We start from the raw sequence: 72089 nt of genomic DNA, 5'->3' as shown, positions 1-72089 counted from the left end.
AATAAATATTGAGGGATCCCATACTCTACAAGCTTCCTAGTATCATCATTGCTTTCCTTGACTCGAGTACGGATCCTCTACTTCCAGTAGTATGGGCCAATACTACCCTCCACATCTATCGATACTTTCCTCAAGGATCACCCTGAAGCCTCCAAGTCACTCCCCTATCTAAACATACAACCCTCAATAAAATAATGCACCCAACATAGAATCTCTTCCTAGGTTTTCGTAGGGAAATCACCACCCCGCTCTCCGCCCTCAGGTGCAGAAGGAACTCCCACTAATACCCTCTAACTAGCTCACGAATACAATTACATATCACCGACACTGGATAATTCTTCGAATGAAAGGTCTGACACTACAACGGTTGGAATCCAACAAGAACTGTACAGTAGAGTTAAAACCTAACCTTCTAAAATTATTTAGTCTCAATAATATGTAACATAGCACATATGTTTACTAGTTAGTTGAAGTTAATGAGAACTCCTAAAAAGCATAAAGCAAGCACCATTCGAGCATTAAGTAATCAAAATCAAGCATAACCTAAAAAGGCAATCCTATCACTGACAGATTAGTATCGGCATGCAAGTCTACAAGCTCATACAACAGGCATACAAAGTCATCTCTCCCAGCATTCTATCATGCAATTTTGAGCAAATCCTTAGCCCTAATCTAGCATGCAATTTACATATTCACAAATCAAAGCATAACATAAACATGTAGGGGTATTTTGGGAAAACTTACATGAGCTCGGTCGACTGCATGAACCACACCCCTTTCTTTTATTAGAAAACGCTTTGTGTAAAATGTTTCTTTTTGTGAAAAGAATTTACCAAATCCTCAGTTTAAGTTCAGAAACACCCGAGAGTACGTCTGAATCCCTCAAACCAAGGTTGTAACGTCCCGACTCCTAGGTATGAAATTTTAAGGATTTTTGTACAACACACAAGACCTACTCAACGAGTTGGAGGCCCCAACTCGTCGTGTAGAAACTAATAAGGCCGTGTGGTTTTGGAACCAACTCGACGATTTAGAGAACCCCAACTCGACGAGTTAAGGTTTTGCATGAAAACCTTAATTTTTAGGGTTTGCACCCTCTTTAAAGGACCTTAAGTCCCCTAACCAGCCTCCCTTACCACCTTATCGTCCAAAGAAACCCTAGTTTGAGACTTAAAAATTATTGAGTGCATGTGAGAGCTTTGGAGAGTGATTTTGGTGTGGTTGTGAAGGAACTTGGAGCTTGAAGAGGTTGGAGCAAAGGAAGAAGCAGTAGATCCGACATCTACACAGTTTTGGCAACCATCTTGAGGTATAAAGTTGATACCTTGACCTTTTATTGTTTAGATCTCCTCTTATGAAAGTATATGGTCATTTTGGGGGCATAATGGAGTCATTCTTGGATTTGAGCTTGTCAAGAGGATGTGGTTTCAAATCTGGACACCTCTAGGCCTCCATGGACATAACGTTGCCCATTTTATCTAGTCTTGGCCTTCCGCTATGCCCTAAACCTCTTATTAAGCTTAGTTTTAGTGTTTTAATCCCTTTGAAGCCTTGCATGCACGTAAAATTAGCAACTTTACGTGGTATCTCAGTCCTAAGAGGCTAGATCTGTAGTTTGGAGCCTCAGAGTTGCCTGGAAATGGCTGAACACCTTAAGACAGGAAAACTCGACGAGTTGGATAGGGTTTACCAAGACTTCTGGATACCGAGTGGACTCGATGAGTGGGTGAGATGACTTGGCGAGTTGACTAGGGTTTTCTCGGTTTTCTGAACACTAAAGAACTCGACGAGTTACTCGGGTAACTCAGCGAGTTATCTCGAGCGTCTCACGATCTTCTAAGTTATGAAGGAACTCGACGAGTTGGGTCAACATGGACTGTGGACCTTGACCGTTAACTTTGACTTTGACCATGGTTGACCAAGTTTGACTTTTAGGGGTATTTTGGTAAATTGGGATTCTAATTGAATCAGTCATATAGTGGTTACATGCAGTTGGGTTTGGAGTTGAGTTGGGATTCGATTAATCGGTTCAGCACTATTTGTGAGGTGAGTTTACCTCACTATACTAATAGGGTCGAAGGCACCAATGTCGGCCTTTTTTGGATTGTTATCCTGGTTATCGCATGATGATATGCTTAGGCCCTGTTTGATAAACATCTTTCCAGGTCCAAACAGATATTTCTGGCTTAATGGACCGGAAAGAGTGTTTCATTTGCACAAAAAATTGGGTCTTTCCCAATAAGATATGTCTTTCACCAAAAGCCTCAAAACCATATCTTTTTGGCTGAATGGGCTGGAAAGACAATTGTGCCCCAAAACTCGTCTCTTTCTTTCTTTCTTGGATTATTAAATTTTTTAAATTTATTTTTTATTGGATTATTACTTTTTACTAGATTATTATAGATATTAAGAAATACTATATTTTTAAATTTATTTTTTATTGGATTATTACTTTTTACTAGATTATTATAGATATTAAGAAATACTATATTCTTTTAAAAAAACTTTTTTTAATTTCTTTCTTATGGATTAATTCTTTTTTATTGGATTATTATATATATTAATAAATATTATTTATAACATATGATATTTAAACATATTAATAGATATTACTTAATTGGATTATTAATTTCTTTTAGTTACTTTTTTAATTAATTTTTATTGGATTAATTCTTTTTTTGGACAAAACCACCACCATCCTAATTTATTTTAACAAAACTCATCCATTCCACCACTATCGGACATAAACCGGGCCAAAAATCACACGTTGGGTTATAAAAAAAAAAAACTAAAATGGCTAGAAAAAATAACAATGTAACATCAACTTGAAAAACAATAAACTACAAACAACCTAATACATATTCTATTTAGATTTTAATTAATTGATGTTTAATTACTTTTTATGACATTTTATATTTGGATTTTTAAATGATTATTATGTTATTTTGATTTTGTATGACAATTTGTATGTTTTTATAATGATTCAGCAACTTCACTCATCACAGTATAGAACATTAGGGTGATATGGTCATTTTTTACCATTCAACATAGTCAGTTAGATGTACAATCAAACAACATGGTTTCTTTCCTAGTCAGAAAACTTTCCCAGACAACACTTTACTGGACAACACTTTCCCAGACAACAACTATCAAACGTGACCTTAGTGATCTGTTACATATGTATCCTAGTATATAGGATGATGTTATGTTTAGTGACCTGTTAGGTCGGTATCCTGGTATATAGGATGATTCTATGATTAGCGATCTGTTAGATTTGTCTGACTGTTTCTACATGTTACCTACCGTTTGATATCTATGTGATTGATTGTGTGTTTGGGGGTGGGTTGAGGCGGTCCTGCTTTATGCTCTAGGCCAACATACCCAGGGTGGACTAGATAGACTAAAGGCCCAATGGGGCGTACCAGTCCGGCCGAAGACCTAGAGAATGGTCCAGACAGGCTGAAGGCCTGGTAGGGCAGACAAGACATGCTGAAGGTTCTGAGAGTGGGCCAGACAGACTGAAGGCCCAGTGTGGGCGGTCCAGTCATACTGTAGACTCTATATGTATGTTGTTTGTTATGATATTGTTCTAGTTTGTATGGCGCTGGTATTTTGGGGGAACTCACTAAGCTTCGGGCTTACAGTTTTGGATTTTGTTTCAGGTACTTCAGATGATCGCGGGAAGGCGAAAGCTTGATCGTGCACCTCCTCACATTTAATGATTTTGATTTCTGGGACACTCTGATATGAAACTATTTTGAAAACATTTTTTAATAATTAATGGTTTTTGGATGCTTGAAAAAGTTTTAAATTTTTATGAATTTTATGGATGTTACAAGTTGGTATAAGAGTCTTGGTTTGAGCGGATTGGAGGAACACTCGTGTGAATCCAGTCTCAAACTAAGGAAAAGATTTTCAAAATCATTTTCAAATGGTTTTCAAAATATTAAAGGAGGATGCAAAGTGTACGATCTGCCGGAGCCAGTAAGTAGACCCTAAAATACCATTCGGTTATTTGATATTGTGATATGATAGAACAGCATGCTAGAGATAGGCTAGGGATCTTCAATGATTGCATAATATAATTTCCTAATTATATGATACCTGATAGCCTAGGGTTTTCCTCATACGAAATTGACATCATTACTATAGTTTCTTAGTGTATGCATCATAGTTATATATAAATAACATCTTATAGCCTGAGAATATTTAGTTTGGCCTTATTTCATGTTCTTGTTTGATGAAGGGATTGGGTTAGGATCGGATTTTCGAATGTCTATAGGGTCCAGTGTTATGTATGGCTGGCATACACGAGTGTTGTAGGGTTGGTGGAAGTTTCATGGATGAGATGTGCAAGGTCAATCGGCCAGTTGTGAGATATTTAGCCTTCCTCTAGGAGTGAGGATTGAGCGCTCGCCTATGTTTATGTACATTGTTAGGGTGTTGTGATGATCCTTGAGAAAAATATGGGTAGGTGTGGAAGGTAGTATGATCCCGTACTACTGAAATCACAAGACCCATACACGTAGCAAGGCAGTCACAACCCCTAGGGCTTTGTTGGGAGTTGGTTAGCCGATTTATTATATGGAATGTCTGATATCTTCCTGGTATATTTTCAGCATGGTGGTTACAAGGCGATTTGTGATCGGATCGGGATCAGGATCAGGAGATGGCGGTCAGGGTAGACCAACAAAGCTCGAGACTATTGGCTAGATGAGGCTAGATGAGTTAGACGCCAGGATTAGGGAGATCCTGCATGATGAGGTTGCTACACTTTTCTGGGCTCAGTTGTCGGAAATGTTTGGGTCTATTTAGACCGCCATGGTTGAGTACTTTGATGAGCGTTACACAACCATTGTTGAGACGGCTGCTGTCGTAGCCTTCGCAGTCGTAGCAGCTGCAGGTACGGGGACAGGTTGGGCTTTTCAGTACCGGGACTTCGATAACATGAACCCCCCAACTTTCAATAAGATTCAGGACCCGATCATAGCCATGAGGTGGTTATCTGACTTTGATGGATGCTTTTTCACATGCGTATGTCCTACTGACCAGAAGGCTAGGTGTGCTCTAAACCTGCTAAGGTCCGGAGCAAAGGACTGGTGGAGATTGATGAAAAGGTCATATTTCGATGAGCAGAGAGTTGTGGATACATGGGATCAGTTCAGGGAGATGCTTTGCACTCACTACATTCTGCGAGTTAAGCGGGAGAGGATGACACATAAGTTTTTGGAGTTGAGACAGGGTACGGAGTCGGTGACGAAGATCACCCATGAGCATGCTCAGATGACTCGTTATCTGAGCATGCTCAAGACCGATATCAGACAGTTTGTTGCTACCTAGCGTTGTGATACACTATTGGAGTTACAAGAGGCTTCTTGGCGGCATGAGCTTGAGATTGAGTTACAGTTACGAGAGCAGAGGCAGGCCCCAACATAGTCACATCCTGCGCCGAAGCAGTCCAAGACCATTGATTCTATGTATGGGGCTAGCGCGGCCACACTTGTGGGAAGTGCGGGAAGGGTCATTCTGGAGTTTTTCTATCTAGTGGTGTGTTTCGAAAGTGCGGCAAGGAGGCACACTTTGCAAGGGATTTCTGCCAGTTAGCCCCGGTACAGGATATGAGGATTGGTTACCACTGCGATCAAGTTGGTCACATGAAGACCAACTCTCCATTGCTCGCTGCCAGGCCGACGCAGGCTCCAACTTCGGCTACACTGAGGATTACCAACGGAGGTTAGGGTAGATCAGAGCCCCCGAGGGCTCGGGGACGTGCTTTTCATCTTACATCCGAGGAGGCCAGGACAGCACCAGATGTGGTAGCTGGTTTGTTTCTATCTCTTATATTGTTGATTATATTTTTTTTATGCTTATATGTTTGTACCTATTATTAGGTACATTTTTAGTGAACTCCTTGCCTGCTTTGGTATTATTTGACTCGGGGGCGATTCGGTCATTTGTATCTCGATCGTTTAGTAGGTAGTTCAGTCTGCCTTTAGGAGAGCTAGAGTGTTTGTTGCGAGTTTCCATCGCCAACGAACACGGGATTTCTGCTTCTTCAGTCTATCAGGGTTGCGTTTAGGAGATCTTCGGGGTATCTTTCCCGATTAACTTGATTCCGATTCCCATGGGGGCATTTTTGTGATAGTGCGTATGGACTGGCTGAGTCATTTCGGTGCCATGATCAACTGCGAGGGTCAGCATGTAGTAGTTTGAACCCTAGGTGGGGGAGAACTGGTTATCCACGGTGAGGGCATCGGGTTGGGTTCGGGGTTTTACTCAGCTGCTAGGGCTCGACGGTATATTCACCATAGATGTGCGGGTTATTTGGTATATGTGGTGGATACGCAGGTCAGGGATTAGGTCTCAGTTTTGGACCTCCCAGTTGTTAGGGAATTTGCTTATGTGTTTCCGGAGGAGTTACTCGGAGTGCCTCCTGAGAGGCAGGTCGAGTATCGACCTTGTGCCAGGTACGGCGCCTATTGCTAAGGCGTCGTACCGATTGGCACCACCAGAGATGCAGGAGCATTCATCTCAGCTGCAGAAACTGCTAGGCCAGCAGTTCATTCGCCCAAGTAGTTCTCCGTGGGGACCACCGATTCACTTTGTCAATAAGAAGGATGGTTCACATCGGATGTGAATTGATTACCGAGAGTTGAAAAAATTGATGGTGAAGAACCGTTATCCACTTCAGCGAATTGATGATCTCTTTGATCAGCTACAGGGAGCATCTTGGTTCTCCAAGATAGACTTGAGGTCCGGGTACCATCAGGCTAGAGTGAGGGAAGAGGACGTGGAGAAGACCGCGTTCCGAACTCGTTACGGGCATTACGAGTTTGTGGTGATGCCGTTTGGGCTCACCAATACGCCAGCAGTGTTTATGGACCTGATGAATCGGGTATGCAGACTGATACTCAATCGCTCAGTCATTGTGTTTATACATGACATCTTGGTGTATTCCAAGACCCGAGAGCAGCATGAGGAGCATCTCCACGAGCTATTGGGAGTCTTGAGGCGACAACGGATGTATGTCAAGTTCTCTAAATGCGGGTTTTGGTTGCGAGAGGTTCAGTTCCTTGGACACCTCGTTAATCAGGAGGGAATTTTGGTCGATCCGATCAAGATCGAGGCCGTTATGCAATGGGAGGTTCCGAAATATCCCTCAGATATCAGGAGCTTTTTGGGATTGGCAGGGTACTATCGGGGATTTATACATGATTTTTCCAAGATTGCAGTACCCCTCACTCGTTTGACGAGGAAGGGGGTGGATTTTCAGTGGGGCCCTGAGAAGCAGATAACATTTGAGACTCTGCGATAGTGATTCTGCGAGGCTCCAGTGTTGACACTCCCTGAGGGAGTTGAGGAATTCGTGGTGTTCTGTGATGTATCGATAACCGGATTGGGGGAAGTCCTCATGCAGATAGGACGGATGATAGCCTATGCATCGTGACAGATGAAGCCACATGAGGCGAGATACCCTACACACGATCTGGAGTTGGGAGTTATGGTATTTGCTCTCAAGATTTAGAGGCATTATCTCTACAGGTTCCGTTGTACCATACACACGGACCACAAGAGTTTGAGACACATCATGGATCAGCCGAACCTAAACATGAGGCAGCGCAGGTGGCTGGACGTAGTCGAGGATTATGACTGCGAGATCCTTTACCATCCGGGTAAAGCGAACGTGATGGCGGATGCCCTAAGCCGCAAGTCGGTTGGATCTTCTATTTCAGCGACATGTATGAGGATATCAGTGGATTCTCCACTTGTGACCTTAATCAGTGAAGCTCAGGGTGAGGGTGTACGATAGGAAAACTGGAAGTTGTAGAGGATTAAGGGCGATATCACTAGATTCGTGTAGGATAGTCGGGATTGTTGACCCGTTGCGGTCGAGTATGGGTTCCGATGTCTAGTGGGGTCAAACATATTGTATTGGAGGAGGATCATAATTCTGGTTTCTCTATTCACCCAGGGCCACCAAGATATACTGAGCTCTGAGACTAAGGTACTTGTGGTCGTGCATGAAGAGAGAAATCGCATGGTACGTCGAGAGGTGCTTGACCTGCAGGATGGTCAAGGTCTAGCATCAGAGGCCGCTTAGCAAGCTGCAACCTCTGGAGGTTCCCATGTGGAAATGGGAGCAGATCACGATGGACTTTATCACCAAGCTGCCGAGGACGGCAAAGGGATATGATGCTATATGGGTCATTGTGGATCGCTTGACCAAGAGCACCCATTTTCTAGCGATACGGGAGAGTTCGTCGGCCGAGAAGTTGGCCGATATGTATATCCGTGAGATCGTTGCTCGCAACTTCTGGCAGAGGTTCCATGAGGAACTGGGCACGAGGCTACATATTAGCACGACTTATCATCCGCAGACAGCCGGCCAGAGTGAATGGACCATACAGACCCTCGAGTATATGTTGTGGACCTAAGTTATTGACTTTAGTGGAAGCTGGGACTCCTACCTACCCCTTGCAGAGTTCTCCTACAACAACAACTTTCATTCCAGTATTGGTGCTCCACCATTTGAGATGTTGTATGGACGGAGATGTCGTACCCCAGTCTGTTGGGGTGAGGTCGGTCACAGGGTGATGGGTCGGACCGAGGTGGTTCTGCGGACTACTAAGAAGATTCAACAGATCAGACAGCGGTTGCGGACTGCGTAGAGTCGGCATAAGAGTTACGCCGACCGGCGCCGATCTGTGTTGGAGTTTCAGGTTGGTGACATGTTACTACTGAAGTCTCACCCTAGAAGGGTGTGATTTGTTTCAGTAAGAGGGGGAATTTGGTTCCCCGATACATTGGCCCCTTTCGGGTTATTGCCAGGGTTGGTAAGGTGACGTATAGACTGGATCTCCTAGAGGAGCTCAATCAAATTCATAGCTTTTTCACGTCTCGCAACTACGTAAGTGCACATTGGATAAGGATGCAGTGGTGTCATTGGATGGTATTCAGGTCGATTAGCGCCTAAATTACGTGGAGAGGCCAATGGCCATTCTGGAGAGGAAAGTGAAGGTTCTGTGTAACAAGGAGGTACCTATGGTAAAGGTACAATGGGAGCATCGGAGGGGATCCAAGTGGACTTGGGAGCCGGAGGCCGAGATGCGGGAGCATTATCCCGAGCTATTCACTGCAGCCAACTTTGAGGACAAAGTCTAGTTCAAGTGAGGGACAATTGTAACATCCCGACTCCCAGGTATGAAATTTTAAGGATTTTTGTACAACACACAAGACCTACTCGACGAGTTGGAGGACCCAACTCGTCGTGTAGAAACTAATAAGGTCGCGTGGTTTTGGAACCAACTCGACGAGTTGAGGCTATGCATGAAAACCCTAATATTTTGGGTTTTCACCCTATTTAAAGGACCTTAAGTCCCTTCACTAGCCTCCCTTAACACCTTATCGTCCAGAGAAACCCTAATTCGAGCCTTATACCTTCTTTAGTGTGTGTGAGAGCTTTGGAGAGTGATTTTGGTGTGGTTGTGAAGGAACTTGGAGCTTGAAGAGGTTGGAGCAAAGGGAGAAGCAGTAGATCCGACATCTACACGGTTTTGGCAACCATCTTGAGGTATAAAATTGATACCTTGACCTTTTATTGTTTAGATCTCCTCTTATGAAAGTATATGGTCATTTTGGGGAATAATGGAGTCATTCTCGGATTTGAGCTTGTCAAGAGGATGTTGTTTCAGATCCAGACACCTCTAGGCCTCCATGGACATAAAGTTGCCCACTTTACCTAGTCTTGGCCTTCCTCCATGCCTTAAACCTCTTATTAAGCTTAGTTTTAGTGTTTTAATCCCTTTAAATCCTTGCATGCACGTAAAGTTAGAAACTTTACGTGGTATCTCAGCCCTAAGAGGCTAGATCTATAGTTCGGAGCCTGGGAGTCGAGTGGAAAGGGCTAAACACGTTAAGATAGAAAAACTCGACGAGTTGTTTAGCCAACTTGACGAGTTGGATAGGGTTTACCTGCCTTCTGGATACTGAGTGGACTTGGCGAGTGGGTGAGATGACTCGGCAAGTTGACTAGGGTTTTCCCAGTCTTCTGAACACTGAAGAATCTGACGAGTTACTCTGGTAACTCGGCGAGTTCTCTCAAGTGTTTCATGAACTTCTAAGTTAGGAAGGAACTCGACGAGTCAGTAGGTCAACTCGATGAGTTGGGTCAACATGGATTGTTGACTTTGACTTTGACCATGGTTGATCAAGTTTGACTTTTAGGGGTATTTTGGTAAATTGGGATTCTAATGGAATCAGTCATATGGTGGTTACAGGCAGTTGAGTTTGAAGCTGTGAGTTGGGATTCGATTTATTGGTTCAGCACTATTTGTGAGGTCTATTTGTTATCCTGGTTATCGCATGATGATATGATTAGTGATTTGTTAGAATTGTATCCTAGTATAGAGGATGATGTTATGTTTAGTGACATGTTAGGTTGGTATCCTAGTATATAGGATGATGCAATGATTAGCGATCTGTTAGAGCTGTCTGACTGTTTGTACATACTAGCTACCTTTTGATATCTACCTGATTGATTGTGTGTTTGGGGGTGGGTTGAGGCGGTCATGCTTTGTGCACTAGGCCAACATACCTAGGGTGGCCCAGATAGACTGAAGGATCAATGGGGCGTACCAATCAGGTCGAAGGCCAGGAGAACGGTCCAGACAAGCTGAAGGCCCGGTAGGGTTGACCAGACATGTTGAAGGTTCTGAGAGTGGGCAAGATAGATTGAAGGCCCGGTGAGGGTGGTCCATTCATAATGTACACTATATATTCATGTTGTTTGTAATGATATTGTTCCAGTTTGTATGGCATTGGTATTTTGGGGAAACTCACTATGCTTCAGGCTTACAGTTTTGGATTTTGTTTCAGGTACTTCGGATGATCGTGGGAAGGGGAAGGCTTGATCGTGCACCTCCTCGCATTTTATGATTTTGATTTTTGGGATACTCTGATATGAAACTATATTGAAAACATTTTGTAATAAGTAATGGTTTTTGGATGCTTGAAAAAGTTTAAATTTTTATGAATTTTATGGATGTTACAAAGGCTCTGATACCAACTTGTAACGTCCCAAAAATTAAGGCCGAAAATTTCATTTTAATTATACAAAAACCACCATACACTTTTTTTTTCATAAAACCATAATGAAATAAGAGCATGTCAATAAATATCGAAATACATCAGAGTCATATAAAATGCGGAACAATATGGTGTGTGCAATGCGGTCATCCTAAGCTCTTCCCTTTTGAACCATAACTACCTAAAACATAAACTATAAACTGTAAGCACGAAGCTTAGTGAGTTCCCCAAAACACCATATACCATACATATCAAACATACAGTGGGCCCCGCCCTGCATCGAGCCCAGCTCGGAACAGATCTGGCAGTAGCATGCAATGAGCCCCGCCTCATCACATTCATAAGGCCTCGTCTGGCATCCCCCCCCCCCCCCCCATATACATATAGTCATACAAATACATGCAAGAATCATAAAGATAAATAACATGCAATATACTCATTAGGCCCCACTCAGCACCGAGCCCCGGCCAGTATACATATCATATAACATACATGCAAGAGTCACGTAGACAACTAGAATCCTAATCATAATAAACCATAGGCTGGCATTGGTGCCTTCTACCCGCCAAGCATAGTGAGGAAACTCACCTCAAGTTGTTGAATATCTCAGATAAAAGCTCGGGCCGCTGATCCGGAAAATCCCCGCGCTAACCAATCAAATAAAACCCAATTAATAATTTGGGCCGTAAACCAAAGCTATGAATCTCATTTATCTTTCCAACTCCCAGGGTAAAAGACCATTATACCCTTTCATCACTTGACACAGTAACTAAGGCCCAACCCAAAGGCTCCAAAAGCCCAAAAACATAAATGGCACCCAAAGCGCATTATGGGACCAAATTCCTAAATGGAACCCAAAACCCATCATGAGCCTAAATCCAAGAAGGCCCAAAGCCTAGTAATGGCCCAAAAATCAAAAGGTTAATGACCAAATAGGGCCCAAAACTCTTCTAGCCCAAAGTGGCCCAAACCAAGAAAGTTAACCGAAGTCAAGGTTGTTGAGTACGCCTGGCGTACTCAAGCTTACACCCCGCAGTCTACCTCGGTGGCCAGTATGCACAATGTACGAGTTAGGTACGCCCAACGTACGATGCAGTTGACCACCTTCACCATTAAGTTTTTCAACAATTAAGCCATCACATTTAAGTCTCAAATATGGTCCCTAATGATGTCTTAACACATAAAGTTGGCAACTTTACTCCCATGCATGACTTAATGGCAACCTAAAAATTAAAGAGAACCATAACAAGGATCCTAACACATGCTTATACCAATATAGCTTATAAAGATTGCATTTTTTGGACAAAGGACCTCAAAGGTGCTAAGATCAACCATCCATGGCTTCTAGAGTAGAACATACTCTCGAATATGACTTAAAGGACCCAAAAATGCACAAATAAAGCCCTAAATTGGATCTAGCATATATACCTCAAATAGCTTTATACCTCAAATAGCTTGCAAAGTTGATGATGATTATGGATTTACAAGCTCAAGCAACACCAAAGAAACCTCCAAGTGTTCTTCTTCCTTCAAATCACCAAAAACACCACCAAAACTCACTTCCAAGATTAAATCTCACAAATAGCAATTAGGGTTCCACTCTTAGCGTTTAGCGAGGTGGAAGCTGGTCATAAGGAAGTACAAGGGTGTCATATGTTGTTTAAATAGGGCACACACCCTAAACATTAGGGTTTTTTCATGCATTTCGTATGCCCAACATACGTGGGTGCCTCTACGTCCAACCCTCGAGCCAATACGCCCAGTGTACTCATAGAGTACGCCCAACGTACTCGGCTAGGGACCAAATTGCAAAGATTTCTAAAATGAAGGGCTTATAGGGAAAAACCTGAAATGTAGTGTTGCAGCTTCGATAAGTCTCATACTAGACTTCTTAAGCTTATACACCTTAATTGGATAGCATATATATGTGTGTTTGAACCCATCAAGACTGATAGATAGATCTATCAAAAGTTCAAACAATTCTATGCCATTCCTCACAATTAGAAATATGAAAAGGGATATAGCAATCATATTGTGAATTTGAGAATGCAATTAACACAATCAATATCCATATCGATCTTTATCAGATCTTATAATGAGAATAGCGAAAGCATTTCCTCACAATCACTCTCATGAATTAGAGCAAAAACTTTGCCACATAGATTTCACGGTGCATACGTTCCCATCCATGTGAATCTATCATCTCCAACATACAATCATAAGACAGGGTTTAGGAAAAAACAAATTCAAATTTAGCTTTCCTTCATGGATTGAACTTTGTTATTCTATATTTCTTTCCCTTAGATAGCACAAGGGCCAACTAGTGCTTCCATGTTGTTAGCAGCTCACCCATATTGATCAATGTACTTTCACCAATGAGTGCGCTTTTCCTTTTGGAGTTAAATGAAAACATAAAACTCATAAGCATTGCCAACTCAACTAGAAATACACAGAATTAACAATGTGTCAATCAAACACGTCAGGTTATCAACCTCAGGTCGCATGTCGGTGATAACTAAAAGGTTTATTGTTGATTGACTTTTGAAACGCTCAAGATCAATATGACTCCAACTGACTTCTTGACATATGAGTTTTCTCTCAAGGAACATTCCTTGACAAGCTAAAACAAATATTAAAAAGTTTGTGTGGATTCCCGACAAGAAAACACTTCATAGAATAGGTCTCAATTTATTTTATGTTTCTCGATTAATGAATACATCACATCTCCAATTCTATATGTGCTAGAGCAAGAAAACATTTTTACTCCACATCTTTTGAGATGTTTTCAACCTTCTTATTTTGAAAAGAGTTTCAAGATACGATTTGTAGTTACTAGAGTATGACTCTAAAACTTGATTGGAACAAAGTATAACTAATCTATGATCGAACCATTTCCAACAATGTTCTATTCCTCTTCTTAGTCATACGATTGCACTAAGAAGTTCTTGGAGGATTCAATTATGATATAATTTCATAATTACTTAGATGATCATAAAATATGATACTAATATCATTCCCCTTTCTTTTCATATTGGAGAACCTCATATCTTTCTGCCTAATAGATTCCTCTATTCGTTTTGCTACTCTTTGAATCTTTTCAAAGTATTAGAATTATGCTTAATCTCATAAACACAACCATATTTACTGAAGCATCAGCAAATCATTAAGAATAGAGTTATCATCCTTTGTGGTGGATCTGAATAGTCCATAATAACATGGTACTAGATCCATCAGTCACTTGTCTCACATAAACATGTGATCAATGAATTAGTCATAATTTTCTAATGACCAAGATTCTCATGCATCACACAATTCGAAATTTCGAATTGCATGACTCCAAGTTTTCGTCTAATTTGAAACTTGGTGATGAGAATTCTTTTCACTTGGTTAATTATGACAATACCACAAGCGATATCATAAGAATCAAATACACAGTTAATATTGCTAATATTAGAAATGTAATCAACACTTTCATAAATGCCATTGCAAGGAAATATAAAACAAGGCAACCACATAGACCAAAATTTCACTTTTATTGAAAATAAACGAAAAGTTGGAACTTGTCCTTACAACGCATAAAATGAAAACTATGTTTCTAGACATCTCTGAAGAGTAATAGCAATCTATTAAATTATCCCAACTCCTTAGTAGTAGCCCCAAATTCTGATCTTCGAACCATGTGACAAAAGTCCATTTCTCACGATCAGATTTAGCTCACCTTGCTCAATCTTCTTTCTTTCTCTTAACTCCTTTAATACCATCAAAATGTGATCTTCACATCATGTAATAAGAGTCTATGAATAGGAACTTATAAAACAATGGAGTCGTATAATGGATGCACCTGAAGTAGAGTTACACGACTTGACTTTACTATCTCTAAAATCTTTCAGGTATTTTGGGCACCTTCTTTCCAATGTCCCTTCAATTGGTAGTAGAAACAAATGGACTCTTTGAAAATAAACGAAATGTTGGAACTTGTCCTTACAACGCTTAAAATGAAAACTATGTTTCTAGACATCTCTGAAGAGTAATAGCAATCTATTAAATTATCCCAACTCCTTAGTAGTAGCTCCAAATTCTGATCTTCGAACCATGTGACTAAAGTCCATTTCTCACAATCAGATTTAGCTCACCTTGCTCAATCTTCTTTCTTTCTCTTAACTCCTTTAATACCATCAAAATGTGATCTTCACATCATGTAATAAGAGTCTATGAATAGGAACTTATAAAACAATGGAGTCGTATAATGGATGCACCTAAAGTAGAGTTACACGACTTGACTTTACTATCTCTAAAATCTTTCAGGTATTTTGGGCACCTTCTTTCCAATGTCCCTTCAATTGGTAGTAGAAACAAATGGACTCTTTTGGGTTTAACACGTGGAATGATCCCAAAACTAGCTTTTTCTTTTACCACACGATCAAATGATTTGATCTTTGACGACCTCTTTCCATTGGGAAGAGAAATCTTTTCTGGACCATCATTGTCAATCTCCATGGAAACCTTGGAATTAGACCTAATAAGCATCTCTACTTTAGTGGTTGGGATGTCGAGGATCATAAATGAGATGTGAATACCCATGCGAACTCATTTGACAACCTTGATGTCATTTATCATTTCACATTGATGTGCTGATTAACCACACACGCTCCATCAACAATGATGATTTTCAAGATGTCCATTATATCTCTTTATAGTCCCTATTCGTGTGTCGGTTAACCATACACGCTCTACTAACGACATATAAAGGATGATGTGTGCTTTCATGGATTAACATACTTTTCATATTTTTCCTAAAGTAACTAGAGTGAGATTTTTTTAAAGAAGGTTCCAATACTTTTATATAATTATATTTGTAATGAGATTATGTTCTATCAAATCCGTTCGGCTAACGACCCTCCACCATACAAGGTAGCGGTGGGTGAGAGTGGACACCCAATGACGGTCATCTTATGGGCCGCTTCCTTATACCCCCTCATAGTATGACTTCATAAATGAGGCGTGCTAACGATTTGACTCACTTGTCATATATATATATATATATATATATATATATATATATATATATATATATATATATATATATATATATATATATATATAAGGTGTATTTTAAAACTTTTCAAAATATAAGGTTTAAATATTAATTATCTAAATTAAACATTTTTATTAATTAATATTAAACCAATTATGATTTATATTTATCTTTTAATTAACCAATTAATTAAATTAATTAAATTATCAATGGATTAAATAATTATTTAAATTAAATAATTAATAAAAATAATTCAAATTAAATCATAATCCAAACCTTTTTAATTTTCGAAAATAGGGTATGGGTTTTTCCAAATTATACTATGTTAAGGCTATTATAATAATAATTAAGGAAACAAGATAAAACTATGAGTTTTTTCAATTTTAATTATTCTATTTTAATGCTATTAAAATAATAATTAAAGAAATAAGATTAAACCCTAAAGTAACTCTCCATTTCCGAAAATAGAGAAAAGGAGGCTAAGGTTTCAAGCAACCCTAGCAAAATCGAAAATCCAAGGCTAATAGTGTTTAATTTTTATGGACCCTAATTTTGATCTATTCACTATTATACATAATCAAATAGAAATCTATGACAATAATACCACTTATGGGTTTTATAAGTTATAATTAAAACATGTGATGGAAAAACTTAACCCTTAAGTTCACATGCAACTTATTTGTATCTAAGATTTCTCTATTCATAACAATATCCTATGAACATCAAGAACCCTAAGGGAACTTTATACTAATCAAAATTTAAATAGAGTTAGGTTTACATAACTCTTGATTATTGTAACAAATAATCACACTAATATCCTTCTTGAAAACTTTGGAAAACAAGCACCAAAATTTTAATGTTTCTAATGGTTCACACTCAAAAACCCTAGAAATCATAAAATGAAGAGGAGAGAGAGGAGAGATGAATAAATTCCGTTCTTATGCTTCTAAGGAAGGTCATGAACCAAAATTGATAGTCTTGGGGTCCTATTTTTAATTTAGGTAACTTATAAACAAAGAAAAATCTGAATTGATTAAATAATAGATTTAGTCTGTAACGCCCCGACGCTCAGGTGATAATTTTATGGCTTTGATTTTCATAAGTAGCAAGGTCTACTCGACGAGTTGGATGCCCTGACTCGTCGAGTATGAGTGGTTTGGGCTACGTGTTTAAGTGACCTACTCATCAAGTCCAAGATAGGACTCGACAAGTAGGAGCTAAAGGATGACACCCAAATTTTCAGGGTTTTGCATCCTATGTAAAGGATCATAAGCCTCCTTCAGCCCCCTTACAGCCTCTTGAGAGTCCAACAAACCCTAATCTGCGTGTGTGCTTCATTCTTGTGTGTTTTAAGCTTTGGAAGGTGTAACATCCCGGAATAGAAAGAGTAGAGTTGAAGGGCTAAAAGTGTTATTTGGGAAGGAGTGACTCGGCGAGTCCATGGATGGACTCGGCGAGTAGAGTCGCAACTGGGTCGCGTGTTAAGTAGCCGACTCGGCGAGTCAGTGAGATGGACTCGGCGAGTAGGCGCTGAGTGGAGAAAACCCTAATCCTCGGGGTTGAGCCCTATTTAAAGAACATTATACCCTTCCCCCAGCCTCTTTATTCCCCTTTGAAGTCCAGAAACCCTAGAAAGTGAGATTGAAAAAGATTGGAGTGTATTTGGAGCATTTGAGGAGTTTGTTGAAGGAATTTTGTGAGATTGAAGGCTTGGGGCAAGGGGCTTTGCTTGGAATCGAATTCTATAGCAGTTGGGGCGTCCATTGGAGGTAATATCTCGTTCTTGGACTGATTGTATGTTGTTTCTTCATTTTGGGGTTTGTGGGATCTTGTCTATGGATGTAATTGGAAGTCTAGAGGTTAGATCTGAGGTTGCTACCTCAGATCTGGAATGGAGAAGAATCAGAGAGCATGAAAGTCCCTATGTTGGAGTGTTTAGTGAAGCTTGCATGTCCCAAACCCTAGTTATAAGTGAATAAGGCCTAGATCTCTTTGGATTCACGTAAAGTTTGCCACTTTACGTGATGGATGAGTTGTATGAGGCTAGATCTATGTTTTGGATCAATTGCATGGCCTGGAATGCTTCTGAATGGATTCAAATCAGTGGTACTCGGCGAGTCACATAGGTGAACTCGACGAGTTGCTTGAAGATGAGCTGGGACTCGACGAGTTGGAAGAACAACTCGGCGAGTCGGATGAAGATAGCCTGGAACTCGGCGAGTAGGTTGATGATAGCCTTAGACTCGGCGAGTCTGTTCTTGGACTCGGCAAGTCTTGTCGAAGAGTCCCAATATTTTTTGGTCGAGTCGAGAATCAGCGAGTCAAGGGATGACTCGGTGAGTTGTATGCGAGTGGACTCAGAGTTGTTGAACTCGACGAGTCTCGGGGTGACTCGGCGAGTTAGGTCGCGGATTGAGTGAAGTTCTGATTATGGGAACTCGGCGAGTCATAGGGTTGACTCGGCGAGTAGGGTCAGTCAGGAGTTGACTTCGACCTTGTCTTTGACCAAGGGTTGACCAGTGGTTTCCAGGGGCATTTTGGTAATTGTTGATTGTTGTTTTGAGTTCAGTGCATTGGCGGTTGTCCAGTGGTGGAGATCGAATCAGTGATCGGAGCAGTTCGGGTTATCTGTTCAGTCGGCAGTTTTGAGGTGAGTTATCCTCACTATATCAACAGGGTCTAAGGCACCAAGGCCGGCCCTTATCGGATTGAGATCCGGGTAGTTGTTGTTATGTTGTTGCTATGTTATGTTTGCATCCTGAGAGCTAGGATGGTATATAGAGACCTGTTTGAGATCGGTATCCTGAGAGATAGGGTGATGCTATGCTAGTGACCTGTTAGGTCGGTATCCTGGTTAGAGGGGGGATGATATGCTATGTGATCTGTTGATCTGCTTGTTGACTGTGAATTGCTATATGATTGTATGTATATGTGCACATGGTTGTTTGGACTGGAGTTGGGTTGAGGCGGGTCCTGCTGTGTGCGGTAGGCCAAGATACCCAGGGCGGACCGGTTGTCCCGAAGGCCCAGCGAGCGGCCCGGATAGGCTGTAGGCCCCGAAAGGGCGGACCAGACGTGCCGAAGGCTCGGAGAGTGGACCAGATAGACTGAAGGCCCGGTGCGGGCGGACCAGTCATACTGTAGACTCAGAGAGTGGACCAGGTGGATTGAAGGCCCGGGACCGGGCGGACCAATCACAATGTAGACTCGATGGATGTGGATAGACTCAGAGGGTGGACCAGGTGGACTGTAGGCCGGTGCGGTGGACCAGTCACACAATAGACCCGAAGTGCATAGCTGTTCTGCGATCGGATATGTTATGGCATGTTATGCGTGTAATGGTATTTATGGTTGGTATTTTGGGGATATCTCACTAAGCTTTCGGGCTTACAGTTGTGGTTTCATGTTTTTTTTAGGTTCTTCAGGAGACTGTGGCAAGGCGAAGGCGTGATCGTACCGCTCCTCATGATTTTATAGTGATGTGATTCTGGGAACACGTTAAATGATTTGTATTGGAAACCTTTTTGTAAAGATTTTAAATGTAAGCGAGCTGTTTTGAAAAATTTAAAATTGGTTGTATTTTCGGTCGTTACAGAAGGTGGATCTTTGTAAGAAGAGCTTGGAGAGCAAGTGGCTAGAAGCAAGGAACGTGTGCGGCTTTGATATCTACCTCAGTTAGCATCTTTTGGAGGGTATCAAGTCATTACATTGACCTCATTTCATTCTAGATCTCATTTGGTTAAAGATTAGGGCTTTTCTAGCATAATAAGAAGCTATTCTTGGGTATGAGCTAAGATCTGAAGTTGTAACTTCAGATCTGAACTCTCTTTGGTCTCTAAGTCCATAAAGCTCTCAGCTTTAGCAAGTATGAACCTCTCCTTAAGTGTGAAACTCCATTTCAAGCTTGGTTTTGACATTATAAGACTTTAGAGCCTTGCATGCACGTAACGTTTGCAACTTTACGTGATAAACATGCCTTGGGAAGCTGGATCTACAATATGGAACCTTAAATGGCTTAAAAAGCATCTAAATGGATAGTGGACTGAAGGGACTCAGCGAGTTGCATGGTCAATTCGGCGAGTCCAATGAAGATTGTCGTGCAAGGACTTCTGCATGGACTCGGCGAGTCAATTTCGGTTTTCCCGATGTTTGGACACGCTTGAGCTCGGCGAGTTGCAGGAAAATCGACGAGTCAGTGGGGGGTTTTCCCGAATACTCAAGTTCTGGAAGGACTCGACGATTCAGTGACTGCAGTCGACGAGTCGGGTCAACATGGATTGTTGACCTTGATCATTGACTTTGACTTTGGCCAAGGGTTGTCTATTTGACTTCTGGGGCATTTTGGGAAGTTGAAAGTTTATGAGTATGGATCATTGGTGGTTATAGGTGTTGGAGTTCGGGGAAGTGTTTCGGGAGCGCGATTTCGTGGTTCAATTCGGCATTGCAAGGTGAGTTATCCTCACTATATCAATAGGGTCTAAGGCCCCAAGGCCGGCCCTTTATGGATTTGTATCTGGATTATGGCATGATATGTTTATTGATTACATCCTAGTAGTTAGGTTGGTGATATGCTTATGCTTAGTGACATGGTTAGGTCAGTATCCTGGTTATAGGATGATGTTATGTTAGTGACCGGTTAGGTCTGTATCCCGGTTATTGGGATGTTGCTATGATTAGTGATCTGTTAGATCGGTTTGACTGTTATATGATATGAGCTAGCGTATGATATCTATGTGTACATGTTTTGTTTGGGTGGGGGTTGCGTTGAGGTGGTCATGCTTTGTGTTGTAGGCCAACATACCCGACGAGCGGTCCGGATAGGCTGTAGGCCTTGCGAGGCGGTCCAGTCATGTCGAAGGCTCGGGAGTGGTCCAGATAGGTTGTAGGCCTTGCGAGGCAGTTCAGTCAGGATGAAGGCTCATTATGCATACTGTAGACTCAGAGAATGGACCAGCTGGACTGAAGGCTCGGTGTGGGCGGACAAGTCACACTGTAGACTCGAGATGCATAGTTGTTCTGTTTGCTTATATATTATATGTTATGGTTATATCGGTATGGCGTTGGTATTTTAGGGCTAACTCACTAAGCCTTCGAGCTTACAGTTTCAGGTTCAACAAATGACCGCGGGAAGGCGAAGGCGTGACCGTACACTTCCTCGATTGATGATTTTGATTTCTGGGAAATCTGATGTTTAAACTATTTTGAAAACAAATTGTAATAACTGAATGGTTTTAAATAACTTAAAAAGTTTAAATTGGCACGAATTTTATGGATGTTACAAGTTGGTATCAGAGCTGAGGCACGGGTCGATGTGTTCGATGGGGACGTCGAACCCTATAATGGGGGGTGAAGGTGGGTTGCCCTGATCTCACATCGACTTGGAAGGAGAACGAAACATTCCCTTATATGGGGTGTGGATACCTCCCTTGTCACAACGCTTTTTAAAGTCGTGAGGGCAGAAGATCCCATAAGAACTCTGTAGTTAAGCGTGCTCGGGCGGGAGTAGTACCGAGATGGGTGACTCCCTAGGAAGTCCTCGTGCAGAGTGGCCCAAAGCGAACAATATTGTTACAAGTTGGTATCAAAGTCTTGGTTTGAGTGAATTGGAGGAACACTCGTGTGAATCCAATCTCAAATCAAGGAAAGATTTTCAAAATGATTTTTAAATGGTTTTCAAAATGAGTAAAGGAGGATGAAAGTGTACGATCAGTTGGAGCCAATAAGTAGACCCCAAAATACCATACGGTTATTTGATTATGTGATATGATAGAACAACATGCTAGTACTAGGCTAGGGATCTTCAGAAATTCCATGATAGAATTGCCTAATTACATGATGCGTGCTAGCCTAGGGTTTTCTTCATATGAGATTGACATCATTACTGTAGTTACTTGTGTATGTATCGCGGTTGTAAACAATTAAGATCTTATAGCCCGAGAATGTTTGATTTGGCCTTATGTTATGTTCTTATTGATTAGGTCTTAGGGTAGGATCAGATATTCGAAAGTCTATAGGGTCCAGCGTTATATATGGTTAGCATACACTAGTGTTGCAGGGTTGGTGGAAGTTTCATGGATGGGTGGGTAGAGAGAGGTCGGGAGGCCAGTTACGAGATATTTTGAAACAACCCAAAAATACGACCCGAAAATTTCATTTTTAATATAACCAAAATCATGAAACAGAGTATATCATAATAAAACCATGCGTTGCAAATCTCAAAACCATACTAATATACAAATGAGAAAACGGTGTCACGACTGTATCAAAACATATCTAAGATAGCTAATCAACTCCCAGGATAAAAATTGTAGCTGTGGTGTGTGCGATGCCATCATCCCGAGCTCTTCCCTTTGCTTGCGGAAGTACCTGAAACCAGAACTGAAACTGTAAGCACGAAGCTTAGTGAGCTCCCCCAAACTACCACATACCACACCATAACATAAAAAGCACATACTGGGCCCTGCCCACTGCATCGGACCGAAGTCCGGCTAACCGGGGCCTTTCCCCCTACATCAGACCGAAGTCCGAAGCTGACTGGAACATCGGACCGAAGTCCGAAGCTGACTGGGATCTTCGTCCCCTACATCGAACCGAGTCCGAAGCTGACTAGGACATCAGACCAATGTCCGAAGCTGACTGAGACATCGGACCGAAGTCCGAAGCTGACTGGGACCTACGTCCCCTACATCGGACTGGAGTCCGAAGCTGACATCGGACCGAAGTCCGAAGCTGACTGGGACCTTGTCCCCTACATCGGATCGAAGTCCGAAGCTGACTGAACATAGCATAAACATATCATCTAGCATAAACACATAACCCTGTCTGAACCACGAAGGCATCAAACATACTAACTACTACATCGGACCGAGGTCCGAAGCTGACTGCTAGCTAAACGGGCCGGCATTGTGGCCTTAGACCCGTTACTACTGGAAGGAAACTCACCTCGTGAACTGGTTGCTGTGTGAATGGCTCTGGGAACTAACTGCTGCTGCTCCGGTATCTCCTCGGCTACAAGTCCATAAACACACTCAATCAAATACTAAACACTGCACTGGGGTAAAATGACTCTTTTACCCTTGGTCAAAGTCAACTCTCTCGGTCAAAGTCAACCCTCTCGGTCAAATTCAACCCACAGTTGACCTGACTCGCCGAGTTGGGCCGCCAACTCGCCGAGTCTCTAGTTCTCATTTCACAACCCCACTCGTGGCTACTCGTCGAGTATGGCATCGACTCGACGAGTACTCTGTAACGCCCGTAGATCAGGGCTAGTCAATTTAGAAACAATAAGCGTCAAAAATGACTTTTTGATGGAAGATTATCTAGAAGGATTAATCTTAACCAAGTTGTAGTATATGTCACAAGGTTTCCGTGCATATAAAGAACGCCAAAATCCGAGTTATAACGAAGAAGTTATGGCCCGTCGAAGTTTCGCGACAGAACCGGCACGACGCAATGCAACGTAAAAAGTGAATTTACGTTAGAGCGGTATTTAGCCGAAGCAATCTAAATGAGAATCGAAGATCTCATTGTGGGTATCGAAGCGATAAAAAGTTAGGCGAGAACGGACGTCAAACGAAGAAGTTATGAAATTATAACGAAAGTTTATGTCGCGGCCTATTAAAAATAATTAATAAAAATAAAGTCAAAATTAGCCGACGGAGTCTAAACGAAAGTTGTAGATCGTAGTCTCACCTTCGCGTGGATATAAAGAACGTCGAAAACGGAGTTCGTATGAAGAAGATATGAATTTCCGAAGATTATTAAATAATTTGTATTTATTTTTAATCTTTAATTCGGAAGCATTATCCGAAGGAGTCACCGGTCTGATCCGAGGTACGCGCCGCGTACTCGAGTACGCCCCACGTACTCCGAAAGTGTCGACATCGCAGCAAGTGGCTTCGGATGACGAACGCAGTGACGATTTCGGACGCGTACGCGCTGCGTACGCCTGTACGCCCCGCGTACTCCGAGGCTCCAGCCTCTATAAAAGGAATCCGAAGGCAGCCGAGTCATTTGCTAATTTCCTCTCGTTTTTGTGCCGAAGCTCTGCGCGTAAACCCCCGAAGCTACCCCGAAGCCCCGGTATTATACTCTAGCCCCGAGGCGAGTCCCGAGATCCCGAAGATCCCGAGAAGTGCGGTTCCCGAGCCGAAGCTCTGCCCGCGAGAAGTTCGATTTTTGAAGAGATCTTCCAGATCTGCTGAGGAATACTACTTCTGCAAGTCGTAGTGCTGTCCGATCATCTTCTGATCAAGTGAGTGTATACTACCTTTCATAAACACAATAATAATACGAGTTTGGTTTGAGTGTATTAAGAGTATTGTTGTTTATAAGTGTGAGTGTGTGGTTACTTTCTTCTAACGCATAATTATGAAGTATTTTATACGAAATACGTGTTATGTGTATAGTTTTGTTGTTATGTGTGTGAATGTATATTCACTTTCTTCTATCTCATAGATCTGATTTATTCTCTATGAAATACGTGTTATGTGGGTGTGCCTCATCTGTTATGTGGAATAGGTATTGAATGAGAATGTTATACAGGTTTCAAACTATGGATAAAAATATATATTTTTATCTACTAATATGTTGGGTAGAACATGGGGAGACAGTTGATGAGGGATAAACAGATGAGAGGCCCCGATGTTGTTGTTGTTGATCTAGTTATTCAGCGAGTATGGATTAGATCAAGAGGTTAGTTTAGATCCGTGAGTAGGGATCAAATCAAGAGGTCAGTTTAGATCCGTGAGTAGGGATCAGATTTAGAGGTTAGTTTTAGATCCGTGAGTATGGGTCAGGTAAAGAGATAAACTTGCTATTAGTCCGGGAGTATGGATTAAGACTAAGTTAATTGTCCCTAGTCCGGGAGTATGGATTGGGCACAGTTATAGATCTGGGAGTATGGATCAGATATGGATTAAGATTAAGATAATTGTCCCTAGTCCGGGAGTATGGATTGGGCACAGTTATAGATCCGGGAGTATGGATCAGATCAGGATTAAGGTATAGTTAATTGTCCCTATTCCGGGAGTATGGATTGGGTACAATTATTGATCCGGGAGTATGGATCAGATCAGGAGGTAGTTTTAGATCCGTGAGTATGGATCAGGTAGTTTTAGATCCGTGAGTATGGATCAGGTAGTTTTAGATCCGTGAGTATGGATCAGGTAGTTTTAGATCCGTGGGTATGGATCGGGTAGTTTTAGATCCATGAGTAGGGATCAGGTAAAGAGGAAAAATATTAGATGCGAGAGTTTAGATCGTGTCATTGTGAGGATCAATGGGGTGGGTTAAGAGTTGTCTTTATGTGGTGAAATTGTGCAGGTTTGAATGTTCTATATTTATAAATATATGATGTAACATTGTGGGATGAAAACCCTATATGCTCACCAGGCTCCCAAGCCTGACCCACTCAGTTTTCTTTTCATTACAGGTAATGACACAAGAGTATAAGTCGGCGGACTTGACGAGAGATTTTGGATTATAGATCAGTAGTTGAATAACTATTGTAAGGTCTATATTATGTTGTTTATGCTTTTGGTCTGTAACGAACATGACATCCCGAGGTTTTATTATTTAATAAAAATACATTCTTTTCGAGAAATGTTTTTGATAATATGGTTATCATATTTTATTTTGGGAACAAATTCCGCAACCGTTTTCTTTAAACGATTACTCTGATTTATAAAACAAAGCATAAACAAATCGGTCTTTTCTGGCCGTGAAATTGGGGATGTCACAGTTGGTATCAGAGCATTAGTTTAAGCGAACTAGGAATTTGTAGGAAATTTCTAGACTTAAACTTAGAATGCTAAGTAATGATTGTGAGGAGTGTGTCTAAAATATGTTAGGTAGTACACCTAAATTGACACAAGCACTAGTTCATTTTAGGAATGATGCCTAAAATGCTTTTATGTGCTAAATGTTTTGTGTGATAGCTATATTGACGCTATTATTTGTTCGGATCTATGGTCTATTGCCGACCAGATCTGGAAACCTTATGTGTTTAGGATTCTAAGCGTACGTCTACGATATTAGAACTAGCATGTAAACGTTTCGGAGTGATAAGGATGATTTGAATATCTATCGTGAATAAGGATCTAATTTCACCTTATTGGGTGTGTAGATCAAAAATGGTGAGAACAAGAAGTGGGGTTGGAAATGCTGATGAAAACAGGAATCAACCACCTGTGGTTGAGCAAGCACCTGTTGTAGCAGCAGCACCAGAGCCGATGACAATGGCTGGGGTGCAAGCGATGATACAGATGATGTTGGATCGCCAAATGGAGGAGACAAGGCGATTACTCCAACAGAATCGTGAGGAAGTGTCACTTCAAGTGGAAGAGCTTGAAGTGAATGGAGGGCATTCAGAGGGAGGTAACTACAGTGGGACGGTTGGACGAGCAGAACCCCCAGTAGTTGAAAGGAATGACCCAGAGAGGGAAAGAAACAGGGATGGGCGTATGTATAAAAATTTCTTGGGCGCCAAACCGCCAAGTCTTTCTGGAAGCCCAAAGCCTGTTGAGATTATGGACTGGATCTCCGAAATGGAGATGGTGTTTGAGAGTTGCGACTGTAGCAACAAACAGAAGACTGTCTTTGCAGTTAGACAACTAAAGACCGGAGTCTTGAGCTGGTGGAAGTTACTGGCAGATATGATGCCTCGAGGGGAAGCCCTGAAGATGTCTTGGGAATCATTCCTGGAGCAGTTAAAGATGCAGTACTGCTCAGAGATAGATCTGATTGATCTGAACAATGAATTCCAGAACATGAAGAAAGGTAAATTGAGCATTGATGATTATGCTACTACATTTACCGAAAAGATGAAGTTATTTCCATACTTAGTGCCATCTGAACTCTCAAAAATTGAGAGGTTCGCAAATGGACTGCCTGCCGACTTTGGCCCAACGGTCAAGATGGCAACTACTTTGAAGACAGCAGTCCGAGCAGCTAAAAATGTGGAGACCCAGTTAAAGGAAAGGGGTCTGGAGAGAAACGAGGTGGGTGAGAAAAGAAAGATGGAGGGATCTTCAAGGTCCGATGAGAAGAGAAAATTTTCGAAGTATGATTCGAAGAAGCTCGAGGGAGGAGCACAATGGTGTGACAAGTGCAAAAGGAAGCACATTGGTGAATGCTCTAAAGAAATGACCTGCTTTAAATGCGGGAAGACTGGTCATTACGCCAGCAAATGCCCAACCAAAAGAGAAGTCTGCTTTAAGTGTGGCGAAGAAGGCCACTTCAAGCAAAACTGCCCAAGAAGAGAAGAGGCTATAAGGCCAAATGCACCACCGAAACCAAAAGCATTCCACATGATCCTTGATGAAGCAGATGGCAATGCAAGGAATCAGGAATGAGGATTTTATATCCAAAGATCAAGATATAAAGTAGCGATATGAAAAGTAACATGTGGTGTAGCCTATTAGAGGCATAGTATAGGGTGAACTTGAACTTTTGTGTAACCGTTTCAAGGAAATAATATAAACCCTAGTTTTGCTATCTGATGTGTTGATTGATTATGTGATTTTCTTGTATGGTGACTTGGTCGACTGCGGGACAATACTTGGGACAAGTATGAGTAGGTGTGAAAGGTAGTAGATGCATATACTACCGGAAGCACAGGACTCGCACTTGGATCAGGGAGAGTCACAAGGTTACCAAGAAACTAGTGATTGATTCCATTTTATTCTGGTATGTCATTACCATTGTTTCGGTGATGACTAGTAAGATGGTTCTTGTTCCGACCCTAGTGGTCATGTTTAATTTGAGTTCGACGGCGAGGAGTATGTACGTGGTCTAGAGGACCGAGTTAGATGTAACATCTGACTTAAGTCAGAAGGTTGAAGTTAATGCGATTGATAGTGTCGCTCTCGTTGTTAAAAGAAGTTTGTAGGCAAAAATGCTACATGCTGAAATGTGATTATATCGCATTAGAATATGAAGGAAGGTATATTCCATTCTGGAATTTAACTTTATTAAAGACCGAGTCTAAGCGTCGCATCGTGCGATGAGAGGTCAATAGAGCACGACCCATCGGTTTGTTACATTGGATAAAGGAATATATTTATCCTAAGAAGAAGAAAGAGTTCGCAATAAGGACTTATTTTGTAACTCGAAGGTTATGATTGAAAGTCCAAGATAGTACGAAGAGCAGATGCAGGATTGAGCATCAAGGTTATTACTTAGAATGGAAAGATAACTTATGGAGTCAGTATGCGAATCCTATTTCGTTGATGATTCCGGGACGTAATCATCCTAAGGGGGAGATAATTGTAACGCCCGTAGATCAGGGCTAGTCAATTTAGAAACAATAAGCGTCAAAAATGACTTTTTGATGGAAGATTATCTAGAAGGATTAATCTTAACCAAGTTGTAGTATATGTCACAAGGTTTCCGTGCATATAAAGAACGCCAAAATCCGAGTTATAACGAAGAAGTTATGGCCCGTCGAAGTTTCGCGACAGAACCGGCACGACGCAATGCAACGTAAAAAGTGAATTTACGTTAGAGCGGTATTTAGCCGAAGCAATCTAAATGAGAATCGAAGATCTCATTGTGGGTATCGAAGCGATAAAAAGTTAGGCGAGAACGGACGTCAAACGAAGAAGTTATGAAATTATAACGAAAGTTTATGTCGCGGCCTATTAAAAATAATTAATAAAAATAAAGTCAAAATTAGCCGACGGAGTCTAAACGAAAGTTGTAGATCGTAGTCTCACCTTCGCGTGGATATAAAGAACGTCGAAAACGGAGTTCGTATGAAGAAGATATGAATTTCCGAAGATTATTAAATAATTTGTATTTATTTTTAATCTTTAATTCGGAAGCATTATCCGAAGGAGTCACCGGTCTGATCCGAGGTACGCGCCGCGTACTCGAGTACGCCCCACGTACTCCGAAAGTGTCGACATCGCAGCAAGTGGCTTCGGATGACGAACGCAGTGACGATTTCGGACGCGTACGCGCTGCGTACGCCTGTACGCCCCGCGTACTCCGAGGCTCCAGCCTCTATAAAAGGAATCCGAAGGCAGCCGAGTCATTTGCTAATTTCCTCTCGTTTTTGTGCCGAAGCTCTGCGCGTAAACCCCCGAAGCTACCCCGAAGCCCCGGTATTATACTCTAGCCCCGAGGCGAGTCCCGAGATCCCGAAGATCCCGAGAAGTGCGGTTCCCGAGCCGAAGCTCTGCCCGCGAGAAGTTCGATTTTTGAAGAGATCTTCCAGATCTGCTGAGGAATACTACTTCTGCAAGTCGTAGTGCTGTCCGATCATCTTCTGATCAAGTGAGTGTATACTACCTTTCATAAACACAATAATAATACGAGTTTGGTTTGAGTGTATTAAGAGTATTGTTGTTTATAAGTGTGAGTGTGTGGTTACTTTCTTCTAACGCATAATTATGAAGTATTTTATACGAAATACGTGTTATGTGTATAGTTTTGTTGTTATGTGTGTGAATGTATATTCACTTTCTTCTATCTCATAGATCTGATTTATTCTCTATGAAATACGTGTTATGTGGGTGTGCCTCATCTGTTATGTGGAATAGGTATTGAATGAGAATGTTATACAGGTTTCAAACTATGGATAAAAATATATATTTTTATCTACTAATATGTTGGGTAGAACATGGGGAGACAGTTGATGAGGGATAAACAGATGAGAGGCCCCGATGTTGTTGTTGTTGATCTAGTTATTCAGCGAGTATGGATTAGATCAAGAGGTTAGTTTAGATCCGTGAGTAGGGATCAAATCAAGAGGTCAGTTTAGATCCGTGAGTAGGGATCAGATTTAGAGGTTAGTTTTAGATCCGTGAGTATGGGTCAGGTAAAGAGATAAACTTGCTATTAGTCCGGGAGTATGGATTAAGACTAAGTTAATTGTCCCTAGTCCGGGAGTATGGATTGGGCACAGTTATAGATCTGGGAGTATGGATCAGATATGGATTAAGATTAAGATAATTGTCCCTAGTCCGGGAGTATGGATTGGGCACAGTTATAGATCCGGGAGTATGGATCAGATCAGGATTAAGGTATAGTTAATTGTCCCTATTCCGGGAGTATGGATTGGGTACAATTATTGATCCGGGAGTATGGATCAGATCAGGAGGTAGTTTTAGATCCGTGAGTATGGATCAGGTAGTTTTAGATCCGTGAGTATGGATCAGGTAGTTTTAGATCCGTGAGTATGGATCAGGTAGTTTTAGATCCGTGGGTATGGATCGGGTAGTTTTAGATCCATGAGTAGGGATCAGGTAAAGAGGAAAAATATTAGATGCGAGAGTTTAGATCGTGTCATTGTGAGGATCAATGGGGTGGGTTAAGAGTTGTCTTTATGTGGTGAAATTGTGCAGGTTTGAATGTTCTATATTTATAAATATATGATGTAACATTGTGGGATGAAAACCCTATATGCTCACCAGGCTCCCAAGCCTGACCCACTCAGTTTTCTTTTCATTACAGGTAATGACACAAGAGTATAAGTCGGCGGACTTGACGAGAGATTTTGGATTATAGATCAGTAGTTGAATAACTATTGTAAGGTCTATATTATGTTGTTTATGCTTTTGGTCTGTAACGAACATGACATCCCGAGGTTTTATTATTTAATAAAAATACATTCTTTTCGAGAAATGTTTTTGATAATATGGTTATCATATTTTATTTTGGGAACAAATTCCGCAACCGTTTTCTTTAAACGATTACTCTGATTTATAAAACAAAGCATAAACAAATCGGTCTTTTCTGGCCGTGAAATTGGGGATGTCACAGTTGGTATCAGAGCATTAGTTTAAGCGAACTAGGAATTTGTAGGAAATTTCTAGACTTAAACTTAGAATGCTAAGTAATGATTGTGAGGAGTGTGTCTAAAATATGTTAGGTAGTACACCTAAATTGACACAAGCACTAGTTCATTTTAGGAATGATGCCTAAAATGCTTTTATGTGCTAAATGTTTTGTGTGATAGCTATATTGACGCTATTATTTGTTCGGATCTATGGTCTATTGCCGACCAGATCTGGAAACCTTATGTGTTTAGGATTCTAAGCGTACGTCTACGATATTAGAACTAGCATGTAAACGTTTCGGAGTGATAAGGATGATTTGAATATCTATCGTGAATAAGGATCTAATTTCACCTTATTGGGTGTGTAGATCAAAAATGGTGAGAACAAGAAGTGGGGTTGGAAATGCTGATGAAAACAGGAATCAACCACCTGTGGTTGAGCAAGCACCTGTTGTAGCAGCAGCACCAGAGCCGATGACAATGGCTGGGGTGCAAGCGATGATACAGATGATGTTGGATCGCCAAATGGAGGAGACAAGGCGATTACTCCAACAGAATCGTGAGGAAGTGTCACTTCAAGTGGAAGAGCTTGAAGTGAATGGAGGGCATTCAGAGGGAGGTAACTACAGTGGGACGGTTGGACGAGCAGAACCCCCAGTAGTTGAAAGGAATGACCCAGAGAGGGAAAGAAACAGGGATGGGCGTATGTATAAAAATTTCTTGGGCGCCAAACCGCCAAGTCTTTCTGGAAGCCCAAAGCCTGTTGAGATTATGGACTGGATCTCCGAAATGGAGATGGTGTTTGAGAGTTGCGACTGTAGCAACAAACAGAAGACTGTCTTTGCAGTTAGACAACTAAAGACCGGAGTCTTGAGCTGGTGGAAGTTACTGGCAGATATGATGCCTCGAGGGGAAGCCCTGAAGATGTCTTGGGAATCATTCCTGGAGCAGTTAAAGATGCAGTACTGCTCAGAGATAGATCTGATTGATCTGAACAATGAATTCCAGAACATGAAGAAAGGTAAATTGAGCATTGATGATTATGCTACTACATTTACCGAAAAGATGAAGTTATTTCCATACTTAGTGCCATCTGAACTCTCAAAAATTGAGAGGTTCGCAAATGGACTGCCTGCCGACTTTGGCCCAACGGTCAAGATGGCAACTACTTTGAAGACAGCAGTCCGAGCAGCTAAAAATGTGGAGACCCAGTTAAAGGAAAGGGGTCTGGAGAGAAACGAGGTGGGTGAGAAAAGAAAGATGGAGGGATCTTCAAGGTCCGATGAGAAGAGAAAATTTTCGAAGTATGATTCGAAGAAGCTCGAGGGAGGAGCACAATGGTGTGACAAGTGCAAAAGGAAGCACATTGGTGAATGCTCTAAAGAAATGACCTGCTTTAAATGCGGGAAGACTGGTCATTACGCCAGCAAATGCCCAACCAAAAGAGAAGTCTGCTTTAAGTGTGGCGAAGAAGGCCACTTCAAGCAAAACTGCCCAAGAAGAGAAGAGGCTATAAGGCCAAATGCACCACCGAAACCAAAAGCATTCCACATGATCCTTGATGAAGCAGATGGCAATGCAAGGAATCAGGAATGAGGATTTTATATCCAAAGATCAAGATATAAAGTAGCGATATGAAAAGTAACATGTGGTGTAGCCTATTAGAGGCATAGTATAGGGTGAACTTGAACTTTTGTGTAACCGTTTCAAGGAAATAATATAAACCCTAGTTTTGCTATCTGATGTGTTGATTGATTATGTGATTTTCTTGTATGGTGACTTGGTCGACTGCGGGACAATACTTGGGACAAGTATGAGTAGGTGTGAAAGGTAGTAGATGCATATACTACCGGAAGCACAGGACTCGCACTTGGATCAGGGAGAGTCACAAGGTTACCAAGAAACTAGTGATTGATTCCATTTTATTCTGGTATGTCATTACGCCTGTTCGTAATATTGTGGGTAGACCATAGCATAATCAGTATCAAGAAAACGGTAGGCCGTTGGAGACCGGACATGATGTAAGACTACAGTATTCTGGTAACGCTCACTTTTCATATCTGATTCGATGGAGACAGGTTGTCAGGCTATTATGATCGAATGGATCAGAAGGGTTAATGGAGCCATGAGTGGTGATATAGTTAGGGTGGTTATTGCTAGTCGAAGTTTCCTTTAGGAGTCGCATGAGGCGACTATGAGAATATTATTGGCTCAGCAACCGGACAGGACTTCGGTATTCTAGATAAGTTGGGACCGAGGAGGTCTCAGTGGACTTCGGAAGCAACCAGAAGGTAGCCTACTGTTACAGACAGTTTCTGTGTTTAGGGCGGTATTGACGACTTGGGTTTTCAGGTGTACGAAAAGTATATGTATGTGTTTGTAATGTGTGGGTATTGGGCATGCTGCTATGCTATAGCAATCAGTAGGTCTGTCCCCACGTATTGAACATGCTGATGGAGTATGCTGAAGACATTTTGTGGGTTTTGTTAGTTATATGATCAGGTCATGAGTATATATGTGTTATAGGGTAGCAAATTGTTCTACAAGTGGATAGTGTGGGGTGAGGTTTCAGTACTATGACACTTGTTGGTGTTGTGAAGGACATTGTTTAGGCCCTCTTAGGAAATGGAGGAGGTGAGAATCTCCAGGATGGAGCGTTGGGACAACTGAAGTGACGACAATAGTGTCGATAGGTTATCGGGAGCATTCCATTCATGAGCTAAGGGTTGGAGTGGGCATACCAAACTCGTGTTGTGGGCTCAGAGGCAATCCAAATCTATGCTGAGGACCATGTAAGGGTACTACAGTCATAGGCACGGAGGCTCAAGAGGAGCGGTAGGGTTGAGGAGGCGGTAGGCCAACAAACCCTAAGAATTCCAACTTGATGATTGAACTGATTCGACATGTTGGTATCCCAATCTAGGGTATTCCATCCCGAGGATGAACGGACCCTATGATCAAGTGGATTTGGCATATTGGTATTCCAACCCGAAGGGTGATATAAGCTAGATATGAGTGTTGTATTGGTTGATCGGTAGCGGTAGGTATGTTGTTGGTGGTAATCGCTTGTGGGGCTGTATTCTATGGATGTGGTGGGCGGCAAGGAGCGACATGGTAGATTATTGTTGGTGTTATGTGGATATCTTATCTTGATGTTCTATTAGATGACATGTTGTGCTTGATCGGGCTGAGGCGGTCCTGCTCTATGCAGTAGGCCAAGATATCCGGTGCGGGCCGACGGTAAGTCGTAGACACACAGGTTCAGTAGAAGAGTAAGACTGGGGAAGGATGTTAACGGAACAGAGCGGTCCAGATTGATCGAGGGCCTAGCAGGGCAGACCAGTCGGGTCAAACGCTCGCCGAGTGGTCCGAGGAGACTGTAGGCCCCAAGTAGGCGGTCCAGTCAAACCGAATGCTTGGTGTAAGTTAGTTTGTTAAGCTATGAAGGTGCATATTGGATGAGTAAACGGTTGTATAGTTGGGTGATGTTTAGGTCAGAGAGCACTTGAACTATGTAGGGAAACTAGTAGCAGCATTGGAAAGGATCCGAGTAGATGTGGGAGCCGGAGGCGGAAATGCAGGAGCACTATCCAGGGTTGTTCACCGCAGCAGACTTCGAGGACGAAGTCTAGTTCAAGTGGGGGAGAATTGTAACGCCCCGACTCTCTGGTGATAATTTTATGGCTTTGATTTTCATGAGTTGCAAGGTCTACTCGACGACTTGGGCCACGTGTTTAAGTGACCTACTCGTCGAGTCCAAGATAGGACTCGACGATTAGGAGCTGAAGGATGAAACCCTAATTTTCGGGGTTTTGCACCCTATTTAAAGGATCATAAGCCTCCTTCATCCCCCTTACAGCCTCTTGAGAGTCCAACAAACCCTAATCTATGTATGTGCTTCATTCTTGTGTGTTTTAAGCTTTGGAAGGTGGATCTTTGTAAGAAGAGCTTAGAGAGCAAGTGGCTAGAAGAAAGGAACGTGTGGTGATCTGAAATCTACCTCAGTTAGCATCTTTTGGAAGGTATCAAGTCGTTACCTTGACCTTATTTCATTCTAGATCTCATTTGGTTAAAGATTATGGGTTTTCTAGCATAATAAGAAGCTATTTTTGGGTATGAGCTAAGATCTGAAGTTGTAACTTCAGATCTGAACTCTCTTTGGTCTCTAAGTCCATAAAGCTCTCAGCTTTAGCAAGTATGAACCTCTCCTTAAGTGTGAAACTCCATTTCAAGCTTGGTTTTGACATTATAAGACTTTAGAGCCTTGCATGCATGTAAAGTTTGCAACTTTACGTGATAAACATGCCTTGGGAAGTTGGATATGCAATATGGAACCTTAAATGCTTAAAAAGCATCTGAATGGATAGTGGACTGAACGGAATCGACGAGTTGCATGGTCAACTCGGCGAATCCGATGAAGATTGTCGTGCAAGGACTTATGCATGGACTCGGCGAGTCAGTGGGGTGACTTGACGAGTCAACTTTGGTTTTCCCGAAGTTTGGACACGCTTGAACTCGGCGAGTTGCAGGAAACTCGACAAGTCAATGGGGGGTTTTCCCGACTACTCGAGTTCTGGAAAGACTCGACGAGTCAGTGGCTGCGCTCGACGAGTCGGGTCAACATGGATTGTTGACCTTAATCGTTGACTTTGACTTTGGCCAAGGGTTGTCTAGTTGACTTCTGGGGCATTTTGGGAAGTTGGAAATTTATGAGTATAGATCATTCGTGGTTATACGTGTTAGAGTTTAGGGTAGTGTTTTGGGAGCGCGATTTTGTGGTTCAGTTGAGCATTGCAAGGTGAGTTATCCTCACTATATCAATAGGGTCTAAGGAACCAAGGCCGGACCTTTATGGATTTGTATTCGGATTATGGCATGATATGTTTATTAATTACATCCTAGTAGTTAGGATGGTGATATGCTTGTGCTTAGTGACCTGGTTAGGTCGGTGTCCTGGTTATAGGATGATGCTATGTTAGTGACCGGTTAGGTCTGTATCCCGGTTACTGGAATGTTGCTATGATTGGTGATCTGTTAGATCGGTTTAAATGTTATATGATACGAGCTAGCGTATGATATCTATGTTCACATGTTTTGTTTGGTTAGGGGTTGGGTTGAGGCAGTCTTGCTTTGTGCTGTAGGCCAACATACCTGGCGAGCGGTCTGGATAGGATGTAGGCCCTGCAAGGCGATTAGTCATGTCGAAGGCTCGGGAGTGGTCCAGATAGGTTGTAGGCCCTGCGAGGAGGTCCAGTCAGGCTGAATGCTCATTATGCATACTGTAGACTTAGAGAGTGGACCAGGTGGATTGAAGGCCCTGTGCGGGCGGACCAGTCACACTGTAGACTCGAGATGCATGGTTGTTCTGTTTACTTATATATTATATGTTATGGTTATATCGCTATGGTGTTGGTATTTTGGGGGTAACTCACTAAGACTTCGAGCTTACAGTTTCAGTTTATTGTTTCAGGTTCAGCGGATGACCGCGGGAAGGCGAAGGCGTGACCGTACACTTCCTCGATTGATGATTTTGATTTCTGGGAATTCTGATGTTTAAACTATTTTGAAAACAAATTGTAATAAATGATTGGTTTTAAATAACTTAAAAAGTTTAAATTGGCTCGAATTTTATGTATGTTACATAGTCCTAAAATCCTTTCATTTTATGCAACCAGGAGGTTTCAAGAAACCGTAGAGGTGCCTCCAAAACCGTCCATACTATGGAGGTTTCTAGAATTGTTTCTTTTGTTCAACCATTGAAAAATTACAATTCACCATTGCATATTTAATTAATTCCAGTTAATCCCAAACTAATTCCAAATTAATTCCGATTAATAATTAATTAATTCTAATTGATTTCTTATTAGTTTATTAACGGTATAAATTAACAAATTAATTATTTAAGTATTGATCTTATGTTAATTTATTAATCACATAAGAAGTTAACATTCAATTAACTATTCCCAGTTAATATATTAATCACATAATATATTAACAAAACATTTCTCTCTTTTTTCTAATATCATTTCTAGTTATTTCTGGTTATGAGGGCAGCCCAAAAGGATTTTACTTCTATTTTAAAGTTTACATCAATTTAGTTTTGAGCTTAGACACCTTAATCCAACAAACTCTGCATTCAATAAAAGCACACTAAAAATATATTACAAATACATTAAAAGCATGAGATACAAATACATAATGAGATATCTTACAAATACATTAAAAGCATAATGAAAATAAAACATACACTAAAATGTAATTAGTTTCCATAAAACTTCGACATTAGAAAGTGTTCCATGTTTTCTTCGTCAGGGCCATGGGGGCTCTTTTTGTAGGAGTGTGTTCAAATGCATAAGTTGCATCTTCATTAGCTCCCTTTCATTTGTTTTTTTTCTCCCTTTCTTTCTTTTTTTGCACCTCTTGTTGATCCAAGTCAAGTCTTTTTTCCATGATTTCTACCTCACTATCTCTACTAAGCCTCATTGCACGGAGTTCTTCAACAATTTCCTTAGAGGACTTACATTTTTCTTTTCTTTTAATTGCATCTTTATCTGTTGGACGTTTAATTGTTGAACCACCACTATTTGACACTTTTGTGTTGGATTGGAAAAAATAGTCCCCTTCTTCCGTACTCCTTGATCGTTTTGTGCAACAACCACTTTCGTCATCACCCACTTCATATTATAGACGTGGTCGTGTTGTGTCATGATCTAGCTATAAATCCCATTTTCAATGATTACACATATAACCTCATTAAAAACAATTGTGTCATTAAACTTGTTTCCACTTGTCTCATACAATTTTTGAGCTTCATTCTTAACATCTTTCATACTCATTCTACTTATTCTTTTTCTATATGCTTTTCGGTAAATATCAACCCATTTGCAGGCATTTTCATTAAGTCATTGATAACGACCTTTCATTTAAGCTATGTTTTTGTTACCAAGTTTTCCTAAGTTTTCCGTCAGATTTGCATCATATAACTCCTTCACTTGTGCTCATTTTGATGTTTTCTTTTGGTTTTTTCCACGACACTTATCTTTACTAACGATACAATATGTTGACATTAAAGTGACATCTCCATTAGCATCCATTTATCGCCTCTTGCATTTCTTCCAACATTTTGTGAGGTTTCAATATTTGGGAATTGATTGAGATTTGAGAAAAATTGAGAACTTTCATAACCTTGAAAGTTTTGATAATATTAAGAATTGTCAATATTTAAAACGAAATTTGAAACCATGATATCAACTAAATCAAAGGGTTTAGAAATGAAGAGTTAAGATGAGATATTAACTCTCAATATTATACTCTATTTATGAAGAAAAAAAAATCATAAATTTTAATATTTTTAAAATATCTTTTTTACCGATATATGTTTGGAATTTTAGTGATAATAATTCTTATTCAAAAAATATATAACGAGCCATTCAATATTAAACAAGTGGCAAGAGAAATTTTAGTAATTCCTTGTGAGCTTAGATCCGTGGGGTGACTTATGTCGTTAATAATATCACAATGTTTTTTTTTTAAATGGAAAAATGCTGAGCAGCCCATCATATATTATCGATGGGGTAGCCTAAGATTGAAGATAAGATAAACCAATTAGTCATATTATATAGGGGAAACATGAAACGTTAGATATATGTGTGTAAAACAATACAGGTTAAATAGAAAAAAAAAATCATAGTTAAAAATAAATTATTTATCTTGAACCATATTGATTTGAATAACATTTTTTATAAGATTTTTATAAATATAGATATAGATAAAAAAGATAAAGATAATGATAATGATAAAAATAAATATATAAATATAGATAGATAAGTAGATAGATATAAATTCTATCTAATTCGGTCTTTTATTATTTCATCTAACAACCCTAACATTTTATCTAACTTAGACTTTTATTATTTCATTAGTTGTGAACTCGTATATTATACGGATTGATTAAAACAAAATGTTAAATAGAAAAGATTAAATGAGAAATTTATCTGAATTAAAATTATGAAATAACTGAAAATGGAAGAAAAAAATGCAAAAAAATAAATAAATTATAATTATGTGTTTAGTTATTAGATCCATATACTAAACGGGTAAATTATAAAAAAATGTTAAACACAAAAGTGTAAACTATAAATTTATTTGAAATTGAAATTCAAATTCAAAATTTAAAATTTGAAATTAATAGTCATTATGATAGGTTTAATTTATGGAAACTAAATTAATGATATACTGGAAATAAAAAATGAAGTAAATGACAAGTGGAAAATAAATATTTTTCAAAATTATGACAAAATGACATGTGACTAACTGAATGAGAGAATGACATGTGACAAAAACATTCTTATTTATTAGGGTAGATATAACATCCGGTAACATTCACCCAATATTTTATCTAATTCGGTCTTTTATCATCTTACCTAACACTCTATCTAGCTAGGCTTTTTATTATCTCACCTAGCACCCAACTAACACTCATCTAGTATTATATATAATTCACTCTTTTATTATATGATTAACACTCTATCTAACTCGGATCTAATACTTTATCATATCTTTATTATCTTACTCTACTTATCTCAGTTTTTATTATCTTACATAACACTTATCCAACACTTTATCAGATTTTTATTACCAATCATCTAACAATGTTTCACATATATACTATAATCTCTATAACACTCATCTAACACTTTATCACAATCACATATCTAATATAATCTCCTCTATGTAAACATGTTAAAATCTTAAACTAATTCACTCAAAAAACTTAATTATCTCCTTGACTCTCAAAATCTATTCTAACTTGTCGAAAATCAATAATTTTCGGTCACTCTCAAATTTATTGTGACCGGTAGTTAGTCTAAGTTCGTTTTCAAGTTTATTTAAAAGTTATTCATGTCACATGTGATAATTATCATCATATACCTAATAAATATTTCAATATTTTCTAAAACAGAAAACTTCAAACCACTAAACTAATTTTTAGAACTCTCTTTTTTATATCTCTATTTAGTATTTATATTATCATTCCATATTTTTATGTTCCTATCATATTTTACCGAAAACATGTTACATATTAGCATTTGTTGGGTCCTATATATCGTTAATTCCTCATGTCATAATATCTATTTAGTATTTATGCTACCAAACACTCCCCTTAATACACACGTTACAACACTCGTCACGTTTTATAACACTGTGATATATATGCATCATGCCTGCTAAGTTCTCGCTGATCTGACAGATTCGCCATGAACACATCACACCTCTCTGTAGATCTTCCATCATATGATCATAATCTATATTGTTAATTTCATTTCTACCAGCTCTGTTTTGATTAGATCAACAACACATGGGCTCCGGGATTGATTACCCCGATCATTCTACGACCCCCACCATCACCACCACCAGCGGCAGCGCTGGCGGGAGTGGCGGTAGAACTTCTACTGCTGCAACCTTCATCACCCCCAAAACTGAGCCTAAACTCGAAACACCGGAAGTTCCACCTGAACCCGATAAATCTCAAAACCCTATCTATAGTTTTGGTCTGGGTGCCCCAGTAACAGACTCTGATGTTACATTTTCAGTACCCCGATCCGGTGTGAACAGTATTCAGTCTGAATTCAATGGCAGTTGGGGGATGTCTCAGACCGAATCGGTGATTAACGTTGAGGAAAATGACGATGCTCCTATGGATCCTGATGCACTAGCGCTTGTGCTGGTTCCTGAAGAAGACGAGCTTTCAATCGTTGATTTTCCATCTCGCCGGAAGTCTCAGCGGTCGGCTGAGTTAGTCAGGGTAACGAACCTTGAAATCGCGGACGAGAGGTACTTTCGAGAGGTTGTGAGGAAAACAAGGATGCTGTTTGATTCTCTGTATTTTTTCATTATGTTGGAAGACGAGAAGCGTCGTTCTAATGTCGAAGGACGCGTCGTCCGTGTCCGGGGCGATCTGAAAGCTGCTGCACTGATGAAAACCAACGATCTCTGGTTGAATCGGGAGAAACGTATCGTCGGTGCAATTCCAGGGATTTACGTTGGTGATGTATTCAATTTTAGAACAGAGTTATGCGTTTTGGGCATCCATGGTCAAATTCAAGCCGGAATTGATTACTTAAGCTCAAGCCACAGCTCAAATGGGGAACCAATCGCCACCAGTGTGATTGTCTCCGGTGGGTACGAAGATGATGAAGACAGTGGCGATGTTATCGTGTACACAGGTCACGGTGGACAAGATAAGCACTCAAAGCAAGTTGTTCATCAAAGATTAATCGGTGGAAACCTTGCTATGGAAAGAAGTATGCATTACGGAATTGAGGTAAGAGTTGTTCGTGGTTTGAAATACAAAGGTGGAGCAAGCGATAAAGTTTATGTTTACGATGGGCTCTATAAAATCACTGAATCCTGGTTTGAAATGGGTAAATCTGGTTTTGGAGTATACAAATTCAAACTTGTTAGAATGGAAGATCAACCCGAAATGGGGAGTTCATTACTCAAGTTTGCAGAAACCATCAAAACCAATCCAAAGGAAGCTCGACCTTTAGGGTATTACAGTTTGGACATTTCATCAAAAAAAGAAAACACCCCAGTTTTCCTATTCAATGACATTGATGATAACTCTGAGCCAATGAACTACGAATATCTGGTAAGAACTGTTTTCCCTCCTTTCATTTATCAGATTTCAGGGAAAGGCGAAGGGTGTGGTTGTGTATCTGGATGTAAACCTGGTTGTGTTTGTGCTAAAAAGAACGGAGGTGAATTTGCTTATGATTTAAATGGGATTTTGTTAAGAGGAAAACCAATAATATTCGAATGTGGGCCCTTCTGTTCATGCCCTCCTACTTGTTGGAATCGTGTAACCCAAAAAGGTGTAAAGAATAGATTTGAAGTGTTTAGGTCAATGGAAACGGGTTGGGGAGTTAGGTCATTGGATTTGATCCAAGCTGGATCTTTTATCTGTGAATACACTGGGGTTGTTCTCACCAGAGAACAAGCCCAGGTATTCACAATGAACGGAGAGGATAGTTTAGTCTATCCTTTCCGTTTCGGTGACAGATGGGCAGAATGGGGAGATTTGTCACAAGTTTTTCAAGATTATGTGCGTCCTTCATGCCCATCTGCACCACAATTGGAATTTGCAATTGATGTTTCTAGAATGAGAAATGTTGCTTGTTACATGAGCCATAGTTCGTGTCCGAATGTTTTTGTGCAATTGGTGTTGTTTGATCATGCAAATTTAGGGTTTCCTCATCTTATGTTGTTTGCTATGGAAGATATTCCTCCATTGAGGGAGCTTAGCCTTGATTATGGTGCAGCTGGTGAATGGACAGAAAAATTGCCCATTTGTAACTAAGAAATATGTCTCAAGTTGTTCTTTTGCTTTTTTGTGTATATCTCAGATCAGATCCAGTGGCTTTCATCGTTTATGAGGTAATGATTATTTCTTATCTTTGTAACTAAGTTAAATATTTATGGGTTTTTTAATGGATTGTTTCTTTTTTACCTTTGATAGAATGAGCTAAGCCAAAAAAAACCTTGCTTTATGATCAAGATACTTTACCCTTTTACCTATTTGCCCTTCTTTTTTCCTCCCAACTCACATCTCGTTAAAATTAGTAAATGTAAGGGTAAAGTGGTCATTTGGTTTCGGTTGGTTTATCAGAAAGGAAAGAAAACGACCTTATATTAACTTAGAGAGACATCATCACATGTCAGCCATTTTACTCATGCAAGACTTGATGAGAAAAAAACAGGCCCTAAATGACCATTTTACCCTTGCTTTCCAAAAAACGGAGTTCACAATACTAACAATATTTATCGGTTTTAATGTGAGAGGAGTTGGGAGAAGCAAAGAAGAAGGGAAAATAGTTGAATAGGTGAAAAGTTAGGATGTGGAAAACAGTTTACAGATTTCTTGAAAAAGTTTTCAAAAAAAGGAATGGAATTTTCAATTTTGGTTTTCAGTAGAAAATTTAGAAAATGCGTTTGGTTAAAACTTTTGGGTTTTCATTTTCAGATTTTAGAAAGTTAGAAAACGTGTTTGACTGTGTATTTTCTATCAACTTTCATTTTCTAATTTTTGTTATTTTTAAATAGGGGGTGGTTGGTGGGAGTGGGTATCATTGGGGGGTGAGGTGAGGTGGTTAGGGGTGGGTGTGGGTGTAGGTTAGGTGTAAGTGGGTAAGGGTGGGGTGGAGTGGGGTAGATGGGTCTGGGTGGGGATGGGTGTGTGTGTTTATATTTTAAAAAAGCTTTTTGAAAACAATAATTATCATTTTTCCAAGTTACTTGTAATTTTGAAAAATGGAAAATTCTCTTTTCTTGGAAAATTTTTAGAAAAAATATAAAACCAGACTCGCTTCCAAAAATTTCACTTTTCTTAGAAATTTTTTCTAGAAAACTAGAGAATTTTCCTCAACCAAAGGCACTTTTATGGTATGTTTGGTTGTGAAAAACTGTTTTTATTTTCCAAGAAAATGTTTTCAGAAAATATAATTGAATTTTCATTTTCAGTTTTCAATGAAAATTTTAGAAAATGGGTTTGGTTGGAACCGGTGGAGTTTTCATGTTCCATCTTAGAAACTTAGAAAATTTTGGAAAACTGTAAAACTCATTTTTCTAATTTACATACAATTTGGAAAACAAAAAATTTTCATTTTCTTGGAAATTTTTTTGAAAACCGAATCAACCATACGCTTTTTCAAAATTTTCACGAAAAACTAGAAAATTTTCCGCAACCAAACGCATTCTTAGTGTCTTAATACATTAAGTCAGGTTTTTTGACTAACCCAATAAGTCATACATGTATAGGCGTCCAGATTAAGTGTTTCACCCATTAAGCAAAACAAGAAACAACTTCTAATTTAAATATTCACAATTTCTTTTAATTTAATCAATTGTTTGCTTAATCCATTTGAATCTTGTGTTTTGTAGATGGTATAAAGAAGATGATAAGTTGGCTAAAATTTTGCATCTCGGTTTCCAAATATATCACATCTCATCTTCTTCCACTATATAAGGAAAGGTATCTATTTCCAAATTAGGTTGCCTATATTAAAACTATAGCTCCTTTCTCTTTTGGCTTTTGGTTTTTGAAATGCATAACACACAAGGGTCATCAAGATGGGAAATGATGCATGCAATTTCAAACTTGAAAGTTGAAGTTGCCATTAAAGAAACAAATTTTGTGTACCTATGAAGTTTATATATATACATATCAAGTGTAGATGACTTAAAAAACTACATCTTATACCCTTTTTGATGTTGTTTTGGCTTTTGTTTTTGTACAAATTAATATAAAAAAATTCTGTAGATTCTGTATAGAGATGGAATCAATGAACGCTTAAATGGTCCTTTGGGTTTTTGATATAAGTTGGTAGTATGCATGTAATAAACTTGGTAAATTCCACAAAGTCAACTTACTCAACTTTACTAATAAAGATAAAAGCAAATGGTTTAGTTGTGGACTATAAAAAATGTTGAGAAAGAACATTATAAGTTGATATCATACATATAAAAAAAGTAGGGCTGTCAAATCGGACAGTCGTGTCGTGTTTTTGCCTGACACGACACGACAATTTTTTGTATAACACGAATACGGCATGCCACGATGTCGTGTTTTTTTTTTCATTAACACGAAAACGAACCAATTAAAATACAACACGACACAACAAAGATAATATTACATAACTATTAGTGTATTTCGTTCATACTTAAAGATATATAACACGACAAACACGACAACCGCATGCTTAATCGTGTCAATTTCGTGTCGATTTATGAACACGACACGATATCATATTTTTTAATTTTGACACGAAAACGATACGAACACGAATTCGAATTTTGATTTCGTCTTGATTTCGTTTCGTTTCGTGTATTTTTGTCGTGTGGTATCATAAATTGACATCCCTATAAAAAGGATTGAGTTTTACGAAGCAAAAGTTGTGGGCAACGCTAATGTCAAGTTGGAAATAAGTTTTTTTATCCTTTTCTTTTTGGTAAATATATTAGAGGCTTAAGGCTTTTTATTTAGACCATCTTTCCAATATAATTCCAAAAAGCAACTTTACTAAATTAAAAAATGATTAAAGGTAAATGAAAATAATTTTGTCATTTGTCCCCATCTTATACAATATATCATATGATATTTTCAGTTTAATTCCATTTGGCAATTTCTTGTCCCCATCTTATACAATATATCATATGATATTTTCAGTTTAATTCCGTTTGGCAATTTCTGATTTATTTTTTTGCTTTTCTCTTACACTAAAAAAATAAAAGTTTACTAAATTTTAAACAAAATTGACTACCTCCTTTAATGCTCATGTAAATTGTCTTTAATGCTTATGTAAATTGTAATGGAATGTATTAAATTCAAATAATGTTTTTCAAACATAATTTTCGTTCATTTCTTTTTAAATTCACCTAATTTGGAGATAAAAATGGAAAATTTTCTTTCATTCACAACTAACACTATAGAATTTCAAATCAGATATTGATATCCTTTTCAAAATCATTTTTGTAAGTTATGTATAAGTTTATAAAGTTATTATCACATTTTCTTGAAAGCATGTAATGCTTATGTTGAAAAAAACCATATAATATATGAGTCTCAAACATAATAAATAAATAAGATATTGTTATTTGGTTTATTTGGTTTACTTTCTTTTATTTTAATAACCAAAATCAATATGAAATTTAAGATATTAATTCGGTTTTTGCATAAAGAATTCAAAATCCAAATATCATGACCATGTAACCATATAGTTTCATCCAAATTGTTTAAATTGAACAATTTTTTTATTGGTTTTATCCAAAAAGTGAAGTTTCACTCTATAAACACTGATGAAAGGTATTTAGGCTGAAGGGAGTGATGCCACAGGAACCGCACTCTCTCCTTTGATACATAGGAGCCACATTATTTTTACCACACAAAGTGTGGTTCTTTACCACACCCAGGGAGTGGAAAACTATGGTAGAGGAAGAGAGAGGTGAGAGAAAAGAGAAGAGAGAGAAAGACACATAAATAAAGAGAGAGAAGAAAGAGGGTGCGGCCATTTCTAGCCGCACTACGGCCAAAACCGCAGGAAACTGCACCCAGGGGGGCGGTGTTTGCGGTCCAGGTGGCAAGGGTGCGGCTTGGAACTGCAGTCCACTCCTTCAAGCCTTATAGGGTTGGAATAGTCTAGAATCTAAGAGTTGTTTTTGATTGAGATCAGTTTTAATTTCTATATTGCCACATGCATTCTGCAAAAAGCAAGAGGGTATATTTCTCGACAAGGGTTTGTGCAATATCCATGTTATCATGTGGTCACATCATTTTGCCCAAAAACAAGAGCGGAATATTTACCTGAATAAGAAAAGGAAATGCTTTGGTTTTCAAAAGTTTCAGGAGCAGCCCAACGAAGACAGCCGATGATATTCAATTAATTTTTTTCAGTTGGTTGAAATATAGAGTGGGGTTTAGTTCTTTAAATTGGTTAGACCGGTGTAATTCTTCTATTTCATTTCTTTGTATGTTGTAATTATTCTAACATCTTGCTAGTTTCGTTTTAATGTGATTCTACTGTTAAAAAAAACATTTATAGAATATTCATCCTCGGGTTTACAAGCTGTGACACTCCTTAAATGTTAGGATACAAACAAATTAATCAACCCAAATATTGTGGAAGCCCCAACAAATATGAGGTCTAAAACATCACTGGATAGAGATGTATATTTGCAATACCAGACCGGTCTCGGGTTAGTTTTGAAAGTCTGGTCTTTTTGGAATCGGTCTCAAAACAGTCTGGTCCAACTTTTAGTCGGACCGGTCTTTTCTCAAATCTGGTCTCGTTCTCAAAGTCGTTTCGTGTATCTTTTTCGATTTCAAATTTTCCCGTTAACAAATATATAATTAATATTTATTTAAAATGATTCACTAAAATTTAATAAACGAGAAAAAAGAAAAAAGTTAGATAATGTGTGATTTAAAATTGTATAATTAACACAAAATAATATATTTATAAACTTTGGTTTCCTTTTTTTTAGTACGGCTTCGGACCAGACTTATTGGGACAGGCCTTGGAACGGTCTGTTTTTTTACTAGTCCCAAACGGTCTCAGGCCGTTACTTTTTCGGTCCAGTCTCGTTTTAGACCAGTTCGGTCTTGATCTAAGACCAGTCTTTTTGTTCATGTCTATCAGTGGATGCCACTAGAATTGACATCAAGACTAGTATTATTATCAACCAAAATTCATTCAATGATCATGGTACTAGAAAATGGTTCTACCAACTCCATGTTGCAATCCGAAAGTTTCACATCATTTGTCTTAAAAACAAGTTTGTTGTATAGGTTGAAAAAAAGGTGACACACCATTGCATAAACAACTATTACCTCTTTATAAACATATATTCAATCATACAAAAAACTCACACATGTTACAAAACCATTACACAAATTCGTATAATCAACTTCAAGCAAAGCTCGCTATGCAAAAAACTATACTAAAAAAAGTTATATGTTTCCATGAAGAGCTTAAAAACTCTTTTGGAACAAAGAGTTCATTCTTGAGAATTGGTAGTTCCATTTTTACCAAGGCCACGTTGTCTTGCTCTTTCCATCTTTCGTTTACGCCATTCCTCTAGAGCTGAAAAAGATATAAAGTGAACAGAAGTTCATAAATCAAAGTGTATATCTTTCTTGAAAACATAACTTAAAATTTTACTAAATTTATTTTGTGAAATCAAGAAAGTAAAGTAATTACCTTTTTGGTTATCAGCATCTGAATAGGAGCGATGATTGTTCAGCCTAGATATCAAATCAAGTGCAGCAGATTGTTTCGCATCTTTTTCTTGAACAGTTTCAACTTCTTCATGACCTTCTCTCTCAATTTCTCTAACCTATTTTCCATTTTCCAATCAAAATAAATTCACATTAAGGAAAATAAATCTCAATCTTTCGTTTTTATTCAAGATCATCTAATATCAACACACCCATTAGATGGAGTCATGATTTGAGGATAATCGTAGGGATATTTGCAGGAAATTACAACGAAGTATCAATTTTTTAGCAACAATGAAAGCAGTAGAAAACGTCAAGTTTGATGCTATGATTATGAAAAGATTTGATTATTTCCTGCAATTATCTCTATAATCTAATTCAACTGAAACTTATTCACATAGAAACTCAAAACTTACTCTTTTTATAAGTTCTACAGGTTCCATGGCACGACGTAGTTCTTCAGATTCCTTCACATACTTAAGCAGAACTAAATTTCAAAAGGCAATTTTATCAGATGCTTTGAAGATACGTTCTCAACAAAGAATTAGTAACATCATATGACCTAAACCCCAAAATCTAAAACGTAGAAAGTGACAATTATGCCAACAAAATAGGGGGTTTTGAGCAATCAATAGGAATGAAGTAATGGGAACAAAAAAAAAGGATTAATTTATTACTAATACAATGTAATCTAAGTATAAATGGAACCCTATATTAAAGAGAGGTGAAGTAAGTGAAATGCACCTGAATCGGATCCATTAGAGGTGGGAGAAGATAGAAAGCAGTGAATCAAAAACAGAGCGGTGATCAAATTTAAGAAACAGACGACGATGGTGGCATTTCTAAAGGAGAATCTCGACATCGCTCTTCCACCCCATTGCTGCAACCTCTCCGTCATCCTCATTTCATGTTATCAAAAAGATGAATCGGGAGTTGAATTATTGAAACTTGAAGCAATATGTTTATAAAAACCCCTCGCAACTTTTTGAGTTCGCACTTCTTCCCCTCGCACTTTGAGTAAAAAAAAAAGAACCCCTCGCAACTTTTTGAGTACGCACTTCTTCCCCTCGCACTTTGAGTAAAAAAAAACCCCTCGCAACCTTTTGAGTTCGCACTTCTTCCCCTCGCAACTTTTTGAGTTAAAAAATAAAATCGTGGTCGGCAGGATTCGAACCTGCGCGGGCAAAGCCCACATGATTTCTAGTCATGCCCGATAACCACTCCGGCACGACCACTTTGATGTGTCTTTCGAACACTCATACAATATGTAATCAACATTTGACATTATCATCTTTCGATTCTTTCCTACGTTGTCACTAGTCACAGCCGTTCCACAAAACTTATCAAAACCTCACTCGTAAACTGACGGTTGAATCTCTTTGGAGGATTTTGGTATTCGGGGATGTGAAAGATAGCTCTAATACAATCATTGTCGGGATGTTCATTGCATCGACAGAGTTCGTTTGAGTTCTAATCAGGTAAAGTAAACACCTTTGATGCTTTACATATCATCTTGAATCTTCCCAAACAAATTCATCAAAAAAATCTTGAATGTTCATGCTATTACGAGCAAGATTTCCAAATGCAATAAGGGTTTTAATTTCAACATAAATCCCCTTTTGCGTAAGCTTCAAATTTAGCATCTAATTCAAGTTATTGCTAATTCGCTATCGCATCTTCGAAAACACGACTCAAATGGTATAATTCCACCTCAAGTTTTGTGGATTTTGTGTAGTTTTACACTAATTGTTCTTCAGTGTGATTGATTATGTCTTAATTTGATACTCTGCAGATACGTTGTCTTGTTTCAAGCCAATTGAATTACTTAAAGAACAGTTTAATGGCTCTTACACTATTAAAAGGCATTCAATCTCGCCCATTATTACCACGTCCCTCCACCTTCATAACAAGAAAACACGTTTTCTTCTGCTCAATGCAAAACACACAAACCGAAACAACCACTACCACAACAAAAACAAAACAACAAACTCACTCCAACTTCACAGAAACACCTCGAGCAAAAGCTGTTGAAAAAGTTCTTAAAGATTATGAAGCAATCATCGGTATAGAAACACACGTACAGCTGGCAACAATGACAAAAGCCTTTTGTAGCTGTGCTTACAGTTACGGGTCACAACCAAATTCATGTATTTGCCCCGTTTGTATGGGTTTACCCGGTGCTTTACCCGTTTTGAATTCCAAAGTGATAGAGTATGCAGTGATGCTTGGTGTTGCACTCAATTGCAAGTTGTCTTTGAATTCAAAGTTTGATAGGAAACAATACTTTTATCCTGATCTTCCTAAAGGGTATCAAATTTCACAATTTGATATTCCAATTGCTACAAATGGGTTCATTGATTTGGATCTTCCACTTGAATTTGGTGGAGGGCATAGAAGATTTGGGATTACTAGGGTTCATATGGAGGAGGATGCAGGGAAGCTTCTTCACACGGGATCCGGGAGTTATTCTCAGGTGATTATTTAAAAACCAGGGATAGTTTGGTAATTTTTTTAGTATTAAACATTTGTTTGTTGGAAACAGGTTGATTTGAACAGAGCAGGGGTACCTTTACTAGAAATAGTTTCTGAACCTGATATGAGAACTGGAATTGAGGCTGCAGAATATGCTGCAGAATTACAAAGGGTAGTGAGATATTTGGGGGTTAGTAATGGAAATATGCAAGAAGGATCACTTCGTTGTGATGTCAATGTTTCCATTCGTCCAATTGGCCAATTAGAATTTGGCACCAAGGTATAAATTATAAAATACTTCCCTTTTTCTTCTTCATTATGTTAAATATCAAGGTAAAATGAAGATCATCTAGAAAAGATCGTGGGCCCCGTTGCAGCTTTTTACAAAAACAAAACAAAAACTCAAATAAAGAATCTTGTATGTGCAAAAGACGTAAATGCCCTCATCATGGTTTTTGAATGATAGGTGGAGATAAAGAATCTGAATTCATTTTCAGCAATGAGTAGAGCTATTGATTTTGAGATTGCAAGACAAGCAGCATTATATAACCAAGGGCAAGCTGAGGAAATTGTACAAGAAACACGTCTATGGGAAGAAGGAGCTCAGGTATTGTCTTTGTAACATGTTTTCTTGCTCACTAGGGGCATTTTGGTCATTTTAGAATGCTTATCTTTTTTCTTTGCTCTTATTGTTAGAAAACAGTTACAATGAGGAAAAAGGAAGGACTTGCAGATTATCGATATTTTCCCGAACCTGACCTTCCGGAAGTTATATTCACAGAAGAATATGTCAATGGAATCCGTGATTCCTTACCTGAGCTTCCGGAATTGAAAAGAAGAAGATATGAGGAAATGGGTTTAAGCATGCAAGATGTCCTTTTTCTTGCCAATGATGTTAATGTATGTCATAAGGATAAGAAGGGCATTAACGTCTTTTTACATAGACAAGATATTAAGACCAAGTCCATGTCTCGCCTTTTTAGGTGGGACTAGATTTGCAATCTTTGTCTCATTGACATCAGTCGGTCATTTTCTATCAACTGTCAACTGTCAACTGTCTATTGTCTGAATTATGTATTTGGGTATTTCAGGTTGCGGATTTTTTTGATGCCACAATTGCTAAAGTACCCGATGTAAAATTAGCAGCTAATTGGATCATGGGAGATATTGCTGCATACATGAAGAATGAAAAGTTGTCTATAAATGAAATAAAACTTAGCCCTCAAGAATTAAGTGAGTTGATAGCTTCTATAAAAAGTGCAACTATTAGTGGAAAGATAGGGAAAGAGGTGCGTCTTTTTATTCGATTATTGCTTAATATCTTATAAATGTTCATAAAAATTAAAACTTTATTGATATTGGTCAAGATTTGTGTGTAAATTTGTGCAGATACTCCTTGAACTTATGGAAAAGGGTGGAACTGTTAAGGGACTTATCAAAGAGAAAGATCTTGTACAGGCAAGCTCTTTGTTCTATATTGTTTTTAAACAAGAGGGTAAAATGGTCATTTACTCACATTCATATAGTCGAAAAAAGAAACAGATTTTATGTATACAACAAGCTATATATGGGTGTTTCTTTTTGACTTAAAAAGAACAAGTTAAAAGATAAAGTTTGAAAAAAGGAGTCTTTCCCCATAAGTTCTAAAACTTTTTACAATGTGCCCTTATTTATTAAAAAAGTTACTTTTTTTTTATTATTATTACAGATAGTTGACCCTGTTGAGATTGAGAAAATAGTTGATAAAGTAATTACTAATAACCCAAAGCAATTGGAACAATATCGTGGGGGTAAAACCAAGTTGCAAGGCTTTTTTGCAGGGCAGGTTGGTCTTTTTATCTCTAAACTGAGCTTCTCATAAATTCATGTTAGGGTTTTTTTTATAAATGTTATAATTTAAGCATTTTAAACCAAATTATCAGGTGATGAAAGAATCAAAGGGCAAAGCAAATCCAGGGCTTGTGAACAAGATTCTTCTTGAAAAATTAAACGCCAAAAACGGATAAGGTATCTATAAGGATCTTTTTTTTGTTAATCTTCTCTTATATTTTTTGAATAATTTTATCTTATCAACTTGATTTTTGTTGTAAACATGCAGATTGTGTAGCCATTTCTTTTTCGGATGAAACCCCACTCAAGAGTTGTTACCTATGAAAACAAGGCAAAGGGCTTTTTTGTATTTTTACAAACCACAAGAAATTGGAGATGTATTGTTTTAGATTATATGTTGCAATTGTATTCGACATTCATCTTGAATACTGTTTCTTACCATTTATTGCAGCTAATGCTAAAGAAGCTAGTTGTTTATCCTCTTGTGTTGTGGTTGAAATGCAAAGTTAGAGCTATGAAAATGAAATTCTGTTTCTTTACAAATAATAGCAACTTACATATCTTTATTGATAACAACAATATCATGTAACCTAATGTTTGTAATTTTGTAAGTTTCAAATTACATATTGTTACTATTAGGCCGGAGGGATATACTGTGTCGGGAGGGTGAAAGGAGCTGAAACCGCACCCGGGAACACCACCCCTTTGGGTGCGGTTTATGGTACTCACACTCTACCACTCACTTTTTCAGTGTCAAGTCAGCTTTCTACTCACCAAAAGACAGGAAATGGTTTCTTTTCATTGTTTTTTTTTTTTTTTTACTTTTTTCTAAAATAAAAATAATATAATTTTAAAGTTTAAAATTCAATAAATAAATAAAATTAATTAAAAATTATTAATAAACACAAAAATCAATTAAAATAGAAATATTTTATTACTTAAAAATAAAAATTACAGAATAAAACCTAGAAAAAACATAATTAACAGTTACATAATAAAAATAATAAACCATTATTAATAAACTATGTCACTCCGAATTGTCGTCCTTGTCATCCGGATCCTCACCTGAGTCGTCGATGAACATATCCAAATCTTCTTCTTATTCATCAAACAAATCACCGTGTTAATACTCTGCATTAGGTTGTATGTGGCCCAGTAAATGTGTTCCACCAAATCCGTACGAAGGGAGTGATGAATGTCGTGATCATGTACTTCTCTTCTATGTGCCATATACTCTTGCGTGCGTACCAACAACTACTTCTTCGGCGTTTGACAAAACTTCGTTTGCGTCATATCAGCATATCGCTCTTTCTTCATCTTCTAGAATCATATTATGTAATATGATGCACACGTACATTACGTGTTGCAACTTTTTCACTTCATATGATCATGTGCGACTTGCAGTACTTGTCCTGCTTATATGATCGTGCGACTTTCCAAGGTAGATGTCGTTGAATACTAGCGACTAATCGAGAACATTGATGTCGTTTGCACCAGCTTGACTAAAGAATGCATGTTATATCCAAAGATCATGTGATGTGATTACTTCTAGAACAATTGTTGGCTCTCTATGATCGCCTTTCATGTATTGACCCCGCCATATGTTGGGGCTCAATGCCCACGACCGGTGCATACAATCGATGCTACCAAGCATTCCCGGAAACCCATGCTTATTTTCATCCACCGTACATAATTGGTGGACATCATTGATCGTCGGTTTGTGCAAATATCGTTCCCCGTAAACCAAAGTAATAGCTTTCGCAAACTTGTACATAGTTTCCCGTGTGGTACGCTCAGATATCCTCAAATACTCGTCCCATTTATCTGCTCCTATGTCGTATGCTAACTAACGAAATGCAGTTGTGCATTTTTGAATTAGAGAAAAACATTTTTCTGTCTCTCGCATCCCACTTCAATTGGAAATATGGAAATCGGCCTTCCAAATCGCCAGCAATACATAAAAGTAACTCTTTACTCATCCGGAACCGTCGTTGAAACTTTTCAGTGTACCCGACGTTATCTGCAAAATAGTCTTCTATAAGACAATTGTGTCTGGCATCACAATCTCTCTTCAGTGGAGGTCTTCTTGTTTGAGGTTGTGAACATGAACGGACCTTGTCGGCTTTGGAAATACGTCACTATTTTTGTCATGACAGAACCAACAAATAATGTATCTTTTTGCACCATTGGATCAGAGGATGAAGATGACGATCACGACATTGTCGTTGAGTGAGTTTTTTAGAGAATATGTAGAAATAAGTGTGAAAATTATGTTAGATTTGTTTAGTATTTATAGAGTGTTAAATGTGTTAAAAAATTTAATTTTTAAATATTTATTGTTTATAGGCGTTTATATTGAAATAAAAAAGAAAAATGTTTTTTTTTTCTTTTTTGCCAAGTAGCCGTTGCATTCAAGAGAAAGAAAAAAAAAATCAGCCAATCACACGGAGAAAGAGGGCAAGGTAGCCTCCCCTCACTCCTATCCCGCACCAGCCAAACCGCACCCTCAATGTAGGGTAGCTGGGTGTGGTTCTGGCTCCCACACCACACCTCTTAGCCTAAGGATGTTATCTTTATATATTGTTCTTATTGGTAAAACAATGCAAGTGTGTTGCTATTATTGATTATAAAATATATAAATATTCATTACTATTTTGAAGCCAACAAGCTTTTCCATTTGTAGTTGTAAAAACAGTTAAAGAAACTTGCCAAGAATAACTTCATAGAGTCGATAATCAACATATCAATTTCAAAATCAAAAAATTATAACAAAAAAAAAAAAATAATAATAATAACAATCTATACATAACCAAACTAAAAGAAATTAGTGTGTTTGACCCCAAAAAGCCAACATCTCATATCATAAACAAAAGAGTAACAAAAATATATGCAACTTAAATATTCAAAGTTCATCATGCATCATCGGTTGTTCCAAGTTAAAGTCAACATTCGGGCCCACATGTTCATTGACCCGACCCATGTGGTTCATAGCACCACCTACATCTGCCCTCTCAACAATTTCCGCTTTATTAGCCATAGCAGCTTTTATCGAAGCAAGAGCTATGTTTTTCAACTTTAGTATTCCAACTCTCTTTGAAACAACATAAAGAACAACTAACAAGAAAATCACTAATCCCACAATACCTATAACCCTGCAAACATAATATTCAACCTTAAAAACATTATTTTTAAAGATGAATCTTGAAAAGGAAATGATATAAGATTGATTTTGTTTAACCTATCAATAACATCTTGGCGTTTCATTGTTGAAAGCAAGTTACGTGTTCTTGTTAGTAGTGATCGATGACCTTTGTATTCACTTTCTGCTTTCTTTAACACTCCTGTTGATTCCTCTGTACTAAACAAAAATATATTTTTATTTAAAATTATCAACACCATTATAATTTTAAAATAAGGGGTTGTTTCTTTTTTTGAACCTTGGGGTAAAATGGCTAAATGGGTAATGATGTTTGTTGTGTGGATAAAGTGATGTATACATAAGGTTTGTTTCTTTTATAGACTTGAAGAAACCTTTTGAATGATTGATACTAAATGACCATTTTACCCTTATATTCTAACAAAACAATTTTCGATAGTAGGAAATGGAAAGATTAAGATGAAAGGAAAGGACGAACCAAAAGCCATGAGTGTGTTTCCACTTCTCTCAACCTCCTGTAAATACATTAACAAGTAAGAAAAAGAGATATCATGTATCATCAAGGATGAGAAGGGCATTCATGTCTTTTGCTTAGATAAGACATCCATAGTAAGTCTCTATCTATCCCACATTCTTGGGTGGGACAGAGACAAAAAGTTACAATTTTTATCTCATTGCCAGTAATGTGGGCCCAATACAAACACAGTACAATTTGTTATGTCATATCATGAGTAACAAATGGGGAAAGGAATTAGGGTTTAAGAGAAACAAACCTGAACCATAAGCTGTCGAGTCCTTCGAAGGCTTTCTGTAATGCTTTCTGCTGCTGATGTCATTCCAGCTTTTGTCCTGATTGTAAAATATACTATTTTTAGTGTATCTTAAGTATATGTATACTGATTTTAACAATATTAACATAAGGAATATAGAGAAAGAAATTGGAGTATTATAAACATTGATGAAATTTATGGTAATACATACTGTAAATTACGCCTTCTAACTGTTGACTCTTCTCCACCACCCAAGAGAAGCTCCCTCTGATACCAAATATGATAAATATAAGATCACATTTATAAGCCTTTAAGTTGATCTACAGGTTATTGAGCTAGTGTATGTATAGCTTTGGGCTTTTATGCATTTAGTTACCCCAAATGATGCGATTACTTAATTACCATTTATTGAAGAAAAGGAAAGATATATGGATGGAATGGAATTGTAATGTACCTCCTCTTTCGCAGCTTTCCTCATGTTAGATTTTGCTTGCAGATTAGCATGTCTCAAACTTGATCGCAGACTAAATAAGAAAAAACAAGAATTGGGTATTTCGATTTGGATTGAAAATTATCTAGACTTTGATATGGATTAAGAATTGGGTGTTCGTACCTTTGAATTTGTTTGCTCCATGAGAGAAGCAACATTCGGGCATTTTGAATATGATCATCTGTAGGGAGTTGAGGGACCAAAAGATCAAGATTGAATTGTGCCGTAGTCAGCAAAGAGAGTCCGTCTTGAGCAAGGCCGTTCAATCTGGGCAAAGAATCTTTCTTGGCAACGTCACCGGTGGCTGTGGATCTTGATTTCCCGTAGTTTTCGATGGCGTGAATGTGGTCTAGGGTTTGAACATACCCATCGTCCCAGTCTTTCTTTGTCTTGTTGAATTCCTCGATAACAATATCTGTGGGAGATGATGCTTTTACCTCCATGATTTCCCAGGAATCGCGTGATTTATGAAGGTTGGTTCTTTGAAGAACATGAAATCATTCGGTTAACCCTCCAGGCTACAGGATAACTCAAGGTTGAACCCGTGGTATGTAAACAGGTTTTCAGCCGGATCATTCTTAAAAGCCGAGCTTTATTATTTGATCAAATCAAATTGGGCATATTTTGGTTTTGTTTAACTCGATCATAATAATATAAAACTGTTTATTAGTTTAAAAAAAAGTCTTAGAAATAAATATTTGAATTATAATTAACTTAGGATCGTTTGATAGTTACCAATTAAATTAGTGCCGACTGAGTTAAAACTGTTTACAAAATACACATCTTACTGAAACCATGTATTTGATTATCTTTGACCGACTATGTTGAATGATACATAATAACCATATTAACTTTATGTAGCAAAATTTGTTTTCATCATATATTCATAGGCTTTAACACCAAAATGACATCTTATACGATAGCAATGAATATCATTTCATTTTTAATAAAAAAAATTAATTATATTTATAATCATATTTTTCATTAAAAGTACAATCTCTCTTTTCTTTCTTTTTAAAAGTATAGTCTCTCTTTTCTTTCTCTTTAAAAAATGGCACACCTCCTCGAAGGAAGCAAATAGTTTTTAAAACTCGATTTTGACATTTAAGAGCTCTTTTTCTTCCTTACATTAGCAACATCTTCTAACAATATTTACTTTCTATTTTCTTCTTCATTTGCTTCAATGATACGATTATTGACACTTGAATCTTTCAAGAGTGAAGTTCTAATTGTGATAGAGTCAACCAATCAAGAATTCCCAAATTAGAAATCACAATTCCTAAGTTTCGATTTTCCTCACCTTTACTTTATGTTTTAATAAATAAATTGTCATTTCTATAGATAAAACATTCAAACCCAAAAATTATAGACGACGGCCTTAATGAAGTTGTTCTTGGGATGAACTAGGATGAAATCGCTCTTGGGAGGCGCTAGAGTTAAAGTCTCGTTGAAGGGCAAATACGTGAAATGATGCGAAGGACCGAATCAGCGTTATTTTTTTCCAAGACAGTTAGACCATTCACTACTCATCAACTGACCAAGTAAGAGTATAAACCTTGGTATCAAACGGAATAACTCGGTCCGAGTCAGGTAAAAGCTCCAATCGGATCCAATTAGAATGAAATCAAACACCCCTTAGCTATTTTATAGTTATTTTAGTGATATATATATATATATATATATATATATATATATATATATATATATATATATATATATAGAGAGAGAGAGAGAGAGAGAAACATAACTAATTATCGTAGAAGAAAACTCTTATATTATTTTTAAGTTCAGAAAAACTATTATACTATAATTAACGTTTCAAATAAAACTAAATTGCAAATTTTAAAGAAAAATGACCGGCTAAAAATATGATCTGACATATATTCTTTATATTTTATTGATTGTATGCGAAAACATACCAAAACATACATTTATTTCGATTGTTTTTGTTCGATTGTGTTTTCTATGTGGAGCTCTAGGATTGATTTTTCCCTCCTTAACTAATTGTTTTGTATCATAATTAACATCAATGTCGTACTAAAAAACAAAAATGTAAGCAACATCAGATTTATAGTTGTCAATTTCTCTTAAAAAACTGTATTTTGGTCTTTTTCCAATGATAACTATTAATATAAGAGTTTTTCTGAACATAAAAATAATATAAGAGTTTTTTGTATATACATACATAATTGGTTGTACTTTTATGCATATATTCCGATATTTTAGGTGAATAAGTCATAAGTATTTTTAAAATTGAAGGAAAGAAAGTTATGGTGCTTCGAAGACTTTAGAAGACAACCGACTGCCACACTTAGGAATTTGAACATAATAATTATGCATGGTGAAAGGGGGAGAGTCTTGGATTAATGTGTCTAAGCTCATAACTAAATTGGTATATACTTGTAATTAAAAACAAACTTCTTTTTATGTTGCCCTCATAACTAGAACCTAGATAGAATGACATTTATAGAAAGATGATGAATTATTAATTTATTATATGATTAATAAATTGTAATAAATGATTTGTTAATATATTATGTGATTAATATATTAATTTGAAATAGTAATAATTAATTAAGATTAATCGGTAATTAATTAGAATTAGTTTTCGGATTAATTATAAGTAATTAAGAGTGCAAGGGCTAAGTTGTAATTGTTTAAGAGTTGAACAAGGGAAGGGTTCCAAACCTTCCATCATGGAAAATTTTAGGATGCCCTTTTAAGGTATTCTCCAAGCCTCTTGATGATAAGGAAAACTAGATAACCACCCAAATTTGAAATAATAATATTATATGTCAAAATTAGGGTTCCTAGGGTTTCCTAAGGAATTGTGATGGTCCCAGCCCCTAGCACTTGTGTATGAAACTAATGGAAATGCAAAATAATAACACAAGTATATGAATAATAAATCTAAGAAAAACACAAAAATATCACAAATATATATTTCACTAAGAAAGAAAGTTTTTACCAAGAGAACAAGGTCACAAAGACGATCACCAAGATGCAATTAGGGTTTTATCCTAATACATGAATATATACTAATCTATTCTTGTGAATCCCATAAATCAAGGGATTGTATCTAATCTAAATATAAACTTAACATGTATATAAGGAATGGAACAAATCAGATTTTATCCAAATTCGGATATCAGCACCAGCACATCAGATGTTGATCAGAGCATCAACTTCAGGGAGTCATGTTGATCAGGACATCAACATCAGTGTCAGGGCGACACGTTGATCAGCTTCAACTTCAACTTCAACGTCAGCTTCAGCTTCATCACATAGTACCATCAGCTTATGAGTGTGCAGTGTATCACCTGATCAGTGTGTCATCAATGTATAACCATCATCGTATGGACACACTGATTAGTCTTCAGTAGATGGTCTCTTCATGCCTTTAGTGTTGATAGTGTCTTTCGGGTCTTTTACTCATTAGGGGATGTTCTTCACTCTTCGACATATAAACTTTCATCAGCATATCTTCATATTAACTAACTAACTGTAACTATAGTGTATATATTTTGCATCATTAAATATATACCATTGAGTGACCTAACAATCTCTCCTTATTTGATGATGTCAAAACCAAACTAATAAAGAATGAAATAATGATTGAATAAATACATCTAAAGTAGAATGTTGATGTCTATTCCCCTTTAGATTTTGCTCCCCCTCAGATGAAAAACATCAGAGTTTTGCTCCCCCTCATATGCATAATGTTCTTCTTTCAAGAGTGTCTCTTATTCAATTAATGATCAAGTGACAACATAGTAGAACTAAACATCCCCCCCCCTTGACAACATCAATAAGAATTGTCTTCTTTTTTTGATTTTTTTTTTTGCTTTTTTTGTTTTTAAGAAGACAACATACATGTAACCTGAAGTTTGATCTCACTTCAATCTAAAGAGGAAATCATTGGAAATCTATTTAGATTTTAAAACCACACATCATGTTTAATCTATGTCGTTGGTTATAAATGTATATGTGACCATTAATAGGTTTAGTTACGTAAATTGTAACGAAGACCGCTTTGATCATATACTGTTATGATTAGTGGATGAGATTGTTTAAGGGTACCAATATTATGATAACATTCATTAAAGCGCTTATACGATTATATATACATTTATATATTTATGGTCCAATTGTAGATTGTTAGATAATTATGGGACCACTTCATATATATGTAATGTAATCATTAAATCTGATGATTATGGTATAAATATAAATTGTTGATGGACCAATTTATAGAATATTACTTACCTTGTGGGTTGAGTTCCCGGTTTGACTCAAGATCCTCAAGATCCCTTCCATCTCTCACATTAGGGTATATCTCCATCTATATATACATGTGATGAGGAGCAGATGCAACAATCGTAAAAATTAGGTCGAGGTCCACCGTATAACGACCATAACTAATTGTGATGGAGGACTTAATGTACGATGTTCTTATAAAAATAAGTATATATTTATAACAATAAGAATCGTTTAATATATATTATTATTGGAATGCGACTGGTTATATGCTAAAAAAATCAATAAGATACATCCAAATATGTATATGTAGTGAAATACGTTTTATCTAGAAAAATATCCAAGTCCTATTAAGTATTATACGTAATAATAAACTACAAGTAAACCTTATCATAATATATGACAAGGGTGTAACAAATTAAAATAAAGTATAGGATACATGTTTGTGTATGAATGGGTATAGTCTTGAAATTTAGACATCATGAATACACAAATCCTACCTTTTGATATACAATAATCCATTTAAAGACTAGTGCCTATAATACTACTAGAACTAGGGACTAAAGCCAAAGTCAACACCTATGTGTATCATTCCTCACTCCTTGTTCGATATGGGTTGTCCATGCATTAATTTCCCCCACAAAAATCATGCTTCATAGTACAAATATAGGTAAGGTGGAGTAAAGTAACTTTTATCAGTAAACAAAGAAGTACCATTAATTATGGAGGGAATGGTAAGAGAGTACTTTGAGAAGGCCGCACACTCCTTCTACAATCAAACTCACGTGCTCTCTCTCTCTCTCTCACACACACAACTCTCTCATCCATGCAAACCCATGCCTTTATTTAAGAATAGAATTACTTCTAAAAATGACCAAAGGTACACCCTGGAGGATAGAAGATAGCTTTTAAGAGAGTATAAAAGGGGAACTATTATAGACCTTTAACCCATAAAAGATCAACCTCAAACCTCTTTCCTCTCTACCTCCTCTCTCTTGTTCGAAGTTCATCAAGAACACCTCCATTAGAGGTATTTTCTACTGTGATTTCGGGAAGCAAAAAGGAGAAGCCACCACCGAGTTCAGCCACCTGTTACAACCATTAAATGTGTCGATTATACCCCTGAAGTTGTTTGTTTTCCTGCTCAATTATCTCCCTCAAGTGCTGCTGCGAAACAGGAACGAAAAGGGGAGAGAAAGTTGTCGGAAACATCCCCCGACAACCCGTTTCTGTCGACAGCCCCTGTAGTTGTTTTGGGTGAGTTTATTTCACCTTAAAAATCTGAAATACTTGCTGTTTTGAACACCTTAGTGAAGCTCAATAATCTAAAACTAGATTCATTTATTGTTAGTGAAGGTATCGGGTCTTGAACGAAGCACAAACCCCACCGAATCCTCCCGTCTAAACTCGAGAATCACGCTCCAAATGTGAGTCTTTATGGCCCCGTTTTTACATTTTTACTTATTTGGGGGGAGACACATACTTGAGTATTTTGATATAATAAAATGGCAAAAAGTTTATATGTTACATGCATACACAGTTAGTACTAGATGCAAAAATTGTTAGAGTCAATGATTATTACATATACTATTTTTTTTTACAAATGACGTATGTAATAAAGGTGGTGGTTAGTAATGGTTATACACAAGAATTTTATAAAATGTTAGACTTATTTACAACCACTTGTGTAAACAAAAAGTTAGATAAGAGTAATCTAGTGTTATATTATTTGTCGGGACAAATAAAAGTATCGTTAAGAACTTATGTCAAAATTTTGATAAATTAAACATGTTTAACTTGTCATGATAGGTATAACCATATGACTTGTGTATATTAGGGCATTAAGCTTATTTTTCATCAAGTATTGATAGTAAAGAATTAAACGAGATGATAAAATAAAAATATGCAAATGAATTATAAAATGATATCAAGAGTATGAGAATAAACCACAAGTAGTTATATATTATGGTATAATACGAAATCTTGTTGATAAATAATGTGATTGTATTTTTAAGACTAAAGTTTACTTACAAACGAAAACAATACGTTTCAACATTAAGTAAATATTAAAAATACAAATAATTTTTTAAAGCGACAACCGGTCAACCGACGTAACAACGACACGTATGAAGTACTCGACTACGCTAAAGGAACGTCTTTCCTATCGGCTGTGTAACGACCCAAATTTTTTTTTTTTTTTTTTTGATATTACTTTAGAAAACATTAATAAATAAAAACATTGTCTAAATAAAAAGAAACATTGTTTGTTCACACCATAACACATTGCAACCATGTTCTCAAAAGCCAAACCGTACATCCCATCAAATATCAGAGTACAATCCCAGTAAATCTCATAAATGCGGAAACCGAAGAGTGTGTGTATGACGTGCCGCTACCGCGCCGGCTCCTTCCCCTTCGATGCAGAGGTACCTGAAAACAAAACTGTAAACGTAAGCACAAAGCTTAGTGAGTTCCCCCAACGTACCGCATACCATACAAACACATAACATATATACTGCCAGGCTATTCTGGGGTGCCTGACTACCCGGTACGGCCATTCTGGGGTGCCGACCTACCCATACGGCCATTCTGGGGTGCCGTCTTACCCGTGTCAAGCCATTCTGGGGTGCTGACTACCCATCGGTCCTAACAACCGATCCTCGGGGACTATTTCACCCCTACTACTACGATCACATATAACATAACAAGCCAGCATGCATACATATCGTCACATACTGTCAGACGTATCTGGGGTGTCTGACTACCCTTCGGTCCGAACAACCAAACTCTACTACTATCACATACAGCATATCATGCTAGCATATAACATGTCAGGTACTAGCGAACTTAGATGATATCACAAAGACAATCATCTATCATACAACTCCTACTGGTGGGTCGGCATTGTGGCCTTAGACCCACCGCTACTGGAAGGTAACTCACCTCAAAGTAGCTGCTGAACTGATCGGGAACTAACTGACTGCTGCTGCTCCGGGAGTCCTCCGGCTGCAATTTCCACGACATACTCAATCAAACACTGCTAACTGTCCTTTAGGTAAAATGACCATTTTACCCCTGGATTAACTCTAAGCCAAAGCTGGAGTCAACTTTCAGTTGACCCGACTCGCCGAGTGGATCACCACTCGCCGAGTCCCTAGCAAACCAATGTCCTGGGTCCCTGGTTCTACTCGTCGAGTCGGGCTATGACTCGACGAGTTCGCCTTCTAACTGCCATTCAATACCTTCATCCTACTCGCCGAGTTGTATGAACAACTCGTCGAGTTCATCTTCATCCGATGAACACTTTATGCTAAGACTCGCCGAGTTGTATGAACAACTCGCCGAGTCTGTTCTTGAGCTATGAAGATTGCCTTGGACTCGCCGAGTCAGGGCATTGACTCGCCGAGTCCTAACATGGGTGAGTTCAGCTCCCAACTCACCGAGTCACCCCCTGTGACTCAAGGCTCAACTCGACACATGAAGAAGGGACCAATTCGGTGACTTGCGACCAGACTCGCCGAGTCACCTATGCGACTCGCCGAGTCGTCGCCATGCACTCCTTAAATATACCGATTTGCTCGGTTCCAGACCATGCCATTCATAGATCTGGACTTCTAGGACACGAATCACACGTAAAGTTTCCAACTTTACGTGTGGATATTCACCAATATGGATTATAAGGCTCAAAATGGTAGATCTAGGGCTAACAAGCCTCATGAGGCCAAAAAGCTAACAGATCTGAGCTCCTGGAGCTCAATCTTACATAGATCCAAAGGCCAAACGCCTTATTACAACATATAATGAACATGCAAACTTGGGGAATTGACCAAGAAGGACCCAAATGAAGTTTTAAGCATAGAATCAAGGGGAAAACGGGTTATACCTCAAAGGAAATGTTGAAATGACACAAGGATGGCTGATCTCCTTCTCCTCTTCTTGATCTACTCCTCTTACTCTTCAAAACCTTCAAGAACACACCAAGAACACCTCAAACTCTCAAGAAAACAAGGGAAAACGATGTAGGGGGAGTTCTGGGGGTGAATGGGGACGAGTTGGGGCGGAATGAGAGTTTAAATAGGGTGCAAACCCTTGAAACTTAGGGTTTCATCCCGCAGCGGTGACTCGCCGAGTCCAGGATATGGACTCGTCGAGTCGCCTACTTAAAACGCGTCCTGAGTCTCGTCCCTACTCGGCGAGTCGGACCCTATGACTCGCCGAGTCTAAGGCTAAATTAGGGCAATGCTCAAATAAAATTCACATACCGGAAACCAGGTGCTACAAATCTCCCCCACTTATTTTAGACTTCGTCCTCGAAGTCTGCTGCCTGATCCTGAAACAGCTCGGGGTAGTGCTCCATCATCTCGTCTACCGGCTCCCAAGTCCACTCTGAACCCTTGCGGTGCTGCCATTGCACCTTCACTAGCTCCACCCTCTTGTTCCTTAAATCCTTCGACTTCCTGTCGAGGATTGCGACTGGGCGCTCGATGTAGTTCAGGCTGTTATCAACCTGAATATCCTCCAAAGGTACTACTGCAGAATCGTCCACTAGGCACTTCCGCAACTGCGAAACATGGAAAGTGTTGTGGATCTGGCTAAGCTCGGCTGGCAGATCCAGCCTATATGCTACCTTGCCCACCCGGGCTAAGACCCTGAACGGTCCGATGAATCGCGGGCCCAACTTGCCCCGCTTCCTGAATCGGATGACGCCTTTCCACGGTGACACCTTCAGGAGGACCATATCCCCGACCTGGAACTCTAAATCGGATCGATGCTTGTCGGCATAACTTTTCTGTCGACTCTGAGCAGTCTGAAGCCTGCTCCGGACCTGCTGTATCCTCTCAGTCGTCTTGAGCACCACTTCGGTGCTTCCCATAACTCTCTGGCCAACCTCACCCCAGCATATCGGGGTCCTACACCTCCGTCCGTACAACATCTCGAAGGGAGGGCGGTCGATACTCGCGTGATAGCTGTTGTTGTAGGAGAACTCAGCCAAAGGAAGATAGGTATCCCAGCTACCACCGAAATCCAGAACACACGCCCGCAACATGTCCTCCAAAGTCTGGATGGTCCGCTCACTCTGTCCATCTGTCTGCGGGTGAAAGGCGGTGCTGAAATGCAGACGAGTGCCCAACTCGTCATGGAATCTCTTCCAAAACCTGGAAGTAAAACGCACATCCCTGTCCGAGATCACCGATACTGGCACCCCATGCCGTGCCACAATCTCCCTGATATAGATGTCGGCCAATTTCTCGGCCGATATGCTCTCCGGAATCGGAATAAAGTGAGCACTCTTGGTCAATCTATCCACGATGACCCAAATCGAATCCACTCCACGCGCGGTCCTGGGAAGCTTCGTGATAAAATCCATCGTGATATCTTCCCACTTCCACAGTGGAATGTCCAACGGCTGCATCTTGCCATGCGGCCTCTGATGTTCGGCCTTGACCTTCCCGCAGGTCAAGCACCGCTCGACGTACCATGCCACATCCCGCTTCATGCAGGGCCACCAATAGTCTAGACGAAGATCCCTATACATCTTCGTCGCCCCGGGATGAATAGAGAATCGGGACTTGTGCGCCTCCTCCATCAAAATCTGGCGCACGCCCCCGTGATACGGCACCCACACCCTATGGTGTAGTGTCAATAACCCTCGGCTATCATAATCGAAGGAGGAAACCTGACCTACTACGCGCTCGTTCTTCCGATGCTCCTCCTTGATAGCCTCCTGTTGAGCTTCCCGAATCTGCTCCAACAGGGGAGTCACCACAGTCATCCTCAAACAGGCGTCCCTGATCGGCGCCGTCTTGCGGCTAAGCGCATCGGCCACCACATTGGCCTTTCCCGGGTGGTAAAGGATCTCGCAATCATAATCCTTCACCACATCCAACCACCGACGCTGCCTCATGTTCAGATTCGGCTGGTCCATGAGGTACCTCAAGCTCTTGTGGTCCGTGTAGATGGTACACCGAACCCCATAGAGGTAATGTCGCCAAATCTTGAGGGCAAATACCACCGCCCCCAACTCCAAATCGTGCGTCGGGTAGTTCGCCTCGTGAGGCTTGAGCTGCCTCGAGGCGTAAGCAATGACATGCCCCCTTTGCATCAGCACCGCGCCCAACCCAGAAATGGACGCATCGCAATAAACCACGAAATCCTCTACGCCCTCTGGCAGGGCTAAGATCGGCGCCTCACACAATCTCTGTCTCAGCGTCTCAAATGCAGCCTGCTGCTCGGGTCCCCACCGAAAGACCACGGCTTTCTTCGTCAACCGCGTCAGGGGCACGGCTATCTTGGAGAAATCCTGGATAAATCTCCGATAGTAGCCTGCCAATCCTAGGAAGCTCCGAATCTCAGATGGGGACTTCGGAACTTCCCATCTCATCACGGCCTCGACCTTGGCCGGATCGACCAGAATCCCGTTCTGGTTGACGAGGTGCCCCAGAAATTGCACCTCGCGCAACCAAAACTCACACTTGGAGAACTTGGCATACAAGCTCTCCCTCCTCAGGGTCTCTAACACCTCTCTCAAATGCTCCTCATGTTCCTCCCGGGTCTTGGAATAAACCAAGATATCATCGATAAAGACTATCACAGACCGGTCCAGCATCGGTCTGCATACACGGTTCATGAGGTCCATGAACGCGGCAGGAGCATTGGTGAGCCCAAACGGCATCACCACAAACTCGTAATGGCCATAGCGCGTCCGAAACGCGGTCTTCTGCATATCCTCCTCCCTGACCCTCATCTGATGATAACCCGAACGCAAATCAATCTTGGAGAACCAAGATGCGCCCTGAAGCTGGTCAAAGAGGTCATCAATCCTCGGAAGCGGGTAACGGTTCTTCACCGTTACCTTGTTCAGCTCCCGATAATCTATACACATCCGATGCGACCCATCCTTCTTCTTCACAAACAGAATCGGGGCTCCCCAGGGCGAACTGCTCGGCCAAATAAATCCCTTGTCCAGCAGCTCCTGCAACTGCGTAGACAACTCCTGCATCTCGGGAGGAGCCAACCGATACGGTGCTTTGGCTATCGGAGCCGCACCGGGAACGAGGTCAATCCTGAACTCCACCTGTCGCTCCGGAGGTATCCCAGGTAGTTCCTCCGGAAAAACATCAGCAAAATCTCGAACCACCGGGACCTCGCTCACGGTCGCCTTACCCGCCTCCCGGGTGTCCATCACGTACGCGACATAACCCGCGCATCCCTGCTGAAGGTAGCGCCTAGCCCTCGCTGCTGAACATACAGTGGGTCCACACTGCGGCCGCTCTCCATGAATCACTAACTCTCCCCCGCTTGGGGTCTTGACTTGCACTAGCTGCTGTGCGCAATCTATCACTGCCCCATTAGGGCTCAACCAATCCATACCAATAATCACCTTGTTCCCACGCAATGGAATGGGAACCAAGTCTACCAGGTAACACTCCTCAAACAGTCGCAGGACACAATCTCGAAACACCATCGATGCTCGCACCGATCGATCATCGGCAATCTCTACCTCTAACGGGCAATCTAACTCGCCTGAAGTCTCATGAAATCTCTTGCTAAGAGCAAGAGAAACGAACGATCGGGATGCACCCGAGTCGAACAATACCTGAACCGGGATGCCGTTCACATGGAACGATCCTAATACACATGTATACACACGGAGCACATATCAATATCATAACAACGTAAAATAAAAGATAGAAGGAAGGAATCATACCCGTCACCACATCGGGCGCGGCGCGTGCCTCCTCGGCAGTCAACTGAAATGCCCGACTCCTCACCACTGGAGCCTCTGCCTTGCCCTGACGGCCATCCGTGATCCGTAGGGTCGCTGGAGCTGGCGCCTTCACTGGCGCTGAAGCTGTCAGCATGGGGCAATTGGCCTTCTTGTGGCCCCTCTGGTTGCAGTGGAAACACAGCAACTCCGATGTCTGAATAACGGTCGCAGGAGCAGTGCAATCCCTGCTGATATGCCCAAACTTGCCGCACTTGTAGCAGCCTGACGATCCCATCCTGCACGCCCCCTCGTGCGGCCTGCCGCACCTCCTGCAGCGGCTCGGTCCCGACTGGCCTTTCGGCCTCCCATCTGATCCCTTGGGCTTCTTCCCCGAAGCCCCCGATGACTGACCATCCTCAAGTTTCTGTTTCCGGATGTGCTCCAAATCTATCTCTCTCTCCCTAGCCCTGGCAATCATGGAGTCCAGGGTAGGGCAAGCCGAAAAACTAACATGCTCCCGAATGTCAGCTCGTAGCATATCGTGGTAACGAGTCCTCCTCATATCCTCGTCACCTGCATACTGGGGCACCAATAAAGCCCTCTCCCGAAACTTGGCGGTGATCTCCGCCACGGTCTCTGTCGTCTGCCTCATGTCTAAGAACTCCCTAGCCAGCTGCTGAAGCTCGACCGCTGGCGCAAACTCTGCCCTGAACCTAGCCACAAAGTCCGACCAGGTCATTGCCTCGATAGCCGAGGCTCCCATCGAGTCACCCACTGACTCCCACCAATCTCGGGCCCGGTCCCGTAAACACCCTGCTGCGTACCTCACCTTCGACCCCTCGGGGCAGAAGCTGATCAACTGGGCGGACTCGATATCCGCAATCCACCGCCTGGCGACAATGGGGTCCTTCACCCCATGGAAATCCGGCGCACCACTGCTCCTGAAGTCCTTGAAGGACAGTGTGCGAGATCCTGACTGGCTAGAGGCCAAGTCGCTCCTGAATGCCCGTAGGCGATCCTCCATCATCTCCACGATCCCTTCCTTGATCGACCCAAAGATGATGGGGGTCGACTCAAGGATGCCCCTAGTGATCTCCGACGTGATGAACTCACGTAGCCTCTCCTCAATCGGCTCGGTGCCAGATCCCGAACCTGACCCCTCTCCTGACCCGCCATCTGTCGGTCTCGGTCGAAGTACCACCATTCTGCAAAACATCAATAATAATCATTAGTGGTACTGCTACTTTCTGAGGGATCTCAACTACTTACAGGTTCCTTGGTCTCGTCTTGGCCTTCCTCGGCTCGGGTACGGATCCTCTGCTTTCAGTAGTACGGGCCCATACTACCTTCCACATCTATCCGTACCTTCTCCGAGGAATTCCTCGACTCCACCAACTCCCCTCTACTACTGCTACTCTCCGATATTCTCACCCTAGGCTTGCCCTAGGGAGAACTCAAGTTCATCACAACTGGTCCTCAGCTGCTGTAGGTCTCCTCATAATGCCAGTTAGCCACCACCTAAACACCACCACTTGTGATGAGGATTAGATCATCCTTCAAGTAAAAGGCCCGACCCTACAACGGTTGGACTCAAACAAGAGCTGCGCAATAGGGCCAGTTCCAACACTTTGGGATTATTCAACCCCGATTACATGTGGTGTGACGTGTTTACCTAGTGGCTCACTCCCATTACTCAGAATCCCACCGAGCACGAAGCAAGCAGCATTCGGATAAGGAAAAAAAACAGACTCAAGCCAAAACTGTTCTTAGAACAAGAAACGACACTTAACATAGGATGCTAAGCTCATACTATCAGGCATAACCTAAACAGGCTACCCTACTGCTGTCTACTCAATTCTAGCATGCAATATTCAATAAGCTGTAACAAATAAACAGGCACATAAGGCATCACTCCTAGATCCTTAGCCTATTCTAGCATGCAATATTCATAAAGCTGATAAACATAACATAAACTTGTATGGGTACTATGGGGAATACTTACTTGAGCTCGGCCGGTCGCGCACGTCACACACTTTACTCTTTCTCGAGACTCTTTTCCGGGTTTTAAAGAATAATTTCTTTTGGAAAAATCTTTCAATCCCTCGGTTTGAGTCCAAACACTCCCGAAGGCGTGTCCGAATCCCTCAAACCAGGGCTCTGATACCAACTTGTAACGACCCAAATTTTTTTTTTTTTTTTGATATTACTTTAGAAAACATTAATAAATAAAAACATTGTCTAAATAAAAAGAAACATTGTTTGTTCACACCATAACACATTGCAACCATGTTCTCAAAAGCCAAACCGTACATCCCATCAAATATCAGAGTACAATCCCAGTAAATCTCATAAATGCGGAAACCGAAGAGTGTGTGTATGACGTGCTGCTACCGCGCCGGCTCCTTCCCCTTCGATGCAGAGGTACCTGAAAACAAAACTGTAAACGTAAGCACAAAGCTTAGTGAGTTCCCCCAACGTACCGCATACCATACAAACACATAACATATATACTGCCAGGCTATTCTGGGGTGCCTGACTACCCGGTACGGCCATTCTGGGGTGCCGACCTACCCATACGGCCATTCTGGGGTGCCGTCTTACCCGTGTCAAGCCATTCTGGGGTGCTGACTACCCATCGGTCCTAACAACCGATCCTCGGGGACTATTTCACCCCTACTACTACGATCACATATAACATAACAAGCCAGCATGCATACATATCGTCACATACTGTCAGACGTATCTGGGGTGTCTGACTACCCTTCGGTCCGAACAACCAAACTCTACTACTATCACATACAGCATATCATGCTAGCATATAACATGTCAGGTACTAGCGAACTTAGATGATATCACAAAGACAATCATCTATCATACAACTCCTACTGGTGGGTCGGCATTGTGGCCTTAGACCCACCGCTACTGGAAGGTAACTCACCTCAAAGTAGCTGCTGAACTGATCGGGAACTAACTGACTGCTGCTGCTCCGGGAGTCCTCCGGCTGCAATTTCCACGACATACTCAATCAAACACTGCTAACTGTCCTTTAGGTAAAATGACCATTTTACCCCTGGATTAACTCTAAGCCAAAGCTGGAGTCAACTTTCAGTTGACCCGACTCGCCGAGTGGATCACCACTCGCCGAGTCCCTAGCAAACCAATGTCCTGGGTCCCTGGTTCTACTCGTCGAGTCGGGCTATGACTCGACGAGTTCGCCTTCTAACTGCCATTCAACACCTTCATCCTACTCGCCGAGTTGTATGAACAACTCGTCGAGTTCATCTTCATCCGATGAACACTTTATGCTAAGACTCGCCGAGTTGTATGAACAACTCGCCGAGTCTGTTCTTGAGCTATGAAGATTGCCTTGGACTCGCCGAGTCAGGGCATTGACTCGCCGAGTCCTAACATGGGTGAGTTCAGCTCCCAACTCACCGAGTCACCCCCTGTGACTCAAGGCTCAACTCGACACATGAAGAAGGGACCAATTCGGTGACTTGCGACCAGACTCGCCGAGTCACCTATGCGACTCGCCGAGTCGTCGCCATGCACTCCTTAAATATACCGATTTGCTCGGTTCCAGACCATGCCATTCATAGATCTGGACTTCTAGGACACGAATCACACGTAAAGTTTCCAACTTTACGTGTGGATATTCACCAATATGGATTATAAGGCTCAAAATGGTAGATCTAGGGCTAACAAGCCTCATGAGGCCAAAAAGCTAACAGA

At 39.8% G+C, this 72089-nt stretch overlaps 4 protein-coding genes and 1 non-coding gene across 5 annotated transcripts; 2 read left to right on the top strand and 3 right to left on the bottom strand.

Moving 5' to 3' along the window:
- The first annotated feature begins 40010 nt into the window (after nt 1-40010).
- Nucleotides 40011-44260, top strand: LOC111885914 (histone-lysine N-methyltransferase family member SUVH9). The gene is made up of 2 exons (XM_023882149.3): nt 40011-42338; nt 43842-44260. The coding sequence occupies exon 1, from the start codon at nt 40261-40263 to the stop codon at nt 42259-42261; it is 2001 nt and encodes a 666-aa protein (XP_023737917.1). The 5' UTR covers nt 40011-40260; the 3' UTR covers nt 42262-42338; nt 43842-44260.
- A 3012-nt stretch (nt 44261-47272) lies between these two features.
- On the bottom strand, nt 47273-48641 carry LOC111885969 (uncharacterized). Its single transcript, XM_023882207.3, has 4 exons — nt 48418-48641; nt 48090-48160; nt 47657-47792; nt 47273-47539 (listed from the first exon to the last, which is right to left on the bottom strand). The coding sequence occupies exons 1-4, from the start codon at nt 48575-48577 to the stop codon at nt 47454-47456; spliced, it is 453 nt and encodes a 150-aa protein (XP_023737975.1). The 5' UTR covers nt 48578-48641; the 3' UTR covers nt 47273-47453.
- Nucleotides 48642-48826: 185 nt separating this feature from the next.
- On the bottom strand, nt 48827-48908 carry TRNAS-AGA (transfer RNA serine (anticodon AGA)). The gene has a single exon. It is a non-coding gene; the product is annotated as a tRNA-Ser (tRNA).
- An 83-nt stretch (nt 48909-48991) lies between these two features.
- Nucleotides 48992-52452, top strand: LOC111885929 (glutamyl-tRNA(Gln) amidotransferase subunit B, chloroplastic/mitochondrial). Its single transcript, XM_023882165.2, has 10 exons — nt 48992-49151; nt 49466-50146; nt 50216-50425; nt 50612-50752; nt 50842-51045; nt 51237-51434; nt 51535-51603; nt 51854-51970; nt 52068-52152; nt 52244-52452. Exons 2-9 carry the CDS (start codon nt 49514-49516, stop codon nt 52149-52151), a joined length of 1656 nt encoding a protein of 551 aa, XP_023737933.1. The 5' UTR covers nt 48992-49151; nt 49466-49513; the 3' UTR covers nt 52152; nt 52244-52452.
- A 2306-nt stretch (nt 52453-54758) lies between these two features.
- On the bottom strand, nt 54759-56962 carry LOC111885930 (uncharacterized). Its single transcript, XM_023882166.3, has 7 exons — nt 56516-56962; nt 56357-56426; nt 56114-56169; nt 55906-55981; nt 55611-55647; nt 55214-55328; nt 54759-55127 (listed from the first exon to the last, which is right to left on the bottom strand). The coding sequence occupies exons 1-7, from the start codon at nt 56833-56835 to the stop codon at nt 54878-54880; spliced, it is 924 nt and encodes a 307-aa protein (XP_023737934.1). The 5' UTR covers nt 56836-56962; the 3' UTR covers nt 54759-54877.
- Nucleotides 56963-72089: the final 15127 nt, after the last annotated feature.

Source organism: Lactuca sativa, chromosome 1 (assembly GCF_002870075.4).
Source record: "Lactuca sativa cultivar Salinas chromosome 1, Lsat_Salinas_v11, whole genome shotgun sequence".
Classification (NCBI taxonomy): Eukaryota; Viridiplantae; Streptophyta; class Magnoliopsida; order Asterales; family Asteraceae; genus Lactuca; species Lactuca sativa.
Note: the sequence above shows the minus strand (reverse complement) of the source record. Positions and strands in the feature narration are given on the sequence as shown.

Coding starts and splice junctions, on each gene's coding strand:
- LOC111885914 (XM_023882149.3), top strand. CDS start 40,261: ATGGGCTCCGGGATTGATTACCCCGATCATTCTACGACCCCCACCATC.
- LOC111885929 (XM_023882165.2), top strand. CDS start 49,514: ATGGCTCTTACACTATTAAAAGGCATTCAATCTCGCCCATTATTACCA. Junction 50,147..50,215: donor GATCCGGGAGTTATTCTCAG/GTGATTATTTAA, acceptor TGTTGGAAACAG/GTTGATTTGAACAGAGCAGG. Junction 50,426..50,611: donor AATTAGAATTTGGCACCAAG/GTATAAATTATA, acceptor TTTGAATGATAG/GTGGAGATAAAGAATCTGAA.
- LOC111885930 (XM_023882166.3), bottom strand. CDS start 56,835: ATGGAGGTAAAAGCATCATCTCCCACAGATATTGTTATCGAGGAATTC. Junction 56,427..56,515: donor TGGAGCAAACAAATTCAAAG/GTACGAACACCC, acceptor TTTCTTATTTAG/TCTGCGATCAAGTTTGAGAC. Junction 55,982..56,113: donor GTTAGAAGGCGTAATTTACA/GTATGTATTACC, acceptor TTTTACAATCAG/GACAAAAGCTGGAATGACAT.
- LOC111885969 (XM_023882207.3), bottom strand. CDS start 48,577: ATGAGGATGACGGAGAGGTTGCAGCAATGGGGTGGAAGAGCGATGTCG. Junction 48,161..48,417: donor CTCTAATGGATCCGATTCAG/GTGCATTTCACT, acceptor TTTGAAATTTAG/TTCTGCTTAAGTATGTGAAG. Junction 47,540..47,656: donor AGATGCTGATAACCAAAAAG/GTAATTACTTTA, acceptor TATCTTTTTCAG/CTCTAGAGGAATGGCGTAAA.